General features: G+C 36.6%; 3 protein-coding genes, 1 long non-coding RNA gene and 1 other non-coding gene across 8 annotated transcripts; 3 read left to right on the forward strand and 2 right to left on the reverse strand.

Moving 5' to 3' along the window:
- The first annotated feature begins 11285 nt into the window (after nt 1–11285).
- On the forward strand, nt 11286–11404 carry LOC120267979. Its single transcript, XR_005538649.1, has one exon. It is a non-coding gene; the product is annotated as a 5S ribosomal RNA (ribosomal RNA).
- Nucleotides 11405–21375: 9971 nt separating this feature from the next.
- LOC120267841 (flap endonuclease 1-A-like) lies at nt 21376–24536 on the reverse strand. 2 transcript variants are annotated; one of them, XM_039275517.1, is made up of 12 exons: nt 24242–24536; nt 24049–24154; nt 23635–23693; nt 23467–23526; nt 23294–23347; nt 23135–23183; nt 22993–23038; nt 22809–22874; nt 22056–22109; nt 21808–21927; nt 21655–21702; nt 21376–21540 (listed from the first exon to the last, which is right to left on the reverse strand). In XM_039275517.1, exons 2-8 carry the CDS (start codon nt 24124–24126, stop codon nt 22858–22860), a joined length of 363 nt encoding a protein of 120 aa, XP_039131451.1. In that variant the 5' UTR covers nt 24127–24154; nt 24242–24536; the 3' UTR covers nt 21376–21540; nt 21655–21702; nt 21808–21927; nt 22056–22109; nt 22809–22857. The 2 variants fall into 2 exon arrangements, with proteins under 2 accessions (XP_039131451.1, XP_039131450.1); XM_039275516.1 differs by lacking the exons at nt 21655–21702; nt 21808–21927.
- On the forward strand, nt 24248–25152 carry LOC120267312 (E3 ubiquitin-protein ligase ATL4-like). Its single transcript, XM_039274971.1, has one exon. The coding sequence runs from the start codon at nt 24248–24250 to the stop codon at nt 25058–25060; it is 813 nt and encodes a 270-aa protein (XP_039130905.1). The 3' UTR covers nt 25061–25152.
- A 9150-nt stretch (nt 25153–34302) lies between these two features.
- LOC120266371 lies at nt 34303–35465 on the reverse strand. The gene is made up of 2 exons (XR_005538150.1): nt 35359–35465; nt 34303–34377 (listed from the first exon to the last, which is right to left on the reverse strand). It is a non-coding gene; the product is annotated as an uncharacterized LOC120266371 (long non-coding RNA).
- A 10112-nt stretch (nt 35466–45577) lies between these two features.
- Nucleotides 45578–53654, forward strand: LOC120266495. 3 transcript variants are annotated; one of them, XR_005538185.1, is made up of 7 exons: nt 45578–45686; nt 45778–45861; nt 50473–50525; nt 50676–50746; nt 50852–51273; nt 52148–52232; nt 52627–53654. XR_005538185.1 is itself a non-coding variant. In XM_039274128.1 (2 exons), the coding sequence occupies exon 2, from the start codon at nt 52788–52790 to the stop codon at nt 53592–53594; it is 807 nt and encodes a 268-aa protein (XP_039130062.1). In that variant the 5' UTR covers nt 52014–52232; nt 52627–52787; the 3' UTR covers nt 53595–53654. The 3 variants fall into 3 exon arrangements, 1 of the variants encoding a protein (XP_039130062.1); XR_005538186.1 differs by having other exon boundaries at nt 50679–50746; XM_039274128.1 differs by lacking the exons at nt 45578–45686; nt 45778–45861; nt 50473–50525; nt 50676–50746; nt 50852–51273 and having other exon boundaries at nt 52014–52232.
- The last annotated feature ends 18435 nt before the right edge of the window (nt 53655–72089 follow it).

Below are 72089 nucleotides of genomic sequence, written 5' to 3' on the forward strand. Positions count from 1 at the left end.
TTCTCTCATTAGGGCATAACTAGTATCCGACTTATGAGAGTAGCTTCATACTTCATAGGTGGTAGCTCTTTCCACCCAATAGCATAACTAAACAATAAAACTATTTTGTTCTTTCTTTTCATTTTCTCTTTTTTTTTATTTTTTTATTTTTTGAATTTAACACAAGAAACAACTATAACTAGTCCCTTTAACATCGAACTTGAGTTTCCAAAAGAGTTTAAAAAAAATGAGTAGTGCACTAAGTGTAAATCGGGCAAAAATTCCTAAAAATTCAAGCAAGAACTAGAGCATGAAACCATTCAATGTTAACAATTCTCCTAGACTTAAGAATACAATCATTGCAACTAAGGTGAACCGCCATTGGCTATGTGAGCATATAACAATCAAGAACAATAAAAAAGATGTGTGCACTATGAAACTCACCCCCCCCCACCCCCCGCACACTTAAGTTGTACATTGTCCTCAATGTACACATGCAAGCCCACTCATAATGTATATCAATGAAGAATATATATGGGGAAAGCAATCAAAACAATACTCCCCTGACTCCTAGTGTGGCGTTTGATGGAGCTAAGTACTTGGGCGTAATATTCCGATGGGTTGCGAAGCTCACACGGGCAAGTACCGAAGCAACTTTGCCGTGCCTATGACAAAGTCTCAATTCCCATGATGACAAGACCATTTGCACGCATACACGAGGGGGTTCAGTGAAGCTCAATAAAACAAAAACAACTCGAGTATACAAAAGATAGAGCAATGAATACAACTCGAGACAACAAAATGAAACTAAACCCAGAGGGAAAATCCTTTCTGAGTATACAAATCCAAAATAAAATGCAAAAAATAAAATGCGAAAAATAAGACCAAAGAAGGTAAATACGCCTCAAGTGTCGGTGTCAATAACTAGTACATCTGTTTTTGTTGCTGGTGAAGATGACGCTGGTGCTGCAAAATAAATGAAGATTGGCAAAGAAAAGAGAAAGAGAAGCTTACCGACAAAATGAGAATGAAAGACTAGAAAACGGCCAGAAAACTCAATTAACAACCCTCTAAAATGATGGTGAGAGGTCAGGAGAGAGCAAGGATATATTCTCAAAACGTATGAGGGTGAAAAGATGAAGAAACCCGAAAAGATTTTAAAGAAAACCCGCGGTTCTAGCATATCTGAAAACGGGCGTGTGGAAATTACCCACGCCCGTGTGCCCGACCCACAGGGGCAGACGCACGCCCCTGTGGACTCTCCATGCAATCGAGAAAATTCTCTAAGACCCACGCCCATGCGAAAGTTCCACACGGGCGTGGACATTCACAGGCCCAACTCACAGGGGCAAACGCACGCCCCTCTGTCTTCTCGGAATGGAGAGATCCTCTGCAGAGATTCGCACGGGCGTGCGAAAATTACCCACGCCCGTGTGTGGTTCACAAGGTCGCCCACAGGGGCGAGTCCACGCCCCTGTGTGCTCTCGGGATAAACCGCCCAACTCTGCCAGGAAGTCACACGCCCATGCGAAAATTACCCACGGGCGTGTGATAGTTGCATGGTCGTTCATAGGGGCAGCCTCACGCCCCTGTGCCTTCTCTGGATGAGCTCGCAGTGCAAATCCACGGGCGTGCGGAAATTCCACACGCCCTGCGTGTTTTTCTCCCGGATGCTTTTAGAAAATTCTGCAGGCTCGCAGAAAAATTTTTTTAACATGTTTACACACTCAGAGCCTACCCTAATATGTAAGTTTTACCAGTGAAAAACATGAGAAATAGCTCAAACGACCAAAACTTCACCAAAACACATGAAAGCACAAGATAACACCAATGGTCCACAAGAAAAGCATAACAATGGCATATAAGAATCAAAACACCAACACTCAAGCTCTTATTTATGCAACACTAAACTAAAAACTAGAAAAACAGTAATTGCTTGGGTTGCCTCCCAAGAAGCGCTTGTTTTACGTCACTTAGCTTGACGTACCTCTTCCTCACCTTATGGGGGCTTGAAAAGAGTGTGTTCCTCCCGACTAGATATTGCATAGCTACTTCCTTTAAACCAAAAATCTACTTGCCGGGGTGGAATATTTGTTGGAGAGTCCAACCATCTTACCTTTGGCCTCCAAGGAAACAATTTGGGTTGGGAATTGTCCAAGCTTAGCACAGGTGGGTCATTGGATGGCTTCAATCTCCTACCCACATCTTCTTCCAAACCCAAAATCTCTTTCTTGCAATTTATGAATTGATCAATCCCAAAGAGAGATGCGTGTTCCATTACTTTAGTAGTTGCTTCTTCTTCAATTTCAACTTGAAAACAATCTGTCTTCGCCAACTCTCCTTGCATCATTTCTTGCTCACAAACATACTGTCCACTCAAACAATCATCATATTGAGTGAACGGTTCTTCTTGTATCCTCTCAATCTCGACAACATCATACTCGTTCCGCCCCACTTCTTCATTGTCATTTACTACCACATCTTCTCTATAAGGAACTTGACTTGCTTGCTCAAATAATTGTTGTTCCCTGGAGAGTGTGTCAAGTATCCCTCCTAGTTGACGCTCAAGGTTTTTATAGGAGGCTTCATGACATCTTCGTGTAGTCTCCATATTTTGGACGCAGACATCGGATGCTTCAATAAAGTTAGCTAATACTCTTTGTAACTGAAATGCATCCTCTCCGAGTATCTCACCCGTTTGACATTCCTCTTGAGGTGCCTCCCAATGTTGTTCACCATTATCCCATAATACGTTTGGGTAGCCCACTTCAGTTGGATGATATGCATTGTAACATGGAATGTTTTGTTGTCATGAAGTAACAATTCTATCAACTTTTTTACTGAAAGCTTCGACCTGCAAATATAGAGCAACGACTGGGTCAATCATCATTTAAAATCCTTGCAAGAAAAAGTAAAACATGACAAAAGAAAAGAAATGAGAATGATGGAAGAATAAGAAAGTGCGAAATAATTTTTTTTTTTTTAAAACAAATAAGAACGGTGATAGAGAAGAGATGTGAAATAGAATGAAGGGTAAATAGCTAAGAAAACAAAGTGCAAAGTATCTCTAAACGCCTAACTCCTCGGAAACGGCGCCAAAAACTTGACAAGTTCCCCTTGCTTATATCCCGCAAGTGCACGGGCTTGTCGAAGTAATAATCCCGGGTGAGCGGGGTCGAATCCACAGGGAGTAGGGAGTGAAAATACTTAATTTGATTCTTAGCTATGTGGAAGATCAATTGTGATAGGTGTGAAATTGATTCAATTCTCAACAATAAAATCAACAAGTGAAAGAGCAAAAGTAAGAAGAGGGTAAGGCAATCGATAAAGATGGGGTACTCGGATAATGCTTCACCTAGGATAATCGCTTCAAGTGCAAGAACTCTCTATTATGCTTCCTAATCAATGCAATGGTGAGTCGTGGAAATCCTTACAAACATAGTCCCAAATCTAAGGTCAACTATGCCTAACTCCATACATGTCCCGGAGGAGAAATCGAACAATCTCAACACCTCGCACTCGCATAGAGTTGCAATGAACTCTAGGGATTCCAAGTAATAAATCTCTTCCCGCAAGTGCACGGGCTTGTCGAAGTAATAATCCCGGGTGAGCGGGGTCGAATCCACAGGGAGTAGGGAGTGAAAATACTTAATTTGATTCTTAGCTATGTGGAAGATCAATTGTGATAGGTGTGAAATTGATTCAATTCTCAACAATAAAATCAACAAGTGAAAGAGCAAAAGTAAGAAGAGGGTAAGGCAATCGATAAAGATGGGGTACTCGAATAATGCTTCACCTAGGATAATCGCTTCAAGTGCAAGAACTCTCTATTATGCTTCCTAATCAATGCAATGGTGAGTCGTGGAAATCCTTACAAACATAGTCCCAAATCTAAGGTCAACTATGCCTAACTCCATACATGTCCCGGAGGAGAAATCGAACAATCTCAACACCTCGCACTCGCATAGAGTTGCAATGAACTCTAGGGATTCCAAGTAATAAATCTCTTCCTAAATATAGACCTAACCCTTTGGTCCAGGCGGAAGGTCCGTAGCCACAATTAAGCCCTAGATACTAAGATCCTCTCAACGCTTTACTCCATTGCACCCGCAACTAGGCACCAGCGGAGGTTCATCCCTTAGACCACTCACTCTATTATGGCCGCAAAAAACTCAAGGAACGGAGGTAGAATCTATCACGCCCGGAGGGGAAAGGGGACGCTCCCTGCACCTCTCGACTCACCCTCTCAACCCCTCTCCAACCTAGCTTTTGTCTAACGCTCGTAGTGTGTCACTCACTCACAAGGTTACCAACAAGAACTCTCAACCCTAGTGTCACTCTAGGGGAAATGTTCATACAATCAAGCATTCAAGGTTGGAACTCACAATAAACATCAATTTATTGAAAGCATAATAAAGAAGTTCAATGAAACGAATACATCCTAGGGTTCACAATCATCCAAGTACCCACTAGGGGTTTAGCTCTCCATGGAGCTTAATACAATCAAAGAAATCGAATGTAAAAGCAACGAATCCATAAAGAAACCCCCTCGATGGTCGTGTCGATGGTCTTGTGGAGAGTCCTCTACTCGTCGTCCAAAGATTCCTTCGTCCGGTATAGGATACGCCTCGATCGAAGCTCCCCTACCAACCTTCTTCCTAATGGAATCACGATGTCGGAGCCGTAGAACTTCTCCAAAACCTTGGCCAATACCCCTCGAAACCCTAGCCAAAGTCCTCTCACAAGTTGGGGAAAAGATGGAGAAAAGAATGCTGAAATCGGGGCTGAAATCGGCTTTAAATAGGGCTGGAATCGGGCAACTCCACGGGCGTGTACGGAACACGCGCCCGTGCGGAATTTCCACACGGCCGTGGATAATTTCCACACGCCCGTGTGGATTCTCTCGTTCTCGCGATTTTTCGGTCGATCGTGAGCAGAATCTGCTACAATGATTTTTTTCTCGTGATTTGTTACAATAACTCGCTACATGATCTATGCCAAAAAAATACTCCCGAATCCACTTTTTCATCGAGGTAACATAAACGGGCACACGCTTTATGCCGTGGATCGCTTTTGCTTCTTCAATGACGGTTAAGATGATGGAGATCTTGTTCTATGTGCATAAGTCGGAATGCTTGAGTGTGACTGCCCTTGTGCCCCTCCAAATGGTTGTGTAAACTCAAATCACGGGGAGGTTAGCACACACTCTAGCATCTCGCACCCGACTTATATCTTCGCGTTTGAACTTTAGCAAGATTTCGTCCAAAATCGGTGCATTGTGATCCACATTGGCTTCTTTCCTTCATAATTGGTTTCACAACCCTACATGCACGAAAGTAACATAAAAACACACATATTAGTGTAAAACCCGAGGAAAGTAATGCTCAACATAAGGAAATAATGCTTCGCATTCATATCGCACAAGCACTTATCACAACCAAATCAAGACTCCAAGCTCAAGATCTAACAAAAACTAAGGATTTCCAACCAAACACACTCAAAGAAACAGCACAAGAGAGAAAGGAAGAAGAAAAAAGAAGAAGAACCATACCTTTAAGCTCCTTAAACTCAAGGAAAACCTTCACAAGAGAGGGGGAAAAGATCCTCAAGCCTCTAACTCCAAGTCCAAGCCAAGAAAAGAGTGGATTAAAAGAGGGAAAAAGAAGATCTAAAGAGGAGAAGAGAAGGGATAAATAAGAACAAGAAAAAAGGGCTTTTTAAAGCCCTAGAAGGCCCTAGAAACCCCACTATCGGGTTCCCTTCACGGGCTCCTGTGTGGCTACAAGGAAAGCCTTGAAGGAATCCAGAGAAGCTTCATGGGCTCCCTTGTAGCCGCAAGGGAGGCCTTGAGGCTTCTACAAGGGAGGCCTTGAGGCTTCCAAAGGATCTTAATGGGTTCCCTTGTGCCGCCAAGGGAGGACACAAGGCCTTTGGCCAATTTTCAAGCGTTTTCCCCACCTCTTCTTTCCCTCACTTTACCTTAACTTAAATCCTGACACAAAAGGACAACCAAGAAATCTCACATGCCAAAGATACACACAAGGAACAAGTCAAAAACAAAGCAAGGACTTCGGAAAACTATCGAACTACCACAAATTACATTACTTGTGAGGTTGAGCGAAAAATAATCACACTTCTACCTTTTTGGAACTAACAGAGTCAATGACCGACAACGCCCCTTGCATGTGACCCGCAAGTGCACGAGTTTGTCGAGATAATAAATCCCAGGTGAGTGGGTATCATTTCCACAGGGAGTAGGGAATAAAAATACCAAGAATGCTATTTAACTAAAGGAAGATGGAATAATGATTTTTTTTTTATAAAATGTAATGAAAGAAGAATAAAAGAAACAAGAAAGAGAGATGCGCAAATAGATGAGAGGTAAGGCAATCAATAGAAGTGGGGTACTCGGATATTATTCCACCTAGGACATTGCTTCAAGTGCAAAATCAACTATTATATCTCCTAATTGACGCTTAATGAGTCATGGAAATCTTTAAACACATGGTCCCAAACCTAAGGTCAACCGTGACTAACTCTACACTATGTCCCGGCGAAGAAATCGATCAATCTCAACACCTCACACTGTGTAAAGTTGCAAGACACTCTAGAAATTCCAAGTGATAAATGCTATTCCAATGTATAGATCTAACCGTTTGGTCCAGGTGAAAGACCCCTAGTCGCAATTAAGCCCTAGGTGCTAAAGTTACTTCAATGCTTCACTCCGTTGCCTGTACAACTAAGCCCCAGCGGAGGTCATCCCTTAGCCCATTCATTCTACTATGACTGGAAAGAACTCTTGAAACGTGGAGGTAGGATAAATCACATCGGAGGGAGAAGGGAACACTCTGCTACCTCTCGACTCACCCTCTCGACCCTCTCCAATCTTGAAATGTCTAACCCTCATGGTGTGTCACTCACTCACAAAGGTTACCAATGTAGACTCTCAACTCTAGTGTCACTCTAAGGGAGAAATCATGAAACAAACATTCAAGATTGAAACTCAATTAAAGACATCAATTAAGGAAAACATAATAGAATTTTAATGAAACAAATACATCTTAGGGTTTACAAATCCAAGTACCCACTAGGGGTTTAGCTCTCCACGGAGCTAGTTACAATCAACAATGAAATCGAATGTAAAAACAAGTAATCCATAAAAAAACCCTTCGGTATTCGGGTTGATGGTCTTGTGGAGTAGGTTCATCTTCTCCAAACGTCCCCTTGTCCGGCCTAGGGCATACCTCGCCAGATCGCTACCGACGAAAGCTCCACCAATAACCTTCTTCCTAGAGGTGTGCGGTGCCGAATCCATAGAACCACTCCAAAGGCTTGCCAAAAGCCTCTCAAAACCCTAGCCGACTGCCTCCCAAAAGATGGAGAAAAATTGGAGAGAATAGGGAAAAGGGCTGGAATTGGGCATCCACACGCCCCTGTGGATTATCCACACGGGCTTGTAGAATTTCCACAAGAGCGTGGGGAATTTCCACACGCCCGTGTAGATTCTCTAGAAACCTGATTTTCGGTCGGCTGTGAACAGTAACTGCTACAATGTATTGCTACAATGATTTGCTAAAGTAACCTGCTACTACTGCACCAAAACACTCCCAATTCCACAATTTTCATCGAAGCAACATAAACGGGCACACGTTTATACCGTAGATCGCAACTCTTCTTCAATCAAAGGCCCCATTAGTGAAGATCTTGCTATCAATGCACAAGTCGGGATACGCAAATGTGACTGCCTTTGTGCCTCTCCAACTCATTGTAATGACTTGAATACATGGAGGTTGGCACACATTCATGTATCTTAGAGCCCCACTTGTGCCTTCACGTTTGTTCCTTCTAAGATTCCACCAAATAGTATTTTCACGATCTATTTTTGGCTTCTTTTCTTAATACTTAGCTTCACAACCCTATATACGCAAAAGAACACAAATACACATGTATTAGCGCTTAAACCTTATAAAAGTAATGCTCATAGTAAGGAAAGAATACTTCACATTCTTAACACACAAAACACTTATCAATGATAATAGCACAACTCTCGGTCATCTCGCTGCTGCTCAAGCTTGCTCCTCCCCACCTTCTCCACTATCAGGTTGAGCTTCCATATCTGTAGATCGATCCGGCCCGCCACCCACGGATAGAGATCTAGAATTAGGATTTCATCAGATGGGATTTACGGTTTTCAAGTCTTCAAGAAAGGATTGGCCAAAAGAGAGAACAAATTAATAAAATAAAAACTTAATTAATTGGTTTAATTCAAGTGTTCAGACCTAACCTAATCAGACGGTTCACACGACACAAAAGTCTTAAATGGTCAAACCTAATAAGATATCATAAGCCTAAATATTATTTTATATAATATAATAATATATATGTAACTAAGTAATTTGATATTTTGAATCTTTTGATTCATGTAGAACCGGCCGTTGAACCGGAGGTTTGAACCGCCGGTTCCACAGTTTTTAAATTTTGAAACCGGTATCGAACCTTATATGAACGTTCTGGTTCCGGTTTTAGGACGGTTATGGTTTTTCCGGTTCCGATTTTTGGCGATTCGGTTCAAAATGGTCATTTCTAATCCCTACTACCCACTTCATACCACCTTCCCTCTATTCTCATTTTCTCCCTTTCTAATCCTATTTCAACTTCTAATTGTTCGTTATTTATAATTAAATGTGTACGGGATTTCTGCTGATAATTTTCGATGACGTTCTTAAAATTAAAGAGTGACAGTGCTAGTTTGTACTAATTACTTAAAGGTGCATATTTGACTGTCATACTTTGTACTAAGTACTGACTGGTGCAAGGTTGACTGTCCTATTTTGTACTAAGTATTGACGGTACATGTTTGACCACCCTATTTTATATTAATTACTGACCAGTGCAGGATTAACCATCCTACTATGTAGTAATTACTGACTAGTGCAAGTTAGACAGTCCAACTGATGCCGGTTTGATCACCCTACTTCTTAATAATTACTGACCGGTGCAGGTTGAATTGACCAACTTCATAATAATTTCTAATTGGTGTAGGTTTGATCGTCCTATTTTCTAATTTTTTCGGGATTTGTATTTTTTTTTAAAAAAAATGAAATGTAAACTAAAAATATATATAACTAGACTATTATTTTCTAATATAAAATTTTTAAAAATTTTAAAAATACTTAATAGCGGCCAAGCATGCTTCGTTATTGTTAATTTGTTTTTAAAAAAAAAGAAAAACTAGAGAGAATCTCTCGTTTTCAAATTTTTTTATTAAAAAAAAAATGAAAACAAAACAAGCTCTGTCGTTTTCATTTTTTTTTTAATAAAAAAAAGAGAGAACAACTCTCCCTTTTTAAAAAAAATGGTTCAAAACAAGAAACTTTCTTCATTTTTTCCCCCACTTGCACATTTTGATAAATAATCTGGAAAATATGTATTTTGGTAATTATTTTTTTGCAATATTTAATAAAAAACCCTCAATGTACAGTATTTTTTTCCAATATCTAATGAATCCTTGAATTTCAAAAACATCTCTATTTAATTTTTGTATAATATATATATATATATATATATATATATATATATATATATATATATATATATAATTACAATTTTATTCTTGTTTAACCCTTACCTTTGTCCTTCTCTTTGCCCTCATTCGGCAAGTGATGACCTCACTAGATCTAGCAAGAGTAAGCTCATCAAACTCCAGTGGGTGCAATATTACAGGGGGGCAACTCTTTATGGAATGATCCGTGCTTGTTTGATCTTCCTATCTCTTGCAAGCCAACTTTTTTGAACATGAACTGTCCGATTGAAGACTTATCCTTCCCTGATTTACTAATGGGAAACTCGCTCAATCAGAACACTCTAAAAATCATTTTCAGTAATTTTGGTTGAGTGAGAGAGGATTGCCAAGATTAAGATTGATCCCCATAGCTCTAATCTTTGGGGTTCGGGCCCTCGGTCCAATTTTACTTCCATTGCCTACACAGTTTACCTGGCCCTGAACTGTGACAGTTGGAATGGCAATTGGACTAGCTAGAGGAAAATTTGGAGTCTCAGGGTATTGCCTAGAATTAAAACATTTGTGTGGAGCTTGCTCATGGTAAACTAGTTACAAGATCCTATTTATATTACCTTAATGTTGGCCCTCTTTCAAATTGCCCTTTCTGTTCTTTATTTGAGGAGAATGCTAATCATGTTATTTGGAACTGCATTAAATTGGCTCTTTATTGGAATGATCTTCTTTTAAGTCTAGGCCTTTCCCCGAGCTTGGTTAGCAGATTACATCTTGGCCTTTGGCTCACTTCCTCTTTGAACCCTTGGGCAAAAGCCATGATTGTTGCTCTTGCTTGGCTCATTTGGATGGAGTAATGAAACCTACTTTTTAATGGATTGGAGCCTCACCTTAGTTCCCTTACCTCTCGGGCCTGGTCCTTGTGCTCAGATTTCCACAACTTTTCCAGGAAACCATTCAGGGAGTACTCCAACCTTTCCTTTGCTCTCAACTTCATTTACATATACATTGATTCCTCTTGGTTAGAGTCCACAATTGAAGCCAGACTAGGATTCATTACTGTGTCTAATCCAAGAACTATATTGCTTGCAGGAAGCACTGGTACCACTTTGGATTCTCCCGTTCAAGCTGAAGTGGCAACTGTCAAATTGGCCCTCCAAATGTGCTTCAATTACAACTAGAACCCAAGTTGGATCTTCAATGACTGTCCTGGAGTTACCCACCTAGTTAGCAAATTCAATCCTTGCATCACCTGGAGAATTATTGATGATCTCCATGAACTACAAAATCTTCTGAGGAATTTCTTGGACAGCACCTTCTCTACCATTCCTCGCGAAGATAATGTTATTGTTGAAGCTCTAGCAAATCACGGAAGGTAGACGCATTGTTTAACCATTTTCTTCAAAGGATTGGATCACCCAACATGTCTTGAAGACCTCTGCATACAAAGGAACCTCCACTTCCACTCTTAATTTCTTCTTTGTTTGAGTTGTTTACTTTTTTGTCCAAAAACTCTTGAGGTGAGATGAACTCACATTACTAATCATTATTTGCACCAATACCCTACCAACTTACCTAATGAGGCTGAGCTTCCCTCTCCAATCAATGTATGTCTTAACAAGTACAAAAGTGAGCTCAACCCCCTCTTTCATTTGATTTTGTGTCTAGAATGATCAATATTTGTTTTGACAAGTATAATTGTTAGCTCAACCCCTTCTTTTCATATGAGAATATGATAAAGAATTATAAAACAAGGAAAATGGTAATTTTGTATTATTAAAGATGTTAAAAGGGGTGCGATCATACTAGCACTAAAGTACTGGATCCCATCAGAACTCTAAAGTTAAGCGTGCTTGGGCAAGAGTAGTACGAGGATGGGTGACCTCCTGGGAAGTCCTCATGTTGCACCCCCTCTCCTTTTATAATTTTATATTTATCAATTAACGGCGAATGAGGTTCCTAGGCGGGGCATAGGACCCTTACGGCGGCCCTCGGGATTCTCACGGCGGTTCTCACAGCGGTCCTCGTCTTCCTCATGGCAGTACTCGTCATCCTCGCGGTGGAACCTGTTTCTCACATGGCGAATCTCATGACAGTGCTCACCAAGGCCATGGAGGCCCCCGTAGAGACATTCGCGCGTCTGTTTCCCATCTTCAACCCGTCAACCCCGTTCCCTCAGCTCCTCACTCATAACCTCCGGTGGAGGGGCCCCTGAAGAACAAAAATTCCCCAATGAAGGATGATATTTCATTTGCTGATGTTGCTCGTTTCTCCCCACCTCCAGAGAACTCCACTACCTCACTGCCTATCTCATTGAAGCGGACCAATCTCTGGAGAACGAAGAAACCTGCAAATGCTACCTTAGATTTGGATATAAAGTTGAAGATTGTCGCCACCAACTCACTTGTCGACGTTGTTTTGGCATCATGCATTTTGCAGCTAGATGCCCTTTCCAACTGTCATCTTCTGGATCTCTCCCTGAGAACTCTAATTTGAAGAGAAATTTACCTCCCTCTAAACCTCTACTTCAGGTCCCCGTCTCCACCCTAAATCAAAGATCGCTTCTCTGAGGGTTTCTCTCCCCATCTCAGAAGCCATCATTCAAACTTAGAAGATCTCAAGAGACGGGTGATCATCAGGGTTCTATCTGGCAATGCGAGTGTTCAATCTCTTCATGATGCACTGCCAGCTCAATTGAATTTTGATTAATGTTAGAACATTACCCCATTCAGTGATTTTTCATCCTCACTCTCTTCACTACAAGAGCAGAAATGGCTATTGTTAAGATGAATCAGCTCACTCTCTCCACCAAACATGGCCCTTGCACCATCAGCCTCTCCCATTGGACCCCAGAATTTGGATCTCACACCGTGGCTGCTGGTAATTATAATTGGATCAGGTTAACCAATCTCCCTCTTCACTGCTAGAACTGGGACTCCATCGTGGAAGTACTGAGACCACTAGGAGAGCTCATCTTTGTTAAAAAAAAAAAAGAAGACGTCTCTCTTGAACATATGTGAGCTCTAGTGAGGCTTAAATCCCCTACATCCTTCCCACTAGAGATGATCATTAATGTGGGAGTAAGAAGCTTCAAAGTTAGGCTCGAGGACGACGGCATTCCGATCATCAGGTCAAAAATGGTTCAAGGCCCTTTTCCCTCTTCTCAACAGAAACCAACTGTTGTTTCCTCTTCTAGCCCATCGGTCCCTTCAGAGAAATCTCAGGCCTCCGTCGAGAGCTCGGACGGCTTATCCTTGGCCAAGGAAAGTCGGAGCTCCAGTGTTCTTCCCACAGTGATCCCCCAGATTCCTCCGATCTCTAGAGAGAGAAACGAGGAAGGGGATGCATTGTTAATGCACAGCGACCATGTGATGGATGCTCACACAATGGCCGTCCATGTGCATTGAGATCATGCCTCATCATATCATCTTGGACCCTTATGGGTGTCTGGATCACCTCGGGATTGTACTTCTTCAAATTCTCTCAATAATTCAAATAAGAACCTATCTCAAGACACCCAGATTCAATCCTTGGGTTCTCATGAGATAATGGCTCCTCGGGATATGATCACAACTGAGATTAAAGCTGATTCCTCAACATGGGTTGATTCTGGCTCGGGATAAGGTTGATTCTATCAACTCTCAAATTGATTTAATTCAATCTACTCCATTACAACCGAACCCGATTATGGCCAATCTTGACCCAAACTTAAGGATTAAACCAGTAATCAATCAAGCCACTTCTTCATCAGATCCTTTAGCTAGAGATAAAGGCAAAGAAATTGCTTATCATAAGGACATCGATTCCTCTAATCCCGGTGTATTACTTACACACTTAAATTCACTTCCACCGATTATTCCTATTCCTAATGGTTATAAATGGATCTTTGTTCATGGAGGTTGGACTTTGGTTCCTATCATTAATTCATAGAAATTCTTCTCTCAAGACCATACACCCTCATTACTCCTCTCGATGATCATTCTGATGATGAGTTACTTGACTGGGGGGAAGATGATGACATCCTTACTAATGTGATAGCAGATGATGATCTTATCATGAACGAGGAGAATCTTCATCAGTTTGAATGTGGTATTCACCTGGAGGAACTGACAACTGATTTTTTGCCTATTCCAGGAAAGGTGTTGCTCAGTGGTAAGGACTCTTCTTCAGACATCATAGTAGAGAAAGCTCCTGACATTCCACTTGCTGAAAAGCACCCTCTGTTTCCACCACACTTGGCGAGATTGAACAACATATTAGAACAAGTGATCGACCCAAGAAACCCTCCAGTCGATGGAATGAAGAAGCTGGGTTTATTCCTATCCCACCCAGATCTACCAAGAAAAAAGTTCTTGATGACCCTCGAGACGATACGCCTAATTCAATTAATATAGTTATTTTTTCTTCCTGGACTGATTCACAATTTTTTAACTATAGCAATGCTTGTGGTGTTAAATTTCAAGGTTCACCAAATCATAAGCTTAAATGTCTAGATAAAGTCCGTCGACTAGAATCTACTAGGGTTGGAACTTCTACTTCTCCAACAGGATCTCCTTTGATATCAAAATGTTAGACCTTCACTTTTTAATGATTATTCTATGTTGGAATGTTAGGGGACTTGGCAGACCCTCTAAACACCATTTAGTTAAAGACATAATTTCCTCTTCACGAGCATACATTGTATGTTTACAAGAATCCAAACTCCAAGAAATTTATAGTTCTATTTGGAGATCAATTGGTGGCTTGAGACTGAATTCTTTTAACTAGCTCCCAGCCCTTGGCTCCGCTGGTGGCATCATTATCGCCTGGGATAGTTCACAGGTTATGGGTACCTTAATTCACAAAGGAACCCTCTTCATTACTATGGAATTCATAAACCTTCCCTCAACACTAAATAGGATTGCACTAGTGTTTACAGACCTAACACTAGCTCCTTTAGAATTGATTTCCGGAATGAACTCTGCTCTATTAGAAATTTACACGAATTATCCTGGTTAATCTGTGGAGATTTCAACACTTTATTCACTTTTAGCGATAAAAACAAAGGAGACCCTAATCCTAGGGATATTGCTAGCTCCCAAAAGTTTTTAGCTGATCTCTACGCGGACACAACTTCACTTAGACTAACGGTCAATCTGAACCAATTTGGGTCAGACTAGATAGATTTTTATACTTGCATGACTGGCCACTAACTTTTCCTAGAACATTTCAAAGTTCTCTTCCAAGAATTGGATCTGACCACTCCCCTATTTATCTGGACTTTGGTAACCATTATTCTCAATCTAGAACTTTTAGATTTGAAAAATCTTGGTATTCCAATGACCAATTAGAGAATTTAATTCAAGGTTGGTGGTCGAACCATAACTTTGATGGTTGCGGGGCCTACATCATTTCTAAAAAATTCACCTTCTTAAAATCTAAGCTCCGTATTTGGGCAAAAGAAAATTTCGGTGCTTCTAATCTTCACAAAAAAAAGTTTGCTTGCCGAAATAAACTCTCTTGATACCCTATGTGAAAGATGATCTCCTTTTGAGGATGAATCTACTTGTTTCTCCCAAATTCAAACTGAGCTTTACACTTTACTAAAACAAAGAGGAGATTTACTAGAAACAGTGCTCTCAAATTACTTGGCTCAAAGAGGGTGATGCAAATACAAAATTCTTTCACCTACTGGCTAATGGTAGGAAGAATAAAAATTTCATTCCTAGAATTCGTAATAATGGGAATTGGATTGAAGGAAACCATGAAATTGGGAAAGTATTCACCTACCATTTTCAAACCCTGCTTGGTACACCAATTTCACATAGATTCCTTCGCAATTGGCACTATCTTTTTAATTACAAAGATAGAGTTGATCTCTCTACACTAGAACTCCCCTTCTCTTCTGAAGAAATTAAACAAGCTGTGTTTGAGTTAAACGCTGATAAGGTCCCAGGTTTAGATGGTTTTCCAATATTCTTTTTTCAAAAACATTGGAGCCTTATCTAGGAGGATCTATTTAAGATCTGTAGTGATTTTCATGATGGCTCTATCAACTTTGAAAGACTTAATTGGATTCACATTTCACTTATTGGAAAAACAAATACCCCAACTGAGGTCAATGAATTCAGACCCATCAGTCATATCAACTCAACTTGTAAAATCATTTCTAAGATTCTCGCCACCAGATTGAGTCAAAAGATTGGTCTCTTAGTGGATAATTATCAATCCGGATTTATTAAGGGTAGATGCATTGCAGACAATATTATTACTTCCTAGGAAGTGATTTTTAACCTCCAAGAAAGGAAAATTCTTGGCTTTGCTTTTAAAGTTGATTTCGCTAAAGCCTTTGACTCTCTAGACTGGAATTGTCCTCTTGAGATTCTAGAAGCCAAAGGATTTGGTAACCGCTGGATCTCATGGATACACACCATTCTCAAAACTGCCAAAACTCAAATTCTCATTAATGGAACTACACAGGGTTATATTCGCTACAAAAGAGGATTGAGACAAGGTGATCCTTTTTCACCCCTTCTCTTTGCTTTAGCGGCCGATACTCTTAGTGCAATGTTCAATCATGCTATTAATTCTAAAGTTTTGATTATAGTTCAACTTGACCAATAAAACAGTATTTGCCATTTACAATATGCAGATGATTGTACCATATTCTCGACTAGTGGACACGAAGATCTTAAAATCATTAAATTAATTCTTTATATCTTTGAAGGCTGCTCTGGTCTTTCAATCAACTTCTCGAAAAGCTATCTATATTCCACCAATTTTGGTTACCAGCCGCTCTCCTCCTCCGCGAGAATCCTTAATTGTAATAGAGATTGTCTCCCCATTACATACGTAGGCATTCCCCTCTCTGGTAGATGACCCAAAAGAATTGACTGGACTAGGTTGATTGAATTTGTTCGTGCCAGACTCACGCCCTGGAAAGCAATCTATCTCTCATTGGGGGGTTGTTTAACCCTTATTAACTCCGTGTTATCATCTATCCCAGTTCATTAGATGTCAGTTTTCAAACTTCCAGCCTGGGTCATTTATAAAATTGACAAAATCAAGAGAGATTTTCTCTGAAAAGGCCCTAATCTTGGCCCTAAGGGGATAAGATTAATTGCTTGGAAAAATATTTGTCATCCCTAGAGCATGGGTGGCTGGGGTATTCTTGATCTACAAGAGTTTAACAAAGCTTTACGTAGAAAATTGTGGTGGAAATTCATCACCACACTGGACTCTTGTTGGTCTAAGATTATTAAAGCCAACTATATTAACAGTGATTCCCCTGGCATCCTATTTCTATAACCACAAAGAAATAAATCATTCTTTTCGGCAAGAATTAATACCATTCTACTTTCATTTCGTTCCTGCTTAATCAAATCAGTTGGTAATGGAGAAAATAGGTAGGAGGGCCAATCCCCCAATAGCCATTAGGCATCTCTCTTTCTGGATTGTCCTTATCCTTGGATTAGTTTAAAAGAATTTATTCTCATACTTAATTCCCATGGTAATCCATTTAGAACAGCCGCTACTGAAGATTTCACCATCTTAATAAACTCTTTACCGAATTGTGCAAATGAACTTGAAGATTCCTACTCCTGGTCTTTAGATAAAAATGAAAAATTCTCCGTCAAATCCTTCTACAATTTCTTAATCGATGGAGGTCTCCGCAATCAACTCTATTCCAATTTTTGGAAAACTAAATCTCCTAGTAAAATCACTTTATTATGTTGGCTTGCCTGGGATAACAAAATTCTAACACTTGAGAATCTGTTCAAAAAAGGTTGCAACCCTTATGCCACTAACACATGTATACTATGTCACAATAACTCGGAATCAGTGGACCACCTTTTTTTAGATTGTATCTATTCAGTTCGCATTTGGTCCTTTTTCAAGTGTATATTTAATTATGAAACTCTACCTTCCTCAGTTTCAAATATCTGGACCAATTAGATACCCTCTTTGAACCCTTATCTCAGAAATCTTTGGGACCTCTGTTCTAGATACATCTTCTACAATATTTGGCTGGAGCGCAACAATAGTATTTTTAACCAAATCTATTCACCTATCTCTTCAACTTTTTACAAAATAGCTAATATGGTTCTTTCTTGGATTTCTGCAAAATCGGAATCCCACCAGCAGGAAACTATAGAGGTTACTCAGAAGATCAAGCGTTCTTTAAATTTTCTGAGTTCCAGATCCACTGACTTCACCGGCGATATGGTGCCCAACTTCACTCAGGAGTAATCCGCCTCTTTTGTCACTAAGCAGGCCTGTGTCTCCAGATGGTTGACTTCGCCGGCTCCAGTTTCTCTCTATCTTTCTTTTTCTACGTTTTTTTGCTTTCTCTGTTCACTATTCTTCTCATCTCCATAATTCCAATTGAAGGTACAATTAAGAAAAACTATTTGTAAAATATTTATATTTTAAATATACAATTAAATATGCTAAGATAGATGGAAATCTATCTGTGTTTTTTCTTGGTGCTTCACGACTAATGGACTTTTTTTCTATTCTATTGCTTTGATCTATTTGTTTTTATATTGCTATTTTTTGTTTTTGTTGTTTAATAAATTATGGCTTATTCACTTTGTCAGAATCTTCATGTAAGAATTTCCTACTGTGTTCTATAATATAATTATAAATTTATAATTTCTTTTCAAAATTAATGATGATGCAAAATTGTCATAAAAAAAAAATGTAATCGGCCTTCCTCATGCTACATAAATATTTTTCACTTATATAATCAAAATAAATCATCAAATCTACTCAAAGGACCCACACTTATTTGTTGCACCCAGGGCCGACCCTAAGCATATCCGGGCCTATGCCTAGAACCCCAAGATTTCATAGAGCCCCATAATTCATATATATATTTTTAAAATTAAATTTAATATTTTCATTTAGTATTATTCTATCTATATAATTATTATATTGAAGATTTTAATTTTCTTCAACTATAAAATGTGTAACAAATTTGGCTTAAGGGTAGGAATGCAAGTGGGCCGGGGAATCTCGGTTCCCTACGAGGCCTGCCACGACGAGGTGGGGATTCCCCGAAATAACTCTCCTCGAGGCAGGGAACGGGGAAAACCCCCTCCCCCAACTCACGGGGTGGGGCGAGGCAGGGACTGGGAGTGTATTCCCCACTCCACTCCCCGCGGGGAATCTCTACACCCCCGGGTATTCCCCACCTTTTAAATGAAATGTTATATATAGAATATTTATTTAAAATAACTTATATGATTAATTTTATTCATTAAAAAAATTCAATATTGATATAATGTTATAATGACTAACTATTTGGGTTTCAAAAAAATTAAATTTGGTATTTATTAATAATGTTTTTGATTTTTAGTAAAACTACTGTTACTCCAGTACAATGCTCGAAGACAATTATACGAAAATTTGTTTTAAAAATTTTAATCAAAAATTTTTTATTTTCTATTATAGATAAATATGTTATATTAAAATTAAGATTAGATAAAATAAAATGTGCTACATGTGTAATGTTATGTGTGTGTGTGTGTGTGTTACTATTAAGGAAGAGGGGGGGGGGGATTTCTCCCCCACGGGGAATCCCCGCCACTTGAGAAGTGGGGATCCCATCCCCACCATGCCCGCTACCCCCCACTTGCATCCTTATCTAAGAGGCCCGTAATTTTCCATGATCTTACAATTCATTTTTTTAAATTATATTTTAAATTTTTATTTACTATCTTCCGATAATCCTATCCATATAATTATCTTGAAAATTTATTTTTTTTTAAACTATAACACTTAATTTATTATAATACGAAATGGCTTATAATAAGGCCCCACAATTTTTCACAGTCTCACACTTCATTCTCCCCCACGGGGAATCCCCGCCACTTGAGAAGTGGGGATCCCATCCCCACCATGCCCGCTACCCCCCACTTGCATCCTTACCTAAGAGGCCCGTAATTTTCCAGGATCTTACAATTCATTTTTTTAAATTATATTTTAAATTTTTATTTACTATCTTCCGATAATCTTATCCATATAATTATCTTGAAAATTTAATTTTTTTTAAAACTATAACACTTAATTTATTATAATATGAAATGGCTTATAATAAGGCCCCACAATTTTTCACAGTCTCACACTTCATGTTTTTTTAATTATATTTAAATCTTTTATTTACTATATATGATCTCATCCACATAATTCTAATTTTAAAAATTTTAATTATTTTTAAACTCTAAAGTTTATCTTATTTAATTTATTGATTTATGATAATATTTTTTTTGTTATATAATTTATTATTTGATAAAATAATTAAAAAACATTTATTATGATTTTTCCTATTGTAACATCGTCACACCTGCTTGATTGCAACTAGACTAATAACTCATGATGTTGATGTTACATGCTCTAAATTCAGTGTATTTCAGCATATGCATCTGGACAATTTCTCCCTAAGTTATTATAATCATATGTTGAAAAGATATTTGTCTAGATGCATATTATATTTATACTCTAATAAACAACATATAGAAATTTCAAATATACGAGTGAAGGGAGAAATTGTTGAGGTATAGGCATAAATTAAATATCTAAACATTCAATCGTTAATTTTAATCCATGATTCAACACTATAGTGTATTTAATTAAGCTGTCTGATAAGCACTGTCAGCTCTAAATAGAATTATAGTTTATTGCAATGTGCATTTGATGGATTCCCAAGTCTGAGAACTGACCGACTTGGGAACATGTAATTAAGCTAAGGTTGAAGGAAAGTTTTATTATCATTTCATAGAACATACAATAAGATGAGTAGTGCCTCATAAACACACACACACACAGACAATCTTATTATTCCATGCCACAATATAGGAATAAAGCAATAGACACAATCTCACGTAGAGAACCACTTCCACCTACTACTTGACAGTGTCTGGAGAGAGAATATATGTGGCTCAACTGACAAAACCGTGAGGGTAAGCACTGAGTAGTTGTAATTACTAATGCTATGGGAGAATGTATCTCTGAGTTCTGATATATAATTTCATGCTTAGATATTCAATGGAGAAATTCAATGTTTAGAAATTCATGATGTGAAAGATCAAGTCCATAATTTGGTTGTTGCTAATTCTATTTCATGCTTCATCCACTACAAAAAAATTACTGTTTAGGAACAGCTTTTTTCGTTTCTAATCCGTTGCTAATTCCGTTTAGAAACAGATTAGAAACGAAATTTATCTGTTTCGAAAACTCTTGTTTCTAATTTAAATAGAAACAGAAAAATGTTCCGTTTCTAAATCTAGAAACGGATTAGAAATGAACACCAATATGTTTCTAATTTTTGAAAAAATAAAACGGAATGATGTATATTGCTAATCCGTTTTGAAATTCCGTTGTAATTCCGTTTCTAGATTTAGAAATCAATTTAAAACAAAAGGTTTTACCGATACAAAAATTAAAAACGGATTCTAAACGGAATATTTATTTGTTTTAATTTTGTCCCTCATTAGAAACAAAAGTTTTTTTTGTTCCTTTACCGTTTCTAATTTTTTTTAATTAAAAAACAACATTAAAACAAATAAATCCGTTTCTAATCCGTTTCTAATATTCAAGTAAAAAAATAATAATTATTATATTCATGATTTTTTTAAAAAACCTGGTACATGAATTTTATTTTTAAACCTAAAATACCAACAAATAAGATAAATTCCTCAATTCATACAAAAATAAATGTTTAAGTATATATGTTCAACACAAAATAAAAAGCATATGACAAATTAGTGACCAAATTGAATTAACAGATAAAAAAGGACATGAGAGAATCAAAGAATTATTTGCACTGGTTCCGTAAGTATTTCATATCTAAGATTCTTAAATGGCTTAGAATGAGGGTTTTTGAAATTATAAACCGAGAAACATCTTAAAACAAAACCTCTCCATGGCAAGCATTTAATAACCTAAATGATCACAAGCCTAGACCAATATGACAAGGAGAATTCAGTAAAGCAACTTCAATCACAGAGCTAGTTGAAATTATTTCATCTCTTCTTGTCAACTTTTGCAGCTTCTCCAGCCTTCCTCTGTGCCAAAAACATGATCCAATTATTATAAGTTTTTAATGGGCTAGGAAATGTCAAATAGAATATTATGTACACTAGAAACAAAATGCATATTGGTTACTCATGAAACATTACCTACAAGACAACTACTTCTTCAAAGATGAAGCTAATCCCAAAGATTTACTGTGTGATGTGAAACAGCAAACATATGATTAAAAAAAACTATGCACTTGGTAAGGAACTCTTGAGAGAATAAATTTGAATTGAAATTCTGATTGGCCTTCTTACCTCTGCAAAATTTTCTTATCCCTATTCAATCATAATATATGAAATTTTATCTCTACATTGCAATCATTTAGTGACTTCAATAATCAAGATTGATGAGGCAGGCGTCCACCACCTTGAACTCTGAAGATTGATTTTTCATTTAAGTTGACAAGAAGTAAATTTTGCATGCAAACATTGATCTAAAAATCTTGCTAGATATTATACGAAATATATGAAATCAATCTTGAGAAGATGCTTGAAGAACTAACTCTAAAATGCCATGGAGGAAAGGGTTGATCCTCTTGGTTATCAGTGCAAGGAGTCTGCAATAAAATGTAATCAAAATCAATACAATTAGTAGTCAAATCTCATCAAGCATTAATTTCAGCAATTAGAAAACACTTAAACTATATTCACTTTGTTCGTGTAAAACTTTAATGAAAAATTTAGGAAGGAATTACAATATCTTAAAATATATTCATAAAAATGAGACAAGTAAACAATTTTGATGTAATGTAAGTTCAGTAAAAAGGATATGTAAATTAATTAGTTTCTTTTTTGTTCTTTTTACTGATTATCAACCATGGAAGTAATCTAAAAATAACTAATCAGCCGCTACAGTCTTTTTCATATGATGGATCTTGAACCGTTCTCCAACCTCCCTACTTAATTGGATGTTGTGTGCCCTTCTTCAAGTTCTTATATCTAAATGGAGAACTAAGACTAATTAGAGAACCACTCAACAAGAAGATAAAAGAATTAAATAAACTGGTGAACCAAGACTAATAAATTGGTATTGCAAAAAGAAAACAAAAAACCGAATCTTTAGCATATAACAAAGGAAAATGGACAATAAATTACCATACATCACATGTAAAATTAGTTTTCATTTAAACTCGAGTAACAATCAAGAGTAGGTCCAGGAAAATAAAACTCGAGAAACAAATTACCATACTAACAAAAAAGCATGCACACCTCTAAGAACAGTAGAGTAATGAAATGAAACCACATTATTGGCCAACCTCAATTACAGGCACACCCATTAGTCTTAGAAGTCGTTTGCAGTCTTCATTATGTTGCCTTATGACCTGAGAAATATGACATGAAGCGAAAGTAGTATTTTACCATCAGACCAGTGCAATAGAAAGTGGTGTTGTCATTAAATAAGTCATTGGTTTCAAGATGCACGGGAGGAAGAAAATAAACCTTCAGTCCTTTTGCTATACTTCTCAATACCCTCCTTATCTCCATCCTGCAATATCAGAGGTGCATATCTTAAATTAACAAACAACCGACAAGATTGTGAAAACCAAGGGCATAGCACATTTGCTCTGCTTTAGAAAGCTACCTCTATAGCTGCTGTCAACTCCTTGCTAGCATTTTCCCTCTTTGAGTACCTAAAGGATGGAAAAAGTGATCGGATGAAAATACTGCACCTATTTGTTTATTCTGAGCTTGGACAAATCAAATTATTAAACTTTCATAAAGAGAGTCACTTAAGGAGAACCTCTTTGCTAGTTCTTGCTTCTTGAGATCAGGTGGCTGACCATCGAAAACATACCTGAATCAAGACAGAAACCTTAAGTTTAACTAGAAAAATAGAAAACAACATATGACACATGTGTGATTCCCAAGCGAATGAGATAATAAGAATAGAAGTGTTGTCAAGGTTAAGTTTACACTGGTTTGATTCCAGCCTCTAACAATCTTATTGTCCTGTTGAACATACCCTGCAGATGACTACACAGTAACAGCAATGAGAGATAAATGACAGCAGAGAAAACACAACAGTATAGAATTACAACAGCTTAGTTAGTTTGACAAGGGGAAAAGGAGTTCTTTATAAACCTTGTGACTTCGCCAGCCTCGTTGGTAAGTGTCTCAGTGCCAATTCTCCCCACTACAATCTACATAACAAAAAAAATCCCAAAAAAAGAAAAGAAAAGAGGATTATACAAAAGGAAGTTCCTGATGACATAAAGAAAATGAGAGTTGAAGACTCTAATAAATTGATCAAAACAAAAACAAGAACCCTTCCCCACATTAAGCAGGGACAAAGACAGGTTCTTCTATCCAATACCCTGACTCTACTGAGAAATTGGGAGCCGCTAGATTCTACTAAAAGAACTTTTCAACAGTAAATGAGATAGGGAAAAAAAATTTGTTAATTGGGTGGCATAATCTAAAATCCTTTAAGAGCATAGCTGCTTGGAGAAACAAACAATGGTTCTTAAGGAAAAAAAAAAGGAGCACGATACAGACGAGAAACTGGTAGATGCTCATGCTGGCATCAATGGCGATCTTGCGACCGAAATAACTTTCGAACTTCTGCTCCTTCATTGCTTTCCGCCAACAGCTTCGTCAAACCCTAGCATTAAAGAGAATCCTGTTAAGAGAGTAAGAAAAGCGGAAGAAATCAAGAAGAAAAAAAAATCAGAAGGTCCAAAACCCTAACCTTGATATGGGTAGATGCTTCCGTCTTCGAGATTCAAACCCTCGCGCTTCCGCCGGATCCTACAACCCCAGTCTCCTTATCATCGCCGCCATCCTCATCTTCGTCATCGCCGCCTCCGCCTCCATCCACCTCCTCCTCCGTCTCTTCTCCCGCTTCCACTCTCCCTTCTCTCCACCCATCCCAAACTCTAACCCTAACCCTAATCCTCAATCCAGCTTTGGCTCTACCTCAACAACCGATCACGATACGAAGGCTTTGATCGCATCACTCCCGATCTCCACCGCGCGGCCGACGTCTCTCCCGGCGATCGCGGTGTGCCTCTCCCATCTCCGTCCCTCGGGATCGGCTCCGCATCCTCCCGCATGCCGCCACGCCTTCCACCTCTCCTGCGTCGGCGCTCGGCTCCGATCCTCCCCTTCCTGCCCTCTCTGCCGTTCTCCGATCACCACCTCCGGCCTCGAGATCCCAACTCCACCAATCCCTTCTCCACTTCCCAGATCCTTCTCGATCGGATCCGAAGAAGAGGACATTGAATCCGTGGTCGCGAGAGTGAGACGAGACCTCGAGAACGCCATGAAGGAGGAGACGCCGCCACCTCTGGAATCCACCGGCGGGAGGGGAGGATGGCTCAAGGACTACGTCGATCGCCTCGCCTCATCGGCATCTTCATCTTTCTCCTCGATGCGGCGAGGGAGCCACCGGAGCGGTGCCGGCGGTGAGCGCGAGGGTTTGGATCTCGAAGACGGAAGCATCTACACCGCTACGCTATACCGATGGCTTGCAAACGGAGATGGAGACGGAGAGAAACTCAAAAACTGAGAGAAGAGAGCGTGAGACGGGCAGAGAAAGGAGTAACGAAAGAGAGAGGGAATCAAAAGAGGCAAACTTCGAAATGGGCTTGGCCGCATCGGCATAGCCCCAACCCGAACCTGCTAGTGTTGGTAGTGTTTACATAGACTCATCTGGATTTGGGGTGGGAAGGAGTACTTGCTCTCTTTCCTTAGTGTTTTTGATTAAGGAGATATTTTGAAGGTCAAAACTGTCATGATATTCATTCTTTAATTTATGCATATATAAAAAAATATCTATTTATAAAAATTATAAATAATATATAATTAAGAAATATACCATTTCAAAGTTATAAAATCAGGGTAATCAATTTTTTTATATTGTTTTTAAATCAATAATTAATTTTTATGGATGAATCACATGAAATGATGGTTATCAAATCATGAAATTAACTGAAAATAAATAATAACAATATATTCATTTAAATTCCCAATTATCTAATGGTTATCATAATATTCATATATTTATTTTATTTAATGATTATAAAAAAAATAAATCTTTCATATAATAATTTTTAATATTTAATAATATTTAAATAAAATATTAATAATTAGAACCGTTTCTAGTCCCTTTCTATTAGCAACAGATTAGAAACGGATATTTTCTAATATGTAATATTATTTAAATAAAATATTAATTGGTAAGTCCGTTTCTAGTCCGTTTCTATTTGAAACGGATTAGAAACGGATATTTCTAATATTTAAATAAAATATTAATTGTTAAGTCCGTTTCTAGTCCCTTTCTATTAGAAACGGATATTTTGTAATATATAATAATATTTAAATAAAATATTAATTTTTAAATCGGTTTCTAGTCGTTTCTATTGGAAACGGATTAGAAACGGATATTTTGTAATATATAATAATATTTAAATAAAATATTAATTTTTATTTCTGTTTCTAGTCCCTTTCTAGTTGAAACGGATTAGAAACGGATATTTTTTTAATATTTAATAATATTTAAATAAAATATTAATTGTTAAATCCGTTTCTAGTCCCTTTCTATTAGAAACAGATTAGAAACGAAATTTTTTAATATTTCATAATATTTAAATAAAATATTAATTCTTAAATCCGTTTCTAGTCCCTTTCTATTTGAAACGGATTAGAAACGGATATTTTGTAATATATAATAATATTTAAATAAAATATTAATTTTTAATTCCGTTTCTAGTCCCTTTCTATTGGAAAGGGATTAGAAACGGATATTTTCTAATATTTAAATAAATGATATTTTAAATGGGTCGTTTGTAAGCCGTTGTTATTTAGATTATATTTAAAACGATTGCTTGTCCGTTGCTAATCGGTTGCAAGTAGAAACGAAATAAATTCAGTGTGTAATATTCCGTTTTTAAACAATAACTTTCTTGTAGTGATCCCGCAAGGATTTGGTGTCAAGGTATTCTTTATTTTCTTAATTTCTCCAATCAGCATAGGCTTTGCAGATTTTATTTGTAAATGATCATGTCTGTCCTTTGCTATATAATTTACACAACTCCAAATACAATGTCCAGTCTAAAGTAACTTGAAATTGAGTTGTCATTAAAGAAAAGGATAGTGCTTGGAATTCTATGCCATTTCTAATCTGATTGATCAAGGCATAGTAAAACTCATGTAAAAATCCATTGCAATTTCGACAAAAAACATAATTAACCTTCAGATCCTGATTTAAATAAGCAAGCATTGTTACAACCATTTAAGGTCAACTGTAAACACTTTTAATCTAAGGCATTCCTAAGGTCATCAATTGAGATATTTATAGCAATCGGTTCAAAAGCCGACACAAACTATCTGTTTTACTGGGCTCCTAAGGCCCAAGTTCATAAGGCATTCCTAAGGCCCAAGTTCTTTTCCTCTGAAGAATATTGCTGACACTTATCTTCGGCTAGGTAATTCTGTTGAATGGTGGCTCCAAGTTACTTAACCAGATCAAGAATGTCAAAAGTTTGGCTCTCATACAAGGAAAACTCTACTGTGGTTGCCAGGATAGACAGGAGGAAACATTGTTCTCATTATCACTGATACTTTTATCCGACTTAACTATTATTCACTTATATGTCAGGATACAAAATCTTTGTTGATTTTTCATGATGTATATTTTCAGGAGATTGATCTAGCTACAGGCACAGTGGGTACAATACAATCAGGGAAAAGAAAGTTGCTGGGAAAGTCGAATTCTGATACAGACAATGCAAGTTCATGATTGATTCCTCTATACAGCCAGCAGTTCAATTGAAGGACCAGTAGTTAAAGTTTTCTTAAGAGATTAAGTATAGTTTATAAGTAGTTGAACCACTAATATTCAGTTAGTTTCTTCCTAATGTGTTATATTACCAAGTATCTAATATTCTGTTTTTTCCCCTTAATGACCACTGCATTTGTATGTTTAATCTAATGACCTTCTTAAGGTTAACACTCCAATGAATCAAATCTTTTATTTCTGTCATTCAATGATCAGGTTTGGAATGCTTCAAATTACAACTTAGTTGGCTCTTTGCCGACAAACTCAGAAGTTCGGTTAATTGTCGCAAGGTCAGATTTGATATATTTAGGTCGTAAGATGGGAACTATGGAGATTTGGTCTAGACAGAAATTCAATAAAGTCTCAACCCTACAGACAGGAACCAACGGTAAAGTTCAATGCTTGGCTATTGATAGTGATGCAGAACTTTTAGTCGTCGGGACATCAAATGGAAAAATTCAGGTACTAGTTCAAAAAGTAATGTCAAATGATAGTGGTAATTTTCATCAACTGCACTCTTTTTTTAAATCGTAACCTCAAATTTACAACGTGATTGTTTATTAATGGAAAATGAATAATGCTCATATATAATAAAACTAGTGAAATAGTCTCAAAAAGTAGTGCTTGTCATAAACATCATGTGTGCCATGTATAGGACTTTTTATCAACATAAACACCTGGTTGTGTTGTCTTATAATTCAAACAATCTTCGAGTTTTTACTTTTCTGGTAATAATTTCGGAATTTTTTTTTTTTTTTGGTTTTTGCAGGCATGGGGGTCTAACCTGAAGGACACAGGTGAATGTAAATTATATATATATGATATGGATTTGTCTTATGATAGAGAATAAGGAAGAGTTCATTGAATTAAATTTATTTGCAATTTCATAAGGCTTTGCTATTCAATTAATCATGGTAATAAATTTGTAAGTATGTTATAAGTTGGAGAAGTGAAATTCTTTCCCCTTGGACGCCACTCACATTACTATTTATTTGTAAAGAGATTCCCAAGTGATAGAAGACTAATGGAATGGTGCATATGACTATTATTCATATTGTTTAATTTTCAGTTTTAAGTAGTATTAGTTATCATTTGTTATTTGTTTATACTGTTTCTTCTACCCAAAAACAAAGGTTAATTAATTTATATGTGACAACAACAAAATAACTTGAGAAAAAGAATCATCCTGCTCACAAGAAGATAACATTAATTATAGATAAACATGAAAACATAAAGAGATAACATGCACTACAAGTATATGCCAATAATATTTGTTAGAGTTATGTTATAGTTTATATTTGGTTAATGGGCCATATTGAGCCCATACCACAAAACCCTAGTATTTCTCTATATATATATCCTTGTACTCCTATACTAATGAAATATACAAATTATTTCTCCTATTCTCACATGGTACCAGAGCTCTAGGTTAAACCCTAGCCGCCACCCAAAACCCTAGCCGTCGCCGCCGCCATCGCCACTCCAAACCCTAGTCTTCCACCCACCGCCGCCACCTCTACCACCAGCCGTTGTTCATCTCTTGCCGTTCTCGTTGGTCTATGGGCACCTGGTGATGTTCCTCAGCCCTCACCAGTGATGCCCTTGTCTTGTTACTGAAGGATTTGTCTTGTCGTCGTCATGTCTTCGTTTCATGATTCTTTAGTTAAGAATCTCCATTGTACCTCGCAAAAGTTGGATGGAAGGAACTATGTTTTTTGGGCGCAGAGTTTTGAGCAGTTCCTTATGGCTCATAGGAAATCGTCGTACCTCACGGCAGATCCGCCGAACTCGAAGGATGCCAAGTATGCTGATTGGCTTGCTGAGGATGCTGTAGTGCGCTCATGGTTGACCGGTAGTATGGAGCCGGATATTGCCCGAAGTGTGATGATGTTGACTACTGCAAAGGCCATTTGGGAGATGTGCAGATTGACATATGGAAATGAAAATAATATCTCTCGTGTTTTTGAGTTGTATGAGCAACTGTTTACAGCCCGTCAAGGCGATCGTACCGCCCCTCAGTTCTTCACTCACATCCGTAGCCTGTTGGATGAGCTGGATATTTACCAGCCATTAGTTCTTGATCTGGCCACCCTTCGTCGTTACCGGAATGAAGTTGCAGTCATCGCATATCTTTCCGGGCTCCCCGTTGAGATGCAAAACCAGGTGAAGGGCTCTATTCTGAGTTCTGAGAGAATGCCTGATCTTGCTGCTGTTTATGCTCGCGTCCTTCGCCTGTCTTCTACATCCACATCTCCGTCGCCCGTTGTGTCCTCTGATCAGTCCGCTTTGCTAGCTTCTCGTGGGCGTGGTGGTAAAGGCTCCTCTCGTGGTGGTCGAGGAGCTGGCCGTGGTGATTCTCGGAATAGGTTTGTGTGTACTTTCTGTCGACGGCCAGGCCACACTGAGGATCGTTGTTGGGATAAGCATGGTCGCCCGGCAGTGGCCAATGCTAGTACCGAGGTGGTCGATCCGTCACCCACTTCTAGTGCTGAACAGTTTGTCACTATCTCTCAGGCTGACTTTGCACGGTTCCAGCAGCTACAGGGCACAGCGTCTCACACCATAGTCTCTTCTTCTGTTTCCTCAGGTAATGTCTTTCTTGCTTCCAAGGACAATTCCTGGATTATTGACTCTGGGGCCTCTTCTCACATGACAGGTACAAAACCCTTTTTCCAAAATCTTTCTCCATCTATTTTTCATTCTGTGGCAATTGCCGATGGACGATCGTCCTTAGTGTCCGGAGAGGGAGTTGTGCAGGCTTCCTCTCAGCTTAAACTAAATGATGTTCTTTATGTACCTGAATTTCCTGTCAACTTGCTATCCGTTTCTGGGATCACCAAACATTTGAATTGTAGTGTAACATTTTTCCCTTTTCACTGTATTTTTTAAGATCTGCAGACAGGGAAGAGGATTGGTTTGGGGCGTAATCGTGGTGACGGCATATATACGTTGGTGCGTGATGATATTCCTCGTGGTTTAGCAGCATCTGTTTCTGACTCCGAGTTATCACTCATATGGCACTGTAGATTGGGCCACCCTTCTCTTAGTCGTCTTCAGCAAACTTTGCCTTGGATTCGGGTCGAGTCGTTTCAATGTGAGTCGTGTCAGTTAGGTAAACATCATCGTGCTACCTTTAAACGTTCTACTCTAGTGTCTAGTCGGTCGTTATTTGATTTAGTTCATTGTGATGTTTGGGGACCTTCTAAGGTCGCGTCTATTTCTGGTCATCGTTACTATGTTGTGTTTGTTGATATTTTTCCCCAGTGTCTTGGGTATATTTGTTAAAAGACCGTCGGTCTATTGCTGATGTCCTTCAAAAATTCATTTTGGAAATAAAAAATCAATTTTCCATTGTTCTCAAATGTCTTCGCACCGATAATGCTTTAGAATTTGTCTCTTCTGCTGTAAATTCTTTATGTGCGTCCTTTGGGATTATTCATCAAACCACCTATCCACACACCTCTCAACAAAATGGAGTAGCTGAAAGAAAGCATCGTCACATCTTGGATATTGCACGCACTCTCTTGGTAGAGCGTAATGTTCCTATGTATTTGTGATGCGATGCTATCTTGACTGCGATCTATCTTATTAATCGTATGTCTTACGCACCCTTAGGGGAGAGGTTCCTTTACGTCGTCTTCTACCCTAATACCGAGGTTGTTTCACTTATCCCTCGTGTTTTTCGGTTGTGTTGGTTTTGTTCAGATTTAACTCCTAGTTTGGACAAGTTGGGCCCGCATGCGCTTAAATGTGTTTTTTTGTTGGTTATTCCGCTCTCAACATGGATACTGGTTGTTTCATCCGACTAGTCGGAAGTATTTTTGTGTCTATGGATGTCATGTTTTTTTGAGTCTCAATCATTTTTTTCTCGATTCGGTTTCTCACGATATGTTAACTTCGTCATCCGATATTGTTTTCCCCATCCCTGTCTCGGTCCCTCCGCTTGTGCCTATGCCTAGTGTGACGCCTCCTCCATTGGATACAGATGTTGGTTATTTTTGGACGGGTTTATCATCGGCGCTAGCGTGTACCACCGCCCTGACTCCGCCCCTCCCGGTCCTCTCCCCTGACCATGCAAATCCGTCTCTTGATCTTCCCATTGCCTTTCGCAAAGGTATTCGTTCTTGTACTAAACATCCCATCTCCCTTTTTGTTTCTTATGATAATCTTCACCCGTTCTTCTGCACATTTGCTCTTTCCTTGTCTGCTGAGTCAATTCCCAGGAACTACCAGGATGCGCGTTTGCTTCCATAATGGCAAACGAGAATGGATGAGGAAATGGAAGCCTTGAGATCTCGTGGTACATGGGCGCTTGTGCCTCACCCTGCGGATGCCAGCATCGTCACTTGCAGATGGGTCTTCTCTGTCAAGCACAAAGCGGATGGTATAGTTGATCGCTACAAAGCCCGGTTAGTGGCCCGTGGTTTTACTCAGACTTATGGTGTTGATTATGCTGAGACTTTTTTCACCAGTTGCTCATCTGAATTCCATTCGCATTCTACTGTCGGTAGCTATGAAACGATCATGGACACTCTGTCAACTTGATGTGAAGAATGCCTTTCTTATGGAGACTTAGTTGAGACAGTGTTTATGGAGCAACCTCCGGGGTATGTTGCTCAGGGGGAGAATCTAGTCTGCCAGCTTAATAAAGCGATCTATGATCTGAAACAAAGTCCTCGTGCATGGTTTGACAAATTTAGTGTAATTGCAATTGCAGATGGTTTTCGCAGGTGTAATGTGGATCATTCTGTGTTCTATAAGAGCACTTCATCTGGTTGTGTTGTACTTGCGGTATATGTCGATGACATCTTGTTGACGGGTAGTGATCGCTAGGGCATTCAGAGAACTAAGGAGCATTTAATGAAGCATTTCGTTACACGAGACATGGGACGACCCAGATACTTCCTTGGTATTGAGTTTGCATATGCCAAAGGAAAGATGACGCTCTCACAGCGGAAGTATGTGTTGGACTTACTTGAGGAGACTGGTTTATTGGGTTGTAAACCAGAGAATACACCTATTGAGCAGTCACCACCCTTTTGGGAGACATCTTCCCCATTTTTCAAAGATCCTGGTCAATACAGACGTTTGATTGGCAAGCTCATTTATCTAACTGTTACTCGTCCTGATATATGTTACGCAGTTGGACTCCTGAGTCAGTTTATGCATGAGCCACGAGAAGTTCACTGGCACGGTGCTCTGATGGTTCTTGCATATGTTAAAGGAGCTCCCGGCAAAGGTCTTCTCTACAAAAATCATGGTCACCTAGACGTTGCAGCATAGTCTGACTCGGGTTATGCTAGTGATAGAGAAGACAGAAAGTCTACATCGGGCTTCTGTACATATGTCGGTGGAAACTTGGTTACTTGGCGAAGCAAGAAACAGAATGTGGTTTCGAGATCAAGTGCAGAAGCAGAGTACAGATCGATGGCACAGACAGCTTGTAAGATGGTTTGGGTACAGCCTTTTCTATCTGAGTTGGGATTCCCTATCATAATACCTATGCAGATGTTGTGTGATAACCAGGCCACCATCTTCATTGCAAATAATCAAACATTCCATGAGCATACCAAGCATGTGGAGGTTGATTGTCACTATGTTCGTGATATGGTACTGAAGGGAGTCATCTCTACGCAGTATACCCAGTCGTCTGAGTAACTGGCGGATATCTTCACCAAAGGTTTAAATGTTAAAGTCTTTAGTAATCTATGTAACAAGCTGGGCATGCTCGATATATATGCTCCAGCTTGAGGGGGGAGTGTTAGAGTTATGTTATAGTTTATATTTGGTTAATGGGCCATATTGAGCCCATATCACAAAACCCTAGTATTTCTCTATATATATCCTTGTACTCTTTTACTAATGTTATAATGCATGAATAAATGGTGAAATCTAATTATTTAAAGTTTTCTTTGCCTGCCTATCCTCTGTAAAGGTAGATAGTTACTCAAGTATCTATTGCCATAAATCTATTTACTTGGATATCTTTTTACATTCTTGCTTTTTTCCTATAACTATAAGGCAACTAAAAATCTTATTTATATAAAAAAACCTCACTCTCTTCCACAGTTGAGGAGTAAACTTTTTTTATAATATCATTTTTATTTTGTCTTTTAACATAGAAGCATATACTATCCTCAAAAGAGTATATTAGTAATTATCCACTATATCAGTAACATAAAATATCTCAAACATCTAAACTATAGTGATTCATCATATCTAAATTATATATATATATATATATATATATATATATATATATATATATATAATGAAGCTCAAGAGAAAATAAAAAATAAAATGCATTGAAAATTAACCTTGGCTACCTACTCCCCATATTATAAAATGAAGTTTTATCAAATACTCAATAAGTGCACTCAAGAAATTTGCTACAATTTATCACAACATTATAAGCAATACCAACTCAATTCAACAAAAACGAAAATTCAAATATTAAAACAATATATATACATATCTGTGTATATGTGTATTCCTATAAATTCATACATACATAAACATATATATATATATTAAACAATTTAAAATTGTCAAACAGAACAGTAAGGCATGGAAAATTCCAGCTATGGAAAATTGGAAAATTAAACTAGAAATTTACCACAAAATTAGGGTTTTGGGGTTGATCTTCAAAATTTGCTGGATTTGATCAATGGCCGGCCTGATGCCATCCAGAGCTTGCCCAATGCCACCCTTTCACCATTCCTCTTCTTCCAAAGCTCCACCAGCACCGCCTACACCCTCCCCTTGTAGCCTAGCACCCGAGCATCCACCTCCACCTCATCCTAAACCACCAAGCCACCAAATTAAGCGATCATGTCAAAGAGAGATCGAACAGGGAAGAAGGGAGGAGAGATTAATTGGGAATTCAATTGGAAACACATACATACATCGATCTTGGCCAGAGAGAGGTAGGTCATGCCCATGTTAGCAGAGACCTTGAGATAGCCTTCTATGGATAAGATGACGGCGGCGCCGACGAGATCGATAACAGTGGACATCGCCCCAGGGATCCAGTTCCCATCGGAGTCCTGCGGATCATCAAAATCATAGATGAGACTCGAGAAAGAGAAAGAGATGGATCGAGCGAGAGAAAGGGAGAGGTGTTAGATTTTTATATTTTGGTACTAGTGGCCCTAAATGGGCTCTATATGGGCTTAGGAGTCTTACACCAAAAAGTCTCAAGACTTAGTGGCTCAACCTCTATACCTATATATAAACCCATTACACTTTTATTACACAACCGATGTGGTACTATATTTCCAACACCCTCCCTCAAGTTCAACTCGGTCGAACTTGCTCAGACTTGTACACCAGAGGTATGTTTACCAAGACTTGTACACTACTTTGTGACATGGAGGTCTCACACACATGGACTTGTACATTACTTGTGTCTCAGAGGTCCTACACACGTAACACACATGGACTTGTACACTACTTGTGTCTCAGAGATTCTACACACGTAACACACATGGAGTTGTACACCACTTGTGTAAATATATATTGGGTTCCACTATATTATCACCAAAGAGATCAAGACCAGTGATAAAGCATGGACACCATCTCACAATCCACTCCAAAGATGATACCTCAAACTCCAACTTCACTGCAACAATGGCCATAAGAACACCATCACCTTTACTGGCTGATCAGCATAGCCATAACCCTAATTATAACCACCTTCTCTTTGTTTCTCTTCTACAAATCATCTCTGTTATCAAAGAAGAAGCTTAAACTACCACCATGTCCATCAATTCTCCCACTTGTCGGCAACCTTCACCAACTTGGCTCTCTCCCTCACCGTTCCATGCATGCACTCTCTCATGTTAGATTTTTATATTTTGGTACTAGTGGGCCCTAAATAGTCTCTATATGGGCTTAGGAGTCTTACACCAAAAAGTCTCAAGACTTAGTGGCTCAGCCTCTATACCTATATATAAACTCGTTACGCTTCTATTACACAACCGATGTGGTACTATATTTCCAGCAAAAGGTTTGGAGTATGGACGGACGGTGAGGTGAGGGGGAACACGAAAGGAGCAGAGAGCGCGGCCTGCGTGGGTGAGAGAGACACGGAGATCCCAGAGGGTAAGGGCGTTTAAGAAGCCACCACCACCGATGACTCTAGAGATGGAGGAGGGTTGAGATCGGGCTTGGCCACCACGCTCTCCAACCATCTCTTCGCTGTTGCTCCTTTGGCCTTCCCCTTCGCCCACTTCTCTCTCTCTCTCTCTCTCTCTCTCTCTCTCTCCGACGACAACGACGACGAGAAGGGAAGCGAAGCAGGCTAGTCACACACTCTAATCATTAATTATATGTTTTGCGTTTATCTTTTTAAAAATAATAAACAAAAATTAAATAAATATTGTAATATTAATATTTTTATTTTATTGTCATTTTAATTATAATAGTCTATGAATAATGCATTTTTATTTTTTAAAATGAAAAAACTAATCTACTTTCTTAAAATGTAAACTAATCTTAGGATGGCAATGAGGCAGAGTGGGGGCGGGGCATGCCTCTACCATCCCCGCCTGCTCTGCCCCATCTTTTTGTTTATTCATAAATCACACACCCACCCCGTCTTACCCCGCTCATAGGTAACTAAAATTCCTAAAAACATTTTTAAAATAGATTTTTTTATAAAACAAATACTTATAAAAACAAGCTCAAAAAAAAATTTCATTTACCCCTACATTATATAATATTTATAATAAGTTAAATTAATAGCGGAGCGGGGCATAGAAAAACCAAACCGGCCTCACCAAAGTCGGGGTAGATCCAGTCAAAAAAAACATGTTAGTTCGATTTTTGCCATCCTTAACTAATCCTAATATATTTGTTATGTACAAATGCATACAATCAAGTCAAAATAGAATATTTGGGAATATGCTTCTTTTGTTTTTTTATTACAACCGTTGGATAGAATATTGGGGAGTATCGCTTTTGTTTTTTGTTTTTTTTGTTTTTCCTATTCTCCAACAATTAGTTTGTTTGTTGTTTCACCGTCATTTATAATAAGGCCTTGCGGCTGTGGATTACTATTGACTATATATTATTAGTTAGTATATATGAATAGATCTAGACAAAACTAAAAGTCACTATAAAACACCATTAAATTTAAAATCTAAAGACATTTTGGAGAATTAATATATTTATAATAATTTTTTATAGTATACCTTTTTTTTTTAATAATCTCTCTATTTTTATAAACAACTTTTTTTTTAATCTTTTTATTTTAAATGGTAAATTTTCAATTTTTTATTATTTTAATTTAATTATGTAAATTTTTTTTAGGATTTAGCATTAGTGTTTACAGTTTTGGAGGTTAATATGGCTTAATTCAAATAATATAGGAACTAAAAAATTATAATTTGAAGTAGAGGGATTGAAAAAATAAATTTGAAATAGTAAAGAAGTTGTTCATGAAATTAATTAAAATAAATCAATTAATTTATAAAAATAAAAAATTTTGCTAGGGAGCAGAAGTGTTTTGGTTTGAGAGTTGGAACAACCATGTGCAGCTTAAAAAAAAATTCTTCATCCTCAAAGGGAAATTTCTCCCTGAAATTCTCGTCCCCCTCTTGCTATGGCAAGCGGGGGTCAACACTCCCCTCCTTATCCTCCATTGAGAAAATCCTGGTCCCAGATTGCTTCCTCTCTTACTCCGTCTTTGGACAATTCTCCTCTTCACAATGAGCAACTTCTTAGCAAGCTCAAGGCTTCTACAACTAGTTTCGTTTGTCTGGACAAGGATGCAATTAGTCGGGGTCGAATGACGTTCAGTATGCCCTTTACGGAAAACTATTCGGAAAATCTCCTTCTTTTGAATAGGTCAAAACTTCCCTTCTCTCTAAGTGATCTCATTTGGGAGAGATATTTATCTCCAATCTTCCGAACAGGTTCTTATTAATAAGATGTTCTTCCGAGCAAACCATGTAGTGTTTCCTTCTTGAGGGACCTTAGTCAGTGAATGGAATTATTCTGCAAATGTCCCCTTGGAAACCCTTTTTCGAGCCAAGCTTCGCTAAGCTCAATTCTGCTGTGATCTAGGTCCAGTTTCATAACCTTCCGGTTGAATGCTGGGAAGGAGAAACACTAGAGACTATCGCCAGCAACTTTGGAAACCTCATCAAAGTCGACGAGTTCATTTCCACCCTGGCTAGATCCAAATATGCCCGGGTGTGTATTAAAATTGATGTTTCTAAACCCCTCTATCGGGGATTCTGGATCGAGGATGACCTTCATAGAGTATTTGTTGTCGTGATGTACGAGCGGTTGCCGACCTTCTGCTACCACTGTGATCTCATCGGCCACGGTAGTAATTCATGCAGTCGATCTATGTTGTGTGGGGCCGGTGGATCCTCTCTGCCTCCTCGTGAGGAATGATCTCCAGTAAAAGGTTCCACCCCGGTCTCGCACGACACCGATCAACATATGGATATCTCAGATCCCATCAACATCCCTGGTGCTAATGTTAGTTCATCTGATTTGAATCTCAACGTTCCAGAGATAGACTACTAATCATGGCTCTTGGTATCTCACCAGCGGGGTAGCACTCGAGGTCGCGGAGGTGGTGCTCATGCCGGGCTCGTGACCCCGAGAACTGCAGCCAAGCCGATCTCCAATGACAACGAGTCTCACATCACATGTGGCGGAGCTCAGTTCGTTCGGAGAGGGTGGTTCTCTTCTGGTCACGTCACGCACTTTACCCCAGCCTCTGACATCTCAACAGCACAGCCTAATAGCCCTCTCGTTGTTAATCCAACCGTTGAGCAGACTCTCGAGATCAACCCTACCCACTTAGGGAACATCACTGCAGAACCTGTCCCCACCAAATAACCTAACTTCCTAGGCCCCTTTACCGTTTAACCCCTCCACTCAAGCAATATCTCCTAAGAGCTCTAGAGGTGACGCCTCGTTGAAACTTGCCGTTAATTCCACTTCTTTTTGCACTGCCCGAGACGTGGGAAAACCCGCCGTTCCCACACGATCTACTTCGCCACCGCCCATCCTTCGTTCTTCCATTCAAGATACTCATTTTAACCCTTCTTTTCCTGGTCATGTTCACCGGTCACTAGTTTCTCAAATCTTCTCAGCTCTTGACTCTAGTGAGATGGAGGAGGATAGCGGTGATGAAGAAGACTTTTTAGAAGAAGAAGATGTTGAGATGTCTGATGATGGAGATGACCCATACGATTCTATAAAGGCTAATCCAGTATCAAGAAGAAGCTAGAAGGGACGCTCTCATCAGGAAAGGGACGCTCTCATCAGGAAAGGGACTCATCCAGTTTAAAAATCGCCAAAAAAGGGCAGATTGAAGGCCGGGGGCTCTTGCTCTTGACATTTCCGTTTCAGTCTTTTTGATTCATCCGGCCTTAAAGGGGTTTTTTTTTCCTTTTTCCTTATTAGTTTCAAATGAATACTTCTAATATCATCTGTTGGAATTGCAGGGGTATCTCTGCCAGGGATACTTCTACTCGGGTTTTTAGACTCATCAGAAAGTTCACGCCTCTTATTGTTTGTCTTGTGGAGACTCAGGCTAATGCCGATCGTCTGGATCGTTTTTGCAGCAAAATACCTAGACATTGTGAATGGGCGGCTATCCTTGCAGAGGTTATTCAAGAGGTATTATCACTCTTTAGAATCCCATCATCGGTCAGGTTACTCCCATTGCCGTCTCTCGTCGCGCCCTTCACATCATGGTTTCTACATCTTTTTCTAAAAATTTCCTCATTTCTGTTGTTTATAATTCCACCCGTTGTTGTTATCAGCATTCTCTTTGGCATAAGTTGTCTAAACTAGGGGTGGCAAAAATTCGGGTCCGGACAAAACCGGGTCCGGACAACTACTAATATAAATAGAAAAACTTGTGTCCGGACCCGGCCCGATTTTAAATCCGGACAAACTTGCCTTGTCCAAACCCGGTTTATTTTAAAACCGGGTTGTCCGGATGTTCAAATTTGTCCGAATTCTATAAGCTATTTTTAAGTTCGCTCAAATATTAAATTATACAAAAATAATTTAATTCATATTAAATGTAAAAAAAAACATCAATAATCCAAAACTCAACTCAAATTATAGAAATATCTAAGTCTTAATAGAAAGAACAATATATGTTTAAAGTTTTTAGAAGAATGGGCTTAAAACAAATGGGCCTAAGGTTGCGGGCTTTTAAAGTTTTAGGGGTTAAAAGGGCTCGGTTGTCCGAATTTCTATGTCCGGACCCAGCCCGGATTTAAATTCGGACAACCAAGCCATGTCCGGACCCGGCCCGCATTTGCAAACCTTATGTCCAAACCCTTTTTATTCCGGGCCGGCGGGTCCGGACAGATTATTGCCACCCCTAGTCTAAACTAGCTAATATTGGACTCCCTTGGCTCATTCTGGGGGATTTCAACTCTGTTCTTGCCAGGAATGAACACAAGGAGGGTCTTTTCTCTTACTATAATCGTAAATCCCAGTTTTTCATTGATTTTATCGATAGCAATAATCTTTTAGACTTAAAATACATTGGTTCCCCTTACACCTGGTGCAACAATCAGTTCGGTCCAGCTCGTCGTTGGGACAGACTTGATCGTTGTCTGGTGAACATTGAGTGGAACAATATCTTTAAGTCCTATAAGCTTACGCATCTCAACCGTTCTTTCTCGGATCATTCTCCTCTACTTCTCTCTTCCAATTTTCATTTTAATCACAAGAAGAGTCTTTCTCGCTTTGAAAATTTTTGGATCGATTATTTGGGTTGTCACAACGCTGTTCGGAATGCTTGGAACTTCTCTCCGCATGGTAACCTCATGCACGCTTTCACCCACTTTCTTGTTCGTACCCGCAAGAATCTCAATCATTAGCATTCTTCCGGGGTTAATAACATTGAAGCTGTTATTTTGAACACTGAAAATGAGATTAGTACAATTGAGATGTCAGACTCTGACCCTAATCTCCATATTATCCTTGTGGAACATTACGCTAAGCTTTCTGTGTTGCAGCGGCAGTGTGGCATTAAGTGTGCTCAGCGTGCCTGCTTACAGTGGATTAATGACGGCGATAAAAACACTCTCTTCTTCCACGCCATATCCCGCATTGGTAAGTATTCTAACTTTATTTCTTAGATAACTGATTCTAATGGTAATGTTCTTCAGGATTCTACTGATATTGAATAAGCTTTTTTTGTTGTTCTATCAAAATCTCTTGAATGGATCTTCCGATACCTTCCAGAACATTTCTGATGCTCTTCATTTTAATCTCCCTTGTTTGGCTGAGTCGGATTGCTCTGATCTCATCTGCGACGTCACCATGGAGGAAGTTTATTCAACACTTCTTGACCTTCCTCTAGGTAAGTCCCCTGGTCCTGATGGCTTCAATGTTGAGTTTTATCGGACCTTTTGGCCAGTTATTGGTGAACACATCTTTGCAGTTATTCAATACTTTTTCCAAAATTCTTTAATGCCCCTTTCTGGGGTAAAACTTTTATTGTCCTCATTCCGAAAAAGGACAATCAGACTTTGGTTACTGATTTTCGTCTGATTTCCCTTTGTAACATTTGTTTTAATCTTATTTCTAAAATTCTTGCCAATCGTTTGAAAAAAGTCATCCCTAAGCTTATCGGTAGAGAGAAAGTGGGTTTTGTGGCTGATCGTTGTTCGTTTGATAATATTATTGCGGTGCAAGAAGTTCTTCATTCTATTGAAAATGATACCCTTAACCCCCCTAGGATGATTATCAAATTAGATATCGGAAAAGCTTACGACACTTTGAACTGGAGTACTTGCCATTTTTTCTAAAATGAATTTTCCTTTGCGCTGGATTTCTTTTCTTCCTGTCTTCAATCCTGTTCTTTCTCTTTGCTTATCAATGGAAGCCCTACATCTTGGTTCACCTCCTCGCCGGGAGTTTGTCAAGGCGATCCTATCTCTTCTCATTTATTCATTCTTGTTTCTCAAACCCTCACGACTATGCTTAAATTTAATCTTCAAAATAATTTAATCCCTGGTTTTAATGCCAATTTGTGGCATAATTTCAACCACCTTATGTACGCTGATGATCTGATTTTGATCACTTAAGCCTCATGTAGGGTCGCTAGAAACATTCATCTCTGCTTATCCTTTTATTCTAGAATCATGGGGCAGTGCCCGAATCTTGTCAAATCCCAAGTCTACTTCCTTTCCTGGTTTAACAAACATGTTCTTAAAAGGATTTGCTCAATTTTGAATCTCAATCACACTTCCTTTCCTTTTAGGTACTTAGGAGTTCTTATCTCCCTTAAGCGTATTGCTTCCCAAACTTTTAGGCCCATGATCGATAAAGTTAAAAGATTAATCAATAATTAGGCTAAATTTCATCTTACTCCAGCTGTTAAAGAAATTTTAATCAACTCAGTCCTTCTCTCTGTTACTGTCTACACTTTATCAGTTTACCCCATTCCTGATTTAACTGTCTGAGATTTCTAAAGTTGTTAGAAAATTCTTTTGGAATAGAAATGGCAATGGAACATGCATCCATAATGTGGGTTGGAATATATTAACCGAAGGTAAATTTGAGGGGGGCTTAGGTATCAGAAACCTGGCTATGGCTAAGCACTCTTTAATGTCTAAGCATATTTTCAAATATATCAACAATCATAATACCTTGTGAGTGGAAATCTTGTATGATAAGTATGGGAAGCTTAATTTTTGGCATGATAGCGCCCCTGCTAAATGCTCCTGGTTTTTCCGTGGGTTATATAATTCTGCTACATTCATCAAGCATCACTATAAAATTAATTCAGTTAATCCCACCAACACTTCCTTTCTTTGGGATCCTTGGTGTTTCAATATTCCTTTGGCCCTTAAACCTACAGTCTTTAACATGAATGTCAATGTTGATCTTATTCATTTTTCTGACCTTGTGCATGATGTTAGTGGGACTTTCAAAATCTTAATGTGATGTTCGGTAATCACCTTAATATCCCTGATCTAGCTGTAACTATTATTGATTCTGGTGCCGATAATCATTAGATCTGGACTCCCAAATCTTCTTGTACTAGAATTTCTTCTATTGTTTATCATCATATAAATAGTCAGATTTCTCCCTCTGATTGTTGGATTGGGTGGCAAATTCTTTGGCATATCCTTGTCGTCCCTCGTGTAAAACATTTTATTTGGGTATGCCTCAGGGGTTGTCTGTCTACGTATGCCTTCCTTCATAGCATTCATGTTAGCCCTGACAACCCTTGCATTTTCTGTGGGATCCATCGGGAAACTACTGATCATTTATTGTGCCATTGCTCTAGAATTCATGCGGTCTGGGATCAGCTTAATGCCAGAGAAATATTTCTTTTGCTTTCCATGATGGCTTTTCTTCTGGTAATTGGATCATCAGGTTCAGGCGCTCTTTGTATAGCTTAGCCACTATTGCTGCCGGTGCTTGGTTTATATGGTTATGCCGGTGTAATGTTATCTTCAAGAGTATCCATCCAAATTTTTAGGTAATTGTGGCTAAAGCCATTGCTCACGTTCGTGAATTCTCCATTGGTTCCATGGATCCTATTCGCAGGAAGTTGATTATCAACAATTTTACTTATGCTGACGGTCACTTCCTCTTCATTTATGCTATTTCCAACCATAACTCTCAGGTAAGGTCAGTCGGATTTTTCTTCGTCAATTATAATTGTGTTGTTTCTCTTGCAGGGTGCCTCTCTTAGGAAATGATGGATAACCCCTCAGATGAACTTTTTGCGCTTGAGGTGGCTCTCTAGGCTGCGGTCAACCTACAAATCTCCGTCAAGCACATCTTTTGTGCCCAGGTAAACATCGCAGCGTACTTGTCTACTTCAGACCATATCATCACTTGGCGTTTTCAGCCCCAGATTGATAATGTTAAATTCTTACTAGATATGTGCAATCAGCCTAAAATTCATTTGATTTCACACTCTTGGGGAGCTCCTGCTACTAACCTTGCTTCACTGGGATTTAAGCATCGCCACCTTAATTTTTTTTTCTTTTTGGGAAGGATCTTCCTTTTTGGATCATGCGATCCATGTTTGAGTTTGGTTTTGTTTTTTAAGTCAGCTTTTTGTGCTTCTAATTTGTAGTTCTTCCTTGCCTTCTTTTATTTCAATAATGTTGTATCTTCTCTTGTTGAGAAGTTCCTTTTAAAAAAAATTCTTTGTTTTTAATATGGGATGAGAGAAAAAGAAAACCTTTAGTCAAATATTTTAAATATTAATAGTTAGTTTTTTAAATATATATATATATATATATATATATATATATATATATATAATTAAGTTTTGATTGAGTATGATAATTTTAAATTTTTGTTGGAAAACTTCATGGATTTGATGAAAAACACAGCTCTGCAATCTGGCTTAATCCCTGTTGCAATTGAGAACCAGAACTCCCATCTTTGCCATGATCTAACTTCTCCAAATGAATAAGGAACTCCAAATTTGATCTACTAACAAGAATCAAAGAAAACAAAGGAGAAGAAGAGCAAAGTTCTAGAGGAGAAGGACTGATTTCATTGATTTGAAGTTTTGCAAAGAAGAGGAGCTCTTTATATAAGCTCAAAACATTGGAACAATAGTTGTTTGAAAACTATTATAAGCTGACTCAACAAATTAATTAGTTATAACTAATTTGCTGAGTTGGCATCAGATAATTTGGTATTAGTTTTAACTAAAAGTTGAGTTGGCATAAGTTGTAAGATCACATGCTCCTCATGTGATTTGTAATGAAAGAAAATAGCAGCTGCCTGTCTTCATCCTTTGAAATTCCATCTTCATCTTGTATTGATCAACTAGCAGTGAATGTATCTTCTCCTCATTTTTTATGTTTTGTTAACTTAATCTTCTCTAACAATTTTTGATTAAAATTGATAGTTTATTTTATCTATTAAGTTTCAACTTGAGAGGATTATATATAAACTCTTGAATTTTATCATAATACCACACTACAAAAAAATTGCCATATACTGACGCTTCTCAATAGTAACAATTAAATTTCGTAGCTATAGACTGGTTTTACCAACGATACTTTAAAACTGTCACAATATATAAGATATTTACTGACGGATTTTAATCTGTTGGTATAGGTAGACTTTTAACTACAGTAACAGTCAAATTTGTAGCTATAGATTATCTATACCAATGGAACATTCAATTTGTCAGAATAAATATGACATTTACTTACAGATATTGTTCCATTGGTATAACTACTACTCTATAATTATACTTATCTATAGCAATAGTTAAATGTAGTAGCAATAAATTATTTATACCAATGAATCTTTAAAAGTGTTAGAATAGATCAGACATTCAGTGACGGAAATCATTCTGTTGGTAGAGCTATATGTTTTGAATTTTATTTAATTTTTATATTTATCTTTAGTAGAGCATGACTTAATAATAATAATATTATCAGAATTAAATTTGAGATTTATATTGAGAATAATAATTAAATTAAAAAATTAAACATTATAAAACAAATATAAAAAATAATGTCATGATAATTTACTCTATAAATTAAAAGCATATTCGTAAAAATAACAATCTAATGAATATCGATTGGATATATAAATTAATCAATTAATTTACAAATTTATGATAACTAATTAACTTACTATTTTATATAAATTAATTTGTTATATATATTTTTATTTGATTAAGATAAATAATTATTGAAATAAATATTTAAAAGATCAGCATTCATTATTGCAACTACTAAAAAAAATATTTTATTTTTTGGTAAATAAATATTTGAATTTATTTATTTTTAAAATTATTTTTAACATTGGATTATGATATTATATATATATTGAAAAAACACATGTTATTAAAAGATAATGTTTATTATATAAATTAATGAAATTATAATTATTTCATATAAAAATATAAAATTAATTTTTATGTTAAATTAAATTGGTTTATTGGTAGTTGTTTAATGTTTAAACTTAAATAATAAATATTTAATGAATAATTGTTTTACTTGCTCTTCTATAATAACAAATAATGTTTATTATATAAATTAATGAAATTGTAAGTATTTCATACAAAAATAAAAAGATTAATCTTTATGTTAAATTGAATTAGTTTATTGTTAATTTTATAATATTTAAATTTAAATAATTAATACTTAATGAATAAGAAAGCTTTATAAAAACTTTAAACTTTATAAAATATAAATAATAAATATTTTTTCATAAATTTTAATAATATATCAAAAACAAAAGTTATTAAAACATCAACAAACCCATCTTCATCCCTTCTCATTGTTGCCCATCTTCATCCCTTCTCATTGTTGCCGGAGGATCGAGGTTTTTTTCCTCGCGGATGCTCTTTGAACCCTAAACCTTCTTGCAGGTACTCATCCACTTCCTTCTCCTTTTTTTTGAAGAATTGGTTTCAAATCCTCTCCTTTCCTTGATTCAATTGTCTCTTTGTTGTGCCCTAGACCTTGGTGGGGGAGAAGAGCACTCGAATTGGATGGCAGGATCTCCATGAAACCTGTCAATTAATCCTTGATTCCTACTCGGAGGTATGCTTGTTCTCTTCTTTTCCTCAAATTTGATTGTCTTGGTTGTTGAATCTAGTTCATCTGGATTTTAGATGCTTATCCTTTATCCTTATGGTTGGGTTATCTTCATTGCAAGCAAGAAGGCACCCAATTAAACTAGTTATACTAGTATTTTGTACTCTTGTTACCAAGTAGTATGTATGATACAAGGAATCAATATCTATTTTTTCATTGTTTGGCATGGATTTTTTTTCATTATGTGGAGTGTTTTTAAATATTGTTTGGGATGATACAAAACCAAATGAAGATGGGATTGATTCACTGATTTGCTTGTTTGTCCTCTGGTTCCCATTTTGATTCTTTCTTTTATTCGGTATCCATGGAATATTGGAATTCAGAGTGGTTTGCTAATAATTATTTCCACTATGAATCCTTTTCATTGAGCATTATGGATTTGTTATTTAGATTTATATGATGAGCTTGTCATCGTCGAGCTTGTAATCATGGAATTTGGCCTACCATTTATTGCACATTTATCTCTGTACTAATCTCATGTGATTTTGATGAAGGTTATGTTTATTATATTTAGCTTTGCTTAGAATGATGAATAATGATCATTATGGAATCAAGTTTTCATTTTGGAATGATCTCTCCATTTATTAGGAAATAATGGCAAACAAAAGTGTTGTCATTCATGGTTGGGTTATCTTCCAATTTAGTTAGTTTAGATATATAAACTCTCCTTTGCAAGGGATTAGATGTCCTTTGCCTTATTGCCTAATAAATAAATCCAACCTCATTGATCCCTTGAACATGTCGATCTTTGTGTTGCGGACAATCACAGTGGTGTTTGGCTTCATTAAATCGACTGAAATAAAAGGACAAAAAAAGGTTGATAGCTCATTATCAAATTTGGGTGAATAATGTAATTTTTCTAGATATGAAGGAACAATACAAAGAATTTATGCCATTACATATTAGTTTGTTTGTTTTGGTTCATATGCAATATTCACCAAGTTTCTTGACTGAACATGTAACAAGATTAACATACGAAGACAAAGACAACCAACATAGATTCATGAAAGACTAAGTTCAGGCACTTTTGTTGGAGCAGATACATATAAGTTTGGAAGCAATAGTCATCATGAAAGACTCTAAGTTTAGCAGATCAATAAGTCTTAAAATCTCATTCTTGATACTAATCTCTGTTATAACATATAAAAACAATGCCACGTAATTAAAGATTTTTCCTTTTGTGAAGACTCATTTTAAGTACTATTCCATTTTCAGAGAGTATGATAAGAATGTGGAGTTTGTCTTTTTTAGATGCTTTCAGCTATGCCATTCACTGAATAAGTTCACACAAACACTAGAAGCTTTAAAGCTTTTGCAATTGAACACTAGATGATTGCTGATTAACTAGCTTTGTTCCAGCAAACCTTATGTTAGACTTAACAGACATGAGTATAACTACCTATAATTAAAATACGAGCAAACCAAAATATATTGTAGATCTCATGTAAAGACTCAAATAAAGATTTCATTGGATCCCATCATTCTGTAGTGCCTGAAAGCACTTATTGCTGCAGGACATACCAATTGGCCTCCATTTTATGCAATTCGCACCTAAAGTGGTTAATTATACATCATGTTCTTGTCCAAATAGATAGAAAAGATTTGCCTGATTGACCTGATGATCACAAAATAGAAAGCCCATAATAAAAAATATGCATCAAATTTATTTATCTTTGGTAAATATTTAAAACATCATGACTCTAGAAATCAAGTATGATAGCTCCCTCATTTAACTGATGCAAGCTATTTATGAATAGATCATGAGGCCTCAAGTGTAACATTCAAGTTATAAAATTATGCAAGCTTGGCTTGGTTGCACATCCTGCAGGGGAAATCAATAGATCCACTAGGACAGACTCTTGAATAATTTTTGTAGGGTGAGAAGGAAAGACCTTGTTTTCTATATAAGCATAATAGCATCTTTACTAGTATCTTATTCAGTATTTAGCCACTCCATCATAAATGGATTAAGGGGGCCCTAAAGTGTCCAATCACCTTGCATGATGAAGGGTTCTAAAGAATATTTGTGGCCCCCCAACGTTGGCAAAAGCTGAGCCCCACCCCTACAGCAACCTGAATTGATTTGCTTAGACCATGAAAAGAAAAGCAATACAATGACCCATCACCCATGCAATGCCCTTCTTTTTCCTGTCTTTTGCATCCAAGGAGCCAGCTGTGTTCCTAGGTTGTCTTTAGGTTTTTATAATAACCACAAAACTTGTTTAGTATCTGTTTAATTTACTGATTTATTTAGTAATTTCATTTGTTGTTGCCATAACCAGAATTAATAATTTTCTTACTGTTCTAATTATGTATGGCATATAATTCTGCCAGTGAAGTATATATTCACATTCAGACTAGATCTATCTCTGCTACAAAAAAGTGGCAATTGGTAACTTTAATACTAACTTATTCAGAGTTGCGGTCCCTGAATTGACTTTTTATGTTGCAATAGGATTAATTTAACCAATGGTTTCAAGTTTCAACTATTATCTATTTATAACTGTTCAAGATTGTGATCTCAATTGATTATGTAGACGTTGCTGATAGAATAACAGCGCCATCATAAATTATCACCACCTTATCATACAGAAGCAGAAACTTATATGAAAATGGCTTTCTATCCTCGTATGTTGAGCTAACTTCGTAATCAAGTCTAGACCTATTGCTTCATCCTTTAGCATGTCTCTTATTTCAAGGCACTCACCTTAACAAATTGTAGGGGCCACTGGTGCTTCTGAAGGAACAGTTGACGAATTAAAAGGGGGCTCACTTTTCTTTTTGCCATATAGAAGAAATGGATAGAGAACCTCTTTCAGCACAATTAAAACACTGCTGCAACAATCCTCTTTACACTAACACCTGTTATCTTCACTTCTTAGTTTTCTCCCTAATAAATAAATAGCAGTGGCTTCAAACAGACATTCAAGTGTCTGAAAGGCAAAGGACAAATAGTTTCATCTAGAAAAAAGAACTCAAAATCAGCAAGGCATTGTTTTCCATATATATATATATATATAGGTATGCATAAAGAAGCAAGAGAGGCATGCATTAACTGAGAAAATTGGCAAAAAAAAAAATTTATTTGAAATTATTTAGTTCATCATGGAAATAATAAATTCAGTATTTTATTTGGAAATAAATAAATAAAATTTGTATAAGAAATGTTGGGTATTATTATATTTTTACTGATAATTTTAACTCCATTAATATTAGATTCTCAATAAAATCTCAGATTGCTAATAATAAATATTAATTTTTAAAAAATTTAAAAAACCAAGGGCATTTTGGTCATATTGTATAGTCCACGACAGTGAATCTGGTCTTCCTTTGGGGATTGGATTTAAGGTTGATGATGTTTTTGCCTCCCTTTTATAGAGGGTAAACAGAGGCCTCAACGGATACTTCCTCTCTATCTTTCCAACTGTTTATTTTATTTTATTTTTATTTTATTTTATTTTATTTATTATTATATTTTTTTTATGGAGGTTGAAGGAATGCCCTTGACACTTGTTTTTACAATCAACTTTTTATATTAGTGAGTCATGCAAAATATCTAGAGTGATGTATATTAAATTTATTATTGTTTTTAGAAGTTATAAAAATTTACTTTCATTATTCTCTTTTTGAAAGAGTAAATTCTGTATAGAAGAGTTGGCTGGTATTCATGAGACTCATGCAAAAATCATGAGAATTTGATTTTTATTTATTTATTTATTTATTTATTATTATTTATAGAATATTTTATATTTTAATTAATAATAAAACTAATACGCACAGTGAAAATGTCTTTTGCTTGCCTGTTTGTTTATGTAGTGTTGAGTTAGATACTGAAGTCAAATTTATTTACGAAAATATTTATTTAGTTTTACTGGATTTGGTTTTTTGTTGACTAAAACATTGATGGACAAACATTCATATAAAAGCTCGAAAGAAATCTCAATATGTAAGAAAGCATTCTTTGTATAAATCATCAAATTAGTCTATGCAACCAATGAGCTTGTTGTATAAATCATCTGAGCCTGTTTGTATCTCTATCCTTAGGGAGATTTAGAAAGATGAAACATGAGGGTATGACATAGTATTTTCAGCATATTTTCATATACTTCGTTTACTGCATTGTTTCCTGATTCTATTCCCGGTTCTGTATATTTAAATTTTTATAGAAGAAATGAACCTATTGACCAGATAATAGATTGAATTGATGTAAAGGACAAAGGTTTGTTCCTCTTCGTTTTATATCATTGTATTATTATGGGTTTAATGTATAGAGCAACATGTTTTTCCTAGTGTATTGCCTTTGCATTAATGCATCATTTAATGATGGCAGTATGTCTGATCATGATGGAATTTTTTTTTAATCTTAATATGTTATTTATTTATATTGCCCATGCAAATAGTTTTCAAACGAATTGGTATCCTGGGTGATAATGCTAAATTATATATATATATATATTGTGGAAAATGAATATTTGTTTATTTATATTAAAATTTTGTTACATAGGCATAAAAAAGAAGAAATTACATTCTATAAATTTTCTGGACTTGTTGTCACAGGCCGGCAATCTGAAACTCCTAGTGTGGACGTGGGCACCAGCGAGGCATCACAGGTAGATATATTTATATAACAAACCATCTAGGTCTAATTTTTGGGATGATGTTCTTATTAGGCTTTAATATGCACCCATAGAATGAAGATCCTTGTATTTAAGCTTTAGTTTGGATTAGGACTGACATTGAGCCTTGTATATGATATTCAGCAGCCTTTTCAAGCTCCAACTACTAGACAGGAGAGGGAACTGCAGACCCTTCTTTGCCAACTACAACAGAGGTCTCTTTTAAGTTATCTTTATGCAGCTGCTACATGTTGCTAATTTCCATTTACTTGATAATTTGGAATTTTTACTACATGCTTTTTTTTTTTACCCTGTTGCAGTGTGGGCTCCCTTGCAGAGGACGTTCAGAAGTTGAAAGTGAAGAACTCTCATGTATATATAAGCTACAAAATATGCACACACTCAAATTAGCACACATTACTTCATGGTGTTGGAAGTTTATGTTGATATAAATATTTTGTTGATAATAAGGGTGTTAAGCAATTAAAGGGAGAGACATAGACAAGGCGAGAGAATAAATATCAAATATATATATTTGAAGTGTAGTAGTATAGTTGTTATTATCGGTAGTTATTGGCACTGGTTTTTAATGGTGTCTAGTATGATGTAATGGGTTTTGGTAGTAGTGAAAGCAAGGAGTGTGTGTGCCTTTTTTACTGTGTTTTTTTGGCGTATGTGTTTGGGGAGTTGTGATCGAATGGCTGATTCAGCAAATCTACCTCTGTGCGGTATTATCCCTCAGGTAATATTTATAACTCAGTTTAGAGTCTAATTTTGAGCGTAAAATTGGTAACCTGCAAATTAGGCATATTAGAGCATTTATTTAAATCACTCAAATCAAGATTACTTTTTTTTATTTTACATATTCAATTTATGCTTTAAGTTATAGGACTATCTACACTTTACTAGAGCAATTGATTTTCTACAAATTATATATCAAGCATGTAAACTTGCTCAAAATTGCATCAAGAATTTAGCAAAATAAGATTGCATTAATGTTTAACTTGTTTTCTTTGATCATCATATAAATATAAGTCTTCGCTTATGAGCTTTTGAAATTTTTTATGAACTTCATCTGTGAAAGTACATAATCCAAGTTTGAAAGGCTATAAGCCAAGTGTAGCATTACAATGACTAAGTACAGAATTATACTTAAATTTTACAGGTTGACACCATTGTGAAAGAGGTCTTTTGCGCTCTCATTATTTTACTTTAATGAGAATACTTATTATATATACAATTAATAAAATTATAATTTAAGTAAAACTGATAAATTAAATCCTAAATCATGCTTCCTTTGTAGAAAACAACTCATGTACACCTAATTTTTTTTTATAATATTTTTAAAATAAACTTCTTTGAAAGTTTTGTGGTTGCTGTGGTTTAGTAATTTTATTTAAAAAAAAATTTGTATTTTCTCTATTTTTTATTTTTTAAAATCTACAACAATATTTTTTTTTTTAATGAAATGTAACAACCACATTTGAGAAATGTGCATATACATGAAGTGCTTAGCTCAATAAACACATATACTTTCACTTTATATAAGTTTTGGAGTTGAATAGAAAAAGCATGCCCTTGGTTGTATACGAATTGTGTTTGTGGAATATATGCAGGGATCTAGTATTGTGAAGCAAGAAGGCATGTTTGGTGGGTCAAGCACTTGAAATCAACTATTTCCAAGTCAGAAACTATTTGGAGGTAAAATGGATAATCTTGTATTGCTATTTTAATAAAATGACATCTAATTAAGTTTAGGAGTTGCAAACAGGATCAAAATGCATGCTCATTAATCAATTTCATGGCTTTGTCATCTGTAATAAATCATGTAGAATTGGTTATTGTAATGGGAAGTTTAATTAACATATTCTAAACAAAGGAATCATGTAGACTATCATCTAAGTTTTTCTAACATTATTAGTAAACTATTTAACAATAAATCTTTCCTATTATAACATTACTTTTATAATAGTTTCTCTAATAAGTATTGGCATGTGGAAATAAAATATATGCAAACACTAATATTATAAATCATTTTTTATTTTAATTTTTTTTAATTCTCACAAGTAATTTAAATCTATTGTTATTATTTCAGTGTTAATTCTTCAACCTATGGATAAAACATGGATAAACCTTACATCAAGAGCAAGTGAAGAGTATATAAATGGGGCCACCAATTTCTTAGATTTTTCCTTTGCCAAATTATCCGAAGATGGTAAAATTTGGTGTCCTTGTGTTAAATGAGTGAACACATATATGGTGTCCAGACAAGAAGCATTTGATCACATTATTTGTGATGGCTTTCTTAAAGGATATGTTCGATGGATTTTTCATGGGGAAACCACGGAAGTAGCTACTTCTACTGTTATAAGTAATGAAGAAGAAATAGTGTTTGACAATGATATTCATGAGTTATTGCATGATATGATGGCTGAAGAAGATATGAATGCTGATGTCCATAATATGCAATCAGAAGAAAGTCACTGGGGTCAACATTATGCTCACAAAATTCATAGTGACAATTTTTATAGCTTGCTTAAAGATGCTGAGGTGGAATTATATCCGGGTTGCAAGAATTTTACAAAATTCTCTTTTGCTATCTATTTGTTCCACATTAAATGTTTTAATGGGTGGACCAACAAATCCTTCAATGCATTACTAGAGCTACTGAAACTTGTTCTACCAGAAGGTAATACATTGCCAAGGTCATATCAAGAAATGAAAAAGATGATTTCGTCATTAAGTTTGGGTTATGAAAAAATTCATGCTTGTCCCAATGATTGCATACTATTTTGGAAGGAGAATGCAAATGAAGATAAATGCACAAAATGTGGAGCTTCAAGATGGAAAGAGAGCTTGAATGATGGAAAAAGTGATTTCCAAGATGCTTTTACAAAAAAAGAAAAAGAAAGCTGCCAAAATATTACGATGGTTTCCTCTTATTCCAAGATTGCAAAAGTTATTTATGTCTTCAAAAACTGCTTCTCTAATGACTTGGCCATATATATGTTGGAGTTGGTGGAAGTGAAAGAACTGCTTTGTATTGGGCTTCACAGTGAGTGAAAAACTATTATGGATAGCTTTCTGTTACACTCTTTTGTTTGCCGCTATTGTTGACTTAGAGGGATCTAAACCAAAAACAATATATTGAATAAAGATTATAATTCTTGCATTATTAATTAACATTATTATTATTATTATTATTATTATTATTATTATTACGGATAATTGTGAAAAAACCCCTGGAAGTTTCTTTTATGCACACTTGGGCCTCTCAAATTTAGGTATTCCCAAAAAGATCTTTGTTTTTTTACGTTTTTTTAGTAATTTTGACATATAGGTAACTGACCTTGACAAGAATGACCCTCGGTTTTTAAGAGAAAACACATAATATTAAACATGAAGGTCAGATATTAAATAAAAAAATAAATATTAAACAAAAAAGTAACATATTAAGTAAAAATTTATGTGGTTACACGTGTATAAATATGCAATATTAAACAAAAACTATAATTATTAAGCAAAAAGTACATATTGTAAAATAGAATAAATTGACAGAGTGAGCTGTAATGACCGCAAAGAAAGTGTATTGAAAAAAAAAGGGCTATTTAGAAAATTAAAATATCAAAGATGTTGTTTGGAAAGTTTTGAAAACTCATGGCCAAAAATAATTTTTCATTATTATTATTATTATTATTATTATTATTATTATTATTTAAAATTTTTATTTATAGGTACAAGGAGAAAGGAATTGTTTATTTTTTGAGGGCTCTGAGCAGTTATGGACCTCATGGTTCATTGGATCTGTAATTTAAGTCAAGACCATAACTCTCGAAATCTTATAATTTGGAAAAGAAAAAAAAAACCCACTACATTACAGCTTTCATTATAACAAAAAGACATGGGAAACAAAGTTCACGACTTTACAGCCTTGTGATCATTTTAAAATCTGATTAACAATTAATTAATTTTTATTTATTTATTTATCAGTTAATTATATTTATCAAACTTGTAAAACTTATTTTTCTTTAAAAACTTCGTATACTTCGTTTCTTCTAGGTACAAAAGAGTCCCTTTTATTTTGAAATCAGAGGTTATGTATTAATTTATTTTTCGTAGTTTAGGGGTATTTGATGAGGCATGAAGTACCGTGCATGCACTTTGCTTATCTTCTTCAATAATTTTTTATTTATGTGTTATTGAATATTTTAAGTGATTGTGCAGAAATTAGGTTTTGGGATAAAGAAGAATAAAATTAGAGTGATTCGGAGTGAAACAAGAATAAAAGGATGTTTATAGAGAAAAGCATATATAGCTTATGTCACGCCTCGACTCGTGGGGCCTAGGACACGACAACCACCGTGACAACCCGAGGAGGGATACCTCACTACTCTACCCTCAAGTCACTGCAAGGCTAACACAATCCCTGGAATCGACGACATTAAATAGAATATACTAATTTAGGAACATGAATGGTGCACAGAAGAATAAATAATATAATACTCTAACAATAGAGTTCAAGAAGAATACTGGCCACAGATACAACATAACCTCCGAGGAATTAGATAATCAAACAACCCATGCATACAGAGTTTAAACATCCTAGTGGACCCATGTTTTAGTATAACATACTAATGCTAAAAAATAACATACAAGATATAGAAAACAAATGAAGCAGAGCTAGACAATGCTCAGCACACAGCTACACCTTCACGCTACTGGTTGCTAAAATCTAGGGAGAAAAAGAGGGGGTGAGTAACCTGAGTCACTCAGTGAGTAGATTAGCACAATTCAAAAATAATATCAAATCGATTAGAATAATCAACAACAATCAAGCTTTTAAATACAAGAACTTTGAGTGAAACAACAATTTGCATCAAATATCTATATATATATATATACACACACACTTAAGTGAAATCCATAATCATCAAAATTGACACATTTGCCTCAAATCCTGGCTTTCCCTTCAAAAAGCCTGTTTAAGAACAATTCAATCTTTTTTAAAACTTCAACTGTGAACTTGCCATAAAAATTCAGCCTTCCCAAGAATATGCATAAACATTTCAAAAGAGTTTAATATAATAATCATGAAGTCTCAAATAATTAATATGCATCACAGAATAACCGAAGAATGGTCTGGAAAACCCTCTAAATTATAGCCATGGTCGCGGCTAAGTTTAGATCCGTCAAGGCCCTCATGTCATTGACGTTGACTCACCGGTTCCATATGGTGACTTCGGAATCCTAATGTATCATCTAATCAGGACTCTACACACCACCTAAGATGGATAAGCAATTTGGGTCCTCCACGTCACCTCTAAAGGCTGGTCCATGGGGAACCCCTAGTGCAGTAGGCAGGTTACAACCCCATCACCATCAACTACCCGTAGGTGAAAACAATAATATAATCACAAAAATACATGAATTAATCTATATCTAGGACAATACCCATAAGCCAGGAATGAGCATCATTCCATATCAATGAATATCACAAGCACTAAATGCATATAAGTGCCATACTTTATTTCAAACTCGGTAAATTAATATATAAATTCAAAGGTATGATCCTCAAGTATCAATACTTTAGCTTATAACTCAATAACATTGAGATTCATCAAAACATAATTTCCAAATGATAGAAACCGAGAAAATATGTAATCAAAACCATGGAAAGCCATACATGATATTCCAAACGAATTATGCAATACAAGCCCACTAACAACTTAGGCGAGAAAGCTTCGGCCACGCTACTCCTCCGCCAGCTGCTTGCCTTGAAAAGAATCTTCACCACCTAACCAACCACATCGAAGCACAACAACAACAAGAAGAAATTAAACAAAGAAACCCAAGAATTAAACCCAAGGTTTAAGCATGTCATGCAACCCTAATTTGATCCTAGGGTTGGCTCAAAACTGGATAACAAGGTTTCCAAGGAGTTTCTATGGAGGACTAGCTTCAACCAGAACCAAAGAAACAAGTAAACAAGCAAGGTTCATTGGTGTTACAGTAACACTACAGTACTATGAACCCTAGCAAGAGAATGGTTCAATGTTACACTTGATCTTTGAACAATCCACTAAGAAAATCATGATCTTAAGTTATAGTAACAATTAACAACCAAGAAGAACAAGGTTCAAGCCTCTCTAACCCTGGATCCATTCATCAATCAAAAGACAATAGGGAAAGAAGGGGAGAAAGCTCACTTAAGCTCAAGGAATGATGATGGATCTTGAAGTTCCAGACTAGCAAGAAGAGGGAGATCATCCACTTTGATTCTTGCTCCAAAAGGCACCAAAGGATAAGAGGAAGAAGAGAGGAAAAGAGGACCAAGGAGAGGGAGAAAGAAAAAGGCTAACGGTTGAAGAATGATTCAAAATGCCCTTATTTCAACTCTGGAAAAGTTTTACACGTGCGTATATTTCATATACACGGGTGTGCACTTCAACTACACGGTTGTGTATCATCCTATGTAAATGTTACAGTAACATGCTACAGTGCTGCTTTTGCAGTGTTGCAAATCGAATCTCTAGAAATCTATACTAGAAAAAATGGAGTTACATAGCCATGTGCATACCCATGTAGTTTCCAAAAAGTTTTTAGAGAGTTACATGGGGAGGTACATTGTTGTACCCGGTCCTGATTTTGGTCCTATGGCCTCTTTATATTCTTGTGCGTGTATTAGGGGTAAAATGGTCATTTAGCACTAGTGGCATCCTTACATGGTTTCATAGTAACTTTTGTGTGAGAAGTAGCCAAAAACCAAGTGTAATTCAGTCATTTGGACCTTTTTTATTTTATTTCTTTACTAGGTGAGCAAATTGGTCTTTTCCAAAAAAAAAAAAACAAGAGGATAAAGTTTCAGATAAGGTGGCCCTTTCTCTTTCTCTCTTTCTTTCTTTCTTCTTTCTTTTCATTCTTTCCTTCATTCGGCGGAGCAACCATCTTTAGAAACAAATTTCTCCGGCAAGTTTTCCGGTGAATCAAAGCATCCATTATACTCCTCGCATCCTCTTGAATATAGTAAGAGCTTCAATCCAAGGTTCTTTTTCGTATTTCACCGTTTTTGAATTCTTTGAAAACCTAGAAATACAACATGGTTTAGGTTGATTTTAGGCTCAAATTGAAGCTCTTGATCTTGTTATTCATTTGTGTGGATTCTTATAAAAATATTTCTTGATTTGATGATGTAAATCGGGAGGACACCATTGTATAAGGGTCGGTTTTTATTGCAGCAATTTCTTGGTTATTGTAGCAATCACAAGTTTACTGTGGCATAGAAATTTTTGACCTTTTCTTGGTCCAAATTGAAGCCATTCTTACTTGGGATTCATTGGAACTAGGTTTACTCCAGTTTGAGGTTGTTTGGGTCCAAAATGACATTGTTTCGCCCTAAAACCCTAGATTTACATGTTCAACATATAATATTGTATTAGCATGCATTTTAGTTTTTCATTCTTGTGTTCAGTGGTTCTTAGATTCCCTGTTTGTATCTAGGTGGCGAAGCATCTTCTAGGGGAAAGAAAATCGACGACCAGTGAGCACGTCTCGAGGCCAGACGACTGGTTCTGTGAGTGGTTAAATTCGTAATCGCATAGATTTAGTAAGAGTATTACAATATTTATTTATGTGTTTTATAACATATTCCTAATGATGAATTGTTTTTCATTAGATATGTATATCTAAAATGAATTTATGTGGAAGAGATGAACCTAGCATACTTATGCATATCTCTTTTGAAAGAAGCATGTTTATATGTGTATGTATTCACATACAAGTGGAATATGACTTGATGTATATATACTTAATGGGACATTTGTGTGATGATTTTCTTTAGTTGGAAATTGGAAAGAATGTCATTGTTGTATTTAATTTTGATAGTGACTACGGATTTTAGTCCAACACTGCAGTGGGGGTTCCACTGTCTGACCTGATTGGAGGTGGCGTGATTAACCCTGAGTTTACCCTGGTCAAGAGGTGCGTAGAGCTATTGACAGGGTTTCTTTTATGTGAGAAACCCGGGATCACCACATGGGGATCTCAATGGCGAACACTAAGGAAAGCAACATTTTGAATTTTAAAAAGTTTTAAAACACCTTTGTGGCTCGTATCTAGTTGCGGCCGTGATTAGCTCAGGAATTGTTTGAGGCCATCCAGTCTTTTGAGATGTGTTCAATGTGTTGGAAAATGTTACTTGCCTGTACTATTTATACATCATTTTGAATACTTGGAACTACCTCTTTATATTATTATTGTGGCACTTACTATTTTAAATGCTTTATTACTTTGTTATATCTATGTTATCACCACTCACTGGGTAACCTCTGTTACTCACCACTCTCCTTTCTTCTCCTTTCTCAGATTGTGGCATTGGACTCGGTTGTGCTTGGCAGGCAGTAGAGTAACCTACCTTTTCTCCTTGTCTAGGTTAGTTTGCAGTATGCCTATAAACTTTATGGATCCACTAGACTTCACTCTTTTGTGTAATGTTATTGTATTTTCCATTCTTTGTTGTATTTGGAACCCTGACTTGTACTGTTGTTGATTTTGTCTCCTTCTTTAGTAAGTTGTGATAGCAAGTTTGTGTTGAGCCTTACGACAACCTGAAGATGGGGTCATTATGGGACCCACTTCTTGTTGTCGTGGCGATTGCCACATGCCCTGCTTGGTTCGAGACGTAACATACATGCCCAAGTACATATCCGTGTACCTTTCTGACCCATTTTTGAGCATTTATAGGGAATTACACAGGCAAAAACGGAGTTACATGCCCGTGTAACTCCCAGTCTCAAATTTGAATTTTAAGAGTCGTCTAATTGCTACAGTAATATTATTACAGTGCTTTCCCTAAGTTTTTCAAAGAGTTACATGGGCAGGTACACGCTCGTGTAATTCCATGGCTAAGCACTCAAAAGCAAAACGCATGAATGACTATTCTACAACCGTATAACTCCCCAGACTAAATAAAGCAGTGCAGAACACATCCAGCAAAAAAAAAAACTAAACTAAAGAAAAGTCCTTAGTATCACAGCTTGAGCACAGGCACATATCTTCGAGCGTGCAATTCACAGTTAAGGAGAAATTAAAGAGCACAACATAAATATGGCTTTAGCGCTCAGAGCATGGTCATGCTCAGTAAGCATAGGTGTGCTCTTTGCCCATGCAACTTACTGGAAACCACAATTTCAAATGAATGAGCTTAGAGACATGTTCCATGTAAGCTAGCACAGAGCATTTACCGATAGTCCTTAGTTATAATAATTCTAAGTTTTTGCTTGATTGACACTAAAATTTCAAAACATTTGGTTTTGGAGTTTTGTTAGCTTTAACTATTTCCTTCCATATTTGCTGTGTTTTACAAAAAGCCATCATTTTCTTTAGCCTTTCACTGCATTAACTTTTATATAGTATTAAAGATAAAGAATCTAAATTAAATACTAATTTAATTAATTATTTTTTCACCCAAACCTCCGTCCCGATTGTCTTGCTGAGCTCAGAGAGATGTCAACATTTTAGTTTTCTTATTATAACCTTTTAAAATATTATATTTCAACTCTAAACATTGCAAAGATAGTTTTTTTTTTTACAAAAAAACATTATTATTTGGCTAGGATTATGAATAGTCCATATATAGTTGTAGTAATTCTAAGTTTTTGTTTGATTTACAATGAAATTTCAAAACTTTATGTTTTTTGAGTTTATGCTAATTAACTTTAACTATTTTCTTTGATCTTTAGCGTTTCTTAGTCAAAACTATCAATTTTTCTTTAGTCTTGAACTACAATTATAACTTTTGATTTATATGGTGTTAGAGATAAAGGAACTAAATGAAATACCAATTATTCATCTCTTTTGTGTTTTTCCACCCATTTATACCTCCATCCACACAACATAAACTACATACAGATTATTTTACTCTTGATATATATGTTATTTTAATTTTAATAATGATGGAAAGCAAAACATAGAAATAAAAAGTAAATGATTATAAATGGTACCCTTCTCAGACTTTTGTTAAGGATACAAATGGTTTATATAAATGATTAAAAATGTACATTGTCGTGTAACTCCAAGAGTGGAAGGTCACCGAAGAAAGAGATCGCTTGTAAGACAGTGGGAAAAAAAAGTAAGAAATAGACAAGTAATAAAGATAAAAATGTGATTTTATTAAAAAAAATATATAAGAGACTAAATGGCCAAATATATATAAATATATATAGAGAGTACTGCTATATCCGCCGAAGAAACTTCACGAATGACATGGCCCTCACTTTCTCTCTCCTATTCAGCTTTATTTTTTAGAAAATAAAAAGAAAACACTAAAGTTAAAACACTAAAGTTAGGGCTCTTCTCCCATCCCATATGCTTCCCTCCTCTGCTCCTCTATCGCCGAGAACTCTGCCTCTTCTACTCCACCGGAGTCGCCTACAGTGCAGCTGATCGTCACCGGCTAGGGCTATTCTCCCATCTTCTCCCCTATCACCGAGAACTCTGCATGTTCTCCTCTACTCCGTCGGCGTTACCTGCAATCGATCATCATCATATTCTTCAGTCACTGGCGTCAACTGCAGCCGATCGTCATTGCATTTCCATCTGCCTTCATCGTACCTTCCACTAGACTAGTCTTGTTCATACTCACCTCATCACCGATGGAATCATTTTCGCGAAGAGCTCTCTCTCCTATCCTACTTTACCCGTCGGGGTTGATTGCAACCTTTTGTCAGAGCATTCTCTGACCGCCGTCATCACATTCTCTACCTCATCAGCTGCATCGCCCACAGACGTAAGTCTCTATAAATAAATTGTCAATGTATTTCATTGTTTATGTGTATTCTTGTAAATTTCACTTAGGTTTAATCAATGATTATTGGGTTATTGTGTGTATTATAGATTACATTGTTAATGTATTGGGTTATTGTGTGTATTGAGCAAAAATAAATTGTTAACATATTTTATTGTTTATATGTATTATAGATTCAAATTAAAGAAAATATGGAAGATTTAGAAGTTGGTTATTCTGAACGGGCCATGAACGAGACCATGGTTGGATCTTCTAGTGCAGAAGCATTGAACAAAGAGAAAGAGCAATTGACACAACTAGAGGATTCATTGCTTAAGAAGGATGTGCCAATAGCTGGTATGGTGCTTAATTCTAAAGAAGAAGTTTATAATTTCTAAATTGAGTATGCTCGGCAAGAAGGGTTTGGTATTACAAAAAAGAGTAAAAGGTTGGATGATGATGGAAATTTGAAATATTATACACTTGTATGTGTAAAAAGTGGGAAAAGGATATCAATAGCAAAAAATTATTTCAATCCACGGGCATCCACCAAAACAAATTGTCAAGCGAAGATTAATATGATTGTTGGCAATGATGGATGCTTTAATATTTCTAGTGTCATTTTGGAGCATAATCATGCACATGTCCACATAAATCTCATTTCCAAAAGTGCAATAAAAAAATAGATGCACATGTGAGGAGAATGTTTGAAGTAAATGATTAAGCAGGAATAACTTTAAGCAAAATTTTTTATTCATTAGATGTTGAAGGTGGGGGGTATGAAAATCTGACATACATTGAGAAGGACTACCGAAACTACATTGCAAAAGCAAGGCAGTTCAGACTAGGAGTTAGAGATGCTGAGGCACTTGCAAATTATTTCTTGCGCATGCAACAGTGATATTCTAATTTTTTTCATCTCATTGATATGGATGAGGAAGGCCGTTTAAGAAACATGTTTTGGGCAGATGCAAGGTCAAGATCGGCTTATGAAGCCTTCGGCGATATTATCTCTTTTGACATGACATACTTAACGAATAAGTATGATATGCCTTTTGCTCCATTTATTGGTGTAAATCATCACGGGCAAACGATCTTGTTTGGATGCGGTTTATTATCGAAGGAAAATACTGAAACTTACATATGGTTGTTCAAAACTTGACTAGAATGCATGTTGGGTAAAGGCCCCGAAGCAATCATTACAAATCAATGCATGGCCATCCAAGGAGCAATTAGAGTGGTCTTTCCAAATTCTCATCATTGTCTCTGTCTTTGGCATATTATGAAGAAAGTTCTTGAGAAGCTTGGTGGACTGAGTGAATACAAAGCGATAAAGAGAATTTTGAAAAGTATCATTTATGAAGTAGTTGACATTCAAGAATTTGAAGACGTTTGGTTGATAATGGTGAAGGACTATAATGTTGAAAAAAATGAATGGCTGAATTCTTTGAACAAAATTTGCCATCGATGGGCTCCCGTATATGTGAAAGGCATTTTTTGGGCGGGGATGTCCACAACTCAAAGAAGTGAAAGCATCAATGCTTTTTTTTATGGCTATGTTGGTCCAACAACATCATTGAAACAATTTGTGGAGCAATATGATAATGCGTTAAAAAGTAAGATTGAAAAAGAAGCAAAGGCTGATTTTGCATCTTTTAACTCTAGTTTTCCAATGTTAACTGATTGTTACTTTGAGAAGCAACTACAAGAAGCCTATACAAATGAAATCTTTAAGTTGTTTCAAGATGAGTTATGGGGAATGTTGTCTTGTAATCTTTCACTTATCAGATTAGATGGGCAAATAAGTACATTCCAAGTGACGGACATTTTTCAGGGGAAAAGAAGGCAAAGTTAGAAGGCAAGTGGCATTCAATGTGTACCACAATTCAGGGGAACTTGATATTAAATTCTCATGTAATTTGTTCGAGTTTAGAGGAATTCTCTGCAGACACATTTGCAAGGTTTTGATTGAGAAGAATGCAAAAGAAATCCCAAACCGATATATCTTACCTTGGTGGAGAAAGGATATAAAACGAAGGCATACATGTGTGGTGAATTTCTATGATGACCCCCAAAGTAGTGAGGAAAATGGCCGATACAATAAATTATGTTCTCATTTTTTTAAAGTTCCTGAAATTGGGGCCGGTTCTGTGGAGAAATATAATTTTCTGATGAAACACATGGATGAAGCAATGGAAAAGTTGATGGAAAATGCACATTATTATGAGAGTCATTCTAGTGAAGTTCTACATCCAATGTTTTCAAAAGAAGATAATGAGCAACGCCAAACCACAAGTACAAAGTAAAATTTAGAAGCCCTCTAAAGGTACGAAGTAAGGGCCGACCACCATCAAAGAGGAAGATGTCTAAAGTAGAAGAAATGATCAGTAGAAATAAGAAAAAGGTAGTTATATTTTGTAAAAAATTTCTTGATAACACAATTATTGTTTCCCTTCACTTTGCTATTGATTCTTTCAAAAGGCTCAATCAAAGGATGGTAATGACCAACAAGCTGAAATTTGCACACAAGAAAGCATGGTAATGACTATATATTTGAAATTTATATCTAGTATTATGTTTTATATTTTTTTAAAACATATTGTTGCATAATTTTTCTGTTTAGGTAAATTCAAATTCTCTTTCAACCTTCGATAGGTTCAGTCATTCACACAAGAATCCAATGTCTTCTTCATGGTATTCCAATTATTCATTTCTATTGATTTATTTAACTATGACATGAATTTTTCTTAATCTTGTTGATTGTCTAATTCTTATGAATTTATCAACAGGGCAATAGAGACCCAAGGTGACCAAAGCTCAACAATGTGTGAGAATGAGGTGGAGAGGCCAAAAAAATAAAGAAAAACAAATTAATAGATGAGTTCCACGTTAGTGTAACATCTTTGTGTTATGAAACAAATATTGTTGTGAATCGTTAACTTTAAGTGTTGTATGGTATTGTCAAGCTTAATGGATGAGTTCTATGTAGGTGTTGTATGGTGTTGTGTGGTCTTCTTAACTTAAAGTGTGTTGGTAATGTGCAGCTGATATTTTGAATTATGCAGCTGAGATTGAGTTTTCAAGTGTGCAGTCATTGATTTTGTTTTCAAGTGTGCAGCTGATATTGAGTTCTTAACTTTGTGCAGTTGATATTGAGTTTTCAAGTGTGCAGCTTTTGATTTTGTTTTCAAGTGTGCAGCTAATATTGAGTTCTTGACTTTGTGCAGCTGATATTTTGATTTTAAAATTTGCAGTTTTGAATTGTGCATCTTAGATACAGATTCAATATTACAGATTCATTTCAATATTACATATTCAATAATACAAATTCATTTCAATATTACATATTCAATAATACATACTCAAATCAATGCTACAAACTCAATTCAATATTACAGACTCAATACAAATTCATAATTTAAATACAGATTCAATTGGGCCACTTTGGTCTTTCTCAACAATGTTGCAGCCTTCAGGTCAAACTATCTCAAACTGCAAAAAGAAGCACATGTGAAACAAGAAAAAGGCAATTGACTTGAAAAATCCATTAAGAATTGCGAAGTTGCATTGATTAAACAAAACATCCCTAATTCAACAAGAACCCATAAAATTCACCATCAATCTAAAAAACATCAGTCTTTGTCCATAACATACAAGAATTGCATCTCTTATCATAAATAATACTCAATTAAGAGTCTTTATTGACAAACTATTGACAATTTATGCACAAAAGAAGAGCACAATATGAGACCTTTTCTAGTCCTAGCGATCTCATTATTGCAGCAGTTCAATAATACAAAGTAAAATAATTGGAAATCAAACAAAAGGAAATCTTTGGAAAAAAAAGATTCATTTCAATATTATAGACTCAATAATACATACTCAAATCAATATTACAAACTCAATATAAATTCATAATTTAAAGAGTTACATACTTCATTCGGCCACTTTGGTCATTCTCAACAATGCTACAGCCTTCAGAAGGGCTCCATTTTATGTTTTTCAGCATAATTAGGTTACCAACAAAGAAACAACAACAACACAAGAAAAAGAACACACCTAAAGTAGCTATAAAAATAAACATGACTCAGATCTACATAATCTCTATCAGAGACGAACACTAAATCGATGGCTGCAACGGTAACTGGCACGCCAGTCGATGTTAGGTTGCACATCATCATAGCCACTACACAATACTAACTCCTTGCAGTAGCATATGAGTGGCGGTTGCCTACTAAGGAGCAGGCCATCCAAGCCACTACATAACCACTGCAGATATAAAAGAAAAACAAAGAAGAGGGGGTGTCCTTTTGTGTTTCTCATCATAATCAGGTTACCAACAAAGAAACAACAACAAACAAATTATATGCATGTATATTTTCAATCATAACATATTACCCATTCAAAAGAAAAAGAACACACCAGTAGCATGGCTCAAATCTGCATAATCTCTATTAGGGACCAATACTGAATCAATGGTTGCAGCAGTAACTGCCACGCCAGTCGATGTAAGGTTGCACATCATCATCGTCACTCCATCCCACACTGCTAACACCCTCTCTCCCACAACACCAACTCCCTGCGGCAGTATATGAGCGGCGGTTGCCTACTAAGGGAAAGGCCTTCCAAGCCACTACACCATCACTACATAGACAAAAGAGAAGCAAATAAGAGGGGAGGAGAGCAAGAGAATTAGGGCTAAAGCGGCACTTGAAGAGGGACATAAAAGACATCAAGAGTGGGAGATGAGGAGAGTGAAATTAGGGTTAAGGCGGCACGCAAAGAGAGATTAGCCTGAGCATGTGACGATGATCATTTGCAGGTGACGCCAATGACCAGAGAATGCAAGGACAATTAGCTGCAAATGACGCTGGCGGAGTAGAGAATGAGAGGAGGAGAGGCATAGATCTCTGCGATAGAGGAGCAAACGAGAAGAGAAATCGTCGAAGGGACACGGAAACACCGGGAGTGGGAGACGAGGCGACTGAAATTAGGGTTAAGGCGGCGTGCAAAGGGAGAATGAGAGAAGAGCCCTAGCTTTTAGGGTTTTCTTTATCATTTATTTGTTTTAATTTTTTTAAAATAAAACTAGTTAGGAATTGACTGCAGGAGCACGTGGCATCCACGTCATTCATGCAGTTGTTTCATGAAGTCTCTTCGGCGGATATAGCATTACTCATATATATATATATACATATATATAGTAAAAGAGTTTTAAAAGGTCTTTCACTGTTTAAAAGTCTTTAGTGGTCACAAGGAACATTCTCTTACACTTATGATTGCTTTATCCATTAAATTTCAATTTGAACGAAGTACATGTTCTATGATGGGTCAAAGACTATAATATCTATTTATATATATATATATAGGGAAAACATCATCTAAGTAAGTCCCTAGATTTGAAATCTAGGGATGTTTTAAATCTAAGCCGTTGGATCATCATCCGATGGTTGATTGATTATATAAACACTATAGTTTCTACTGTTCATAATGATAAGAGCCGTCAGATTTTTATCCGATGGCTACTATAGACATCCCTAGATTTGAAATCTAGGGACGTCCCTAGATGATGGGTTCTCATATATATATATATATATATATATATATATATATATATAGTAATTCACATAATATATAACATCCACATGGCATTTTTTTGTCTTAAAAGCAAATCGAGAAATATCCAAAAGAAAAAGGGTTCAAGAAGCTGCTGGTTGAAATTTTGTGCATGGATGTTGTAGATTATGCACAGCTGAAAATAAATGAATTTCTTTTCTTTTATTTAAAATATGTATAAGTAGAACGCAAATGAAAAAACTGGTGGTTCTTAATTTGCTATTGAAACATTGTTAATAAGAATTAGTATAAGAATAAGAGAATTCTAATTTCTTTCCCAAACGAAGCAATGGTTGTATGTCATGTCACAATTTATAATTCACCCTTTTTTTTTAATTATTTCTTACGCCAAGTAAGTGGTTAGATCGCTAAAAAAAGCAAAAGCTTTCACAAACTTTGATGAAACAAGTGGAGATAGAATTGCGCACATATGGGCATCGGGACCATCCACGCATAAATACCATGATGTGGGACGAGATGATACAAAAGGGAAAAGATCCACAAATTTGATGTAAGGAAAATGCTACAAAAGGAAAAGATCCACCATGGATATAGGATCTAGCAATTCACCACCATCCGAATCTGACAAAGGAATACAGAGTTGAGATTTTTCTCTCCTCACTGGCCTGCAAAACCTTGATAGAAAAGAACAAGGAAAAGGGGCACATCCTCTTGCTCTCTAGCCAAACAATGCTGTCATTTTTTTTAACATCCAAGTCAAGTATTAAAACCCTTGGAATAACCAAACAACCCTCCAAGCATAGGTAAACTAAAAGATTAACAATAACTATTAAGCTAATACACACTAAGGAGATAATTAAAATTAAAGAGGGTGCTACAGAAATAGGAGAGACGAAATTCCTATTAAACAGTAATTTTGACACGTCTTCAATCTAACAGCCATAATTTTCTCTAGGAACCTCCAATTAACGTAATATCTGTTGCATTGGAAACTAGACTCCTTTGGCTTTCCATCTATGGGTCATATAAATCTTTTGGATTTCACAGTTGTTACAGATATCACAATGAAGTTCATCAAATATAGGATGTTCCCCTGAAAACTCTTCAATGTCCAAGTGCTTAACACTTGGCCTTGCTTGCTCTGCTCCTACATCATACTACCCACAATCTAAAAATGTGCCCTCCTGAAGAACCAAACTCTCACCATTTTGCAGAGAGTTAAAAACCTGGGAACCAATAAACAGCTTGTGTGTTTGTGTGTGTGTGTGTGAGAGAGAGAGAGATATTAATTCACTTTGCTCTTGTGTGTGTGTGTGTGTGTGTGTGTGGAGGCGTGGGATAGACCGTAAGCTGTAATTGTGTGTGGAAGCTCTCAAATTAGCAAATAAAGACTAACAAGACATTCTTCACAGTCGCATACTCACAAAATCAATCTGAATACTGAACACACACACAAAACACATGATTCAAAGAAGGACTTTGCTTTTGTGTGTGTGTGAGATAGACCGTAAGCTGTAATTCACTTTGCTTTTGTGTGTGTGTGTGTGTGTGTGTGTGTGAGCCACAAGAGCAGCTCTCAAATTAGCAACAAAGACTAACATTCTTCCCAGTTGCATACTCACAAAATCAATCAGAAGACTAAACTCAAACACACACAACACATGATTCAGAGAAAGACGAGATTAGATCATTGTCTCCAGGCTCAATTCAAACAAACACAACAGATATCAAGCAAAAAGTTCCAAATATAGTGTACTGAACTTGGGACTCAGTAGCTCCAGGCTCGCAGGAATAGCAAACCAACAAAGAAATTTATCACCTAGAGAAATAGGATAAGCTCAGTAAAATACTATATGCACCAAGTAGACCAGGAATATTAATTTTGAATCAAATTTAAATTTTATCTTGGAGTTTCCCAAAAATAAAGCTTGTGGAACTTCACAGAGAGTTTTCAGGTTGACCCCCAAGCTTTTGACTTAGGCTTTGCCTAGGCTAGGCTGCTCAAGCATAATATCTCAGTTGGCCTACAAGGCATCATATCTAAATAAAAATCAAACCACTCATATGTACATTGGAACTCAAGAGAAAATAAAAGTAAAATGCATTGAAAAATTAAACTTGGCTATCAACGCATTTTATAAAATGAAGTTTTATCAAAAACTCAATAAGTTCACTCAAGAAATTTCCTACAATTTATTACAACATTATAAACAATACCAACTCAATTCAATAAAAACCAAAATTCAAATTTTAAAACAATATATATATATAGTGTGTATGTGTGTTCCTATAAATTCATTTATACAACAAATATATATTTTTTAAACAATTTTAAATTCAAGCTAGAAATTTACCACAAAATTAGGGTTTTGGAGTTGATCTTCAAAGTTTGCTAGATTTGATCAATGGCTGGCCTGATGCCATCCAAAGCTTGCCCAGTGCCACCCTTTCGCTATTCCTCTTTTTCCGAAGCTCCACCAGCACTGCTGACACACTCCCCCTGTGCCCTAACACCCGAGCATCCATCTCCACCTCATCCTAAACCACCACACCACCAAATTAAGCGATCATGCCAAAGAGAGATCGGCCGGGGATGAAGAGAGGAGAGATTAAATAGAAATTAAATTGGAAGCACATACATACATTGATCTTGGCCGGAGAGAGATAGGTGATGTTTGACACGACCAATTTGCGTGTGTGTACTGCAAGTGCATGGGTGTCGAAGTAATAAAGTACCCAAGTGAGTAGGGTAGTCGAATTCACAGGGAACAGGGTTACTAGTATTAACTACTTCTCTGCTATCTACCTTAATAATAAATCGGGTGATGTGATCATCTAATGTGCAAATATACGAATACCAAAAACGAATATGCAAGGGTAAAATAGAGGGAGATCTCAATCAGTAAAAGTGGGGTATTTGGGCAATGCTCCCCTAGGATTCAGGTATTAGGTACCGGGTGTGCAAAATGTTTCTAGAATGAGTTAGTTAAGTCATGAAAATCCAAAGATAATCGGATCCTGCCTCCTAATCACCGATACTGGTCCCCTATGAGATCTCGGTGGAGAAATCTCTCAATCTCACACCTTACACCACATATGACCGCAAAGCACTCTAGGGATTCCAAAGGGTGTATCCTATTACTAAAAATATACCTAACCATACTTCTAGGTGAAAGGTCCCTAACCCCCTACAAGGTCCCAACAGAGAAATCTCTCAATCTCATGCCTCACACCAAATATGGTTGCATAAAGCTTGGGGAATACGGAGATAGAATACACCAATCGGAGGGGAAAAGGGACGCTCCACTATCTCATGACTCGCCCTCTCAACCCTCTTCAATCTTGGGGTTCTAACCCTAATGGAGACCTCTCTCTCTCTCACCAAGGTAACAAATAATGCAAACCAAACAACTATTAACATGCTCATAAGCTTGAAATTGTATGGCGTAGAACAAGTATACTTAAACACTGGTAAGCTAAGACACGGAAACAAACATTTTTAAATGATAACAAACTACATTAAGCGATTACCTTTACAGTTAAACATAAACAAATTAATCGGAAACAAGAAAGTTTAAAGGATAATAACCATTTTTAAGTGTTGAATAAAATCAACATTCAAAGACAGTATGGAGTCGACCATTTTCATCACCGCTAAATGCCAAGCTTCTTTGATCCACGCATTGAACGACTCTGCGACATTTGAATACATGTCATCCCAACATTCACCTCTAAATAGATAATTCGACCAATGTGACAGCTGATTTATGAATCAACCAGTGATAGGCTTCGGGTGATGTGGCCTGTAGTTCATTCACGGTATCATCGAATTCTTTAGCTGTGGATGCCCACGCAATATGAAAGTATATGGACCAACACTCCTTCTTCAATGCCTTGCGAAGTCTAACATTAGCTTTTATAAAATTGGCCTCCAAGTGTCGGAGCCAGTATGTATGTGGGGAAGAAGGGAAGACCTTAGCAATGGCGTTCACAAGGCCCTTAGATCTGTCCGACACAAATGTAATTATCTCTTCATAATCTCCTTCATCGTATAAAGCATCACCTAACTTTGAAATGAACCACGTCCAATTGTCATCAGTCTCGTTGTCTACAATACTGAAGACGACGTGGAAAAACCATTGTTTCCATCTTTGCTTGTGACACACAATAGAGTACCCGATACTTTCCAAGGAGGTGGGTACCATCGAGAAACAGCAACGGCCTGCAAGCCCTCTTGAATCCAATGATACATGCTCGGAAAGAAAGGAATGCACATTTAAAATGCTCACCATCTCTTTTCACAATTGCAATGCTACCGGAGTTTGTCTCAACCACCTTATCCATGTACCAAAGTAACAAATTGTAGCTGGAGATGTCACTGCCGTCGAGGATCACTTGGACATACTCTTTACCCAACCAAGCTTGCTTGTATGGAATGTGGACACCATGTTCCCATAACATGTCCTTCTGAATGTCAATGGCCTTGTACAAGGACTGCTCCTTGAGCTCCTGAATGACTCGTGTGCTTACCCATTTTTTGGATGCTTTCGGATGCGACACCGATCCAATTCCACCACTGCAAGTGTGTGTCGAGTTCATTATCTTGATTCTGAAAGTATTCTTATTATATTCTTTCGATTCATGAAGGTGCCATGGACAACCAACGGCAACACATTCTACAGTCACCCGGTGTTTTTCATTCTTTATGAATTTGAAGTCAAAATTTCGTTTGATAGCAAAATTATGAAGCGTGTCTCTGAAATGTTCAACGCTTACAAAACGTTGTCCAATATCCAACGACAACACCTTGGATTGATCTGATGAGGAAGGAAGGCATGGCACACTGTCAGGGTCACCATGAGGTGGAACAGATATGCTTGCAGAATCCAAATTCCTGCCAGCACTTCAGTTTAAGCGAAAAATGTCAATATTTTAAGCGGAAACACAAAAGCTTAAATGGAAACTAGATAATTTAAATAGTAAAATAATATTTTAAAAGGAAACAAAATCTTAAACAGAAAAGAATATTGGTAAAGGGAAACTGGACAATTTTAAACGGAAACTAGGATGGGAAATGGATAACAAAGCAAAGCTTATGGTTTTGCTTTGTTTTATGCGGAAACATATTGTTTAAGCAGAAATTGGATTATTTAAGGGAAAACATATGATTTTAAGCGGACGCTAGGATAATTAAGCAATAA

This window comes from Dioscorea cayenensis, chromosome 8, assembly GCF_009730915.1.
Source record: "Dioscorea cayenensis subsp. rotundata cultivar TDr96_F1 chromosome 8, TDr96_F1_v2_PseudoChromosome.rev07_lg8_w22 25.fasta, whole genome shotgun sequence".
In the NCBI taxonomy this organism is placed as follows: domain Eukaryota; kingdom Viridiplantae; phylum Streptophyta; class Magnoliopsida; order Dioscoreales; family Dioscoreaceae; genus Dioscorea; species Dioscorea cayenensis.

Bases quoted from the DNA above. Each gene is read 5' to 3' on its own strand.
- LOC120267841 (XM_039275516.1), bottom strand. From the start codon at position 24,126: ATGAAGGAGCAGAAGTTCGAAAGTTATTTCGGTCGCAAGATCGCCATT. The intron at 23,527-23,634 runs GTTTATAAAGAA...GTTACTGTGTAG, and splicing joins GAGGCTGGCGAAGTCACAAG to TCATCTGCAGGGTATGTTCA. The intron at 23,184-23,293 runs GTTCTCCTTAAG...TCCATCCTTTAG, and splicing joins AAGCAAGAACTAGCAAAGAG to GTACTCAAAGAGGGAAAATG.
- LOC120267312 (XM_039274971.1), top strand. From the start codon at position 24,248: ATGGGTAGATGCTTCCGTCTTCGAGATTCAAACCCTCGCGCTTCCGCC.
- LOC120266495 (XM_039274128.1), top strand. From the start codon at position 52,788: ATGGTGTCCAGACAAGAAGCATTTGATCACATTATTTGTGATGGCTTT.